The sequence below is a fragment of the Xenopus laevis genome, chromosome 9_10L, assembly GCF_017654675.1.
Source record: "Xenopus laevis strain J_2021 chromosome 9_10L, Xenopus_laevis_v10.1, whole genome shotgun sequence".
NCBI classification, from domain to species: domain Eukaryota; kingdom Metazoa; phylum Chordata; class Amphibia; order Anura; family Pipidae; genus Xenopus; species Xenopus laevis.
The window spans coordinates 78596937-78663884 of record NC_054387.1 but is presented as its reverse complement, the minus strand read 5'-3'; the positions used below and the strand labels follow the sequence as shown (position 1 = coordinate 78663884).

Sequence of the window (66948 nt, the reverse complement as noted above, 5' to 3'; positions counted from 1 at the left end):
AACTTAACTAAAGTATTTATTATAGTTATTATGAAAAGCAATAGTCGTCAAATTTGCCACAGCTCTAGGTTTGCAGAAAATCAACTCCTTTGTTTCTTGAGGTCATTCACTAAAGGACATATAACAACAATACAAAAGTTTTGTACTATAAAATAAGTAGTAATGGGACCATAATCACATTAATTCAAAAGCCCCAGAAATGGAACATTGACCTTGAAAAACTTGGGTTACGTTTATTTTAAAATTGAACCTGTGGCTAATATATACGTATATGAAGTGTAATCGGTTGTTTGTGGGCAAATGCACTTGTGTAGTAGCAGCCTCACTTGTTGTGAATTTTTTACAGTTGGTAATGGATCAGTGTTATATATTATGTCACTGTGAGTCATATAGTGTGTCACAGTGCACAATAATCTGGCTTTGGCAAAAGGGGCTGCTATATGCCCTGCTCTACCACCCTGTGTTCATAAGTCATTGATGTAACCTGTGCTTATGAGCTATTAAATCATTTTCTTCTTCCTATGTGTAAAGTAAAATAAAAGACAGGTAAAGAATCTCATCATAATAGAGGCCTATGCAGACTTGTTGGGTGAAGGCAGTATCAATGGCATGATGAGCTTCTAGACCAGGGATCCCCAACCTTTTGAACCTGTGAGCAACATTCAGATGTAAAAGGAGTTGGGGAGCAACACAAGCCTGAAAAATGGGGGCTGTGATTGGCCACTTGGTAGCCCCTATGTGGACTGGCAGCCTATATTGAGGCTCTGTTTGGCAGTGCACCTGGTTTTTATACAACCAAAACTTGCCTTCAAACCTGGAATTCAAAAAAAAACACCTGCTTTGAGGCCACTGGGAGCAACATCCAAGGGGTTGGAGAGCAACATGTTGCTCACGCGCTACTGGTTGGGGATCAATGTTCTAGACCAACCAGCTATTTCAACCTTCCTGATAGATATCTGTTCTGATATGGTCTGAAGTGGGTGAGTTGTCAGTTAATGTTGTGTATGACCATTGTAAGAAATTGGAGACAGCAGCAATGCAAATTAAGAGTGAAATTCATTGGGTAGTCTGAAGGAATGTCTATTTACTTACACTCACAGTCAATTTAAGTGATGATATGTTTGGAATTGTGGCTAAAGGTTGATACAACATTTTTAATATACTGGTAATCTTGTTATGAGTTAACCCCTGACCAAATGTGGAAGTCTTTTGTTCAGACTTGAAAATAGTCTGAACAACACTGGTATAGTGTATCTATACATGTCCATGCAAATAAACAGAGACAGCACTAACATATACAGTAGTATTGTTAGTATTGTATTTTAAGTACTGTCTCTGCTATCCAAGATTATCTCCAAATTCTATAGCATCTAATATTTAAAAAAAAGGGCAATACATTCACTAACTATGTAATGATTTGAAAACTAATAATATTCTGTGTGTCTTTTGCATCTGGGTTAATAAAGATGTACCCATATCCAAAAGATTCTTATTTATAAGGTAAATGCTTTATAAAGTTATTCTTGCACTGTTGCTATCTATGATAATAATCGACCATGGAGGGCAGTATTTCATTAGTGTGTTTGATGACATTTCATCAGCAAGATAAATAATAGCAGCTCCCTTTGAAAATATAAAAAGTCAATAAATACTGCTTTATATATGCCCTTACATGAATTTAATTGTAATGCAATAATATGATTCCTGCACGGAAACAGGTTCTGAATATAATTTAAAATAATTTGAAATCTTATGTTTGGTTTAACTGTGTAATAAAGTTTTACCTTTTATTAGAGTTGTGTTATACCTCTAGCCTAATTAGAGACTATTCAGTGTTACAGTTATCCATAACAGTTCCATTACACCCAAATACTACTGAAGTACATTGATAAATTAAAAATAATCCTTCCTTAAAATTGATTCTTCGTAGCTCTCAAAAGTTGGCATCACAAATACAGATATGTGAAGTATAATGGCTGCTAGTACTAGGTAATCTCATTATCTAACATAATAATTTGTTTGCCAATATTATGCAATTTTGAGAGTTCAGAAGGGCTGACAGTGCAATTTAGGTTATGGTAATACAACATAGTTTAAAGGAAAGTAAACTGTAATAAATATACTGTGTATATATATATATATATATATATATATATATATATATATATATATATATATATATATATATATATATATATATATATATATATATATATATATATATTTTATAGTAATGGTAGATTAACCAAAAATAAATATGTATCAATGTTTGTATTTTGTTAGTCAAAATATTTTGAATATTTGAATCAGACCAAGTCATTTACAATTGACCTAATTTGAATCAATCAGCTAGGAAAGCACACTCTCACTTCCAGGAAGGTTCATTAGATTAGTAATGATATTGACTGATATTGACTGAATTCAGGGGGAAAAAATATCAAAAACCAAAATTCCCTCCTGTAGCCTTCTATGAAATTCAGCATCTTATACCAGCCTTTACTATGGAGTGGTGCAATAACACATAATTGCAGGTTCAGTCAATGAAAAATTTACAAATTTATCAAATGGACCTATGGAACAAATTGATTACATAGGCCAATTTGATCAATCCTTCAAAAATGCCTGCACATACTGAATGGTCATCTTGCAGGTTTTGATACATGTTAATTTAAGCCTCTTGAATTTTTATTACTTTTATACAGTATTAGCAACCCAGACAAATGTTAGATAAAAAAAATTCTCATGTAGTTTTCCCTCAAGAATAACATCATTGATGCGCATGCTTGATCTTTACAAAAGCTTACCAGGATTTGCTATGTAATGAAAAGAAAGCTCATACTTGTAGAAAGTCAGTAACAACATAAACAAGCCTAAACTGGTGCAATTGTGTAGCCTCCAATAACTCTTTATTGGACTGTAAATCAGTGGTTTCCAAACTGTAGTGCTGCACTCCTTGAGGTTGCTTGGAGAAGTGTCAGGGGGAGGGATCAGTTTGAAGGCCATTTGGGTGAGAACTGGAGGAACAGTCATTTGCTCTCCTAGATACACCTGGAATTCCAACTTGAGAACAAGATCTGGGATTGAACGGTTATTTGCTGTCCAAGATATTCTTGAAGCAATGACTGAATGCCCAAAATAGAAGTATTTCTATATCTGTACTCATTTTATGAGCTAAGTGAGACATTGACCAAAATGTGGATCTTCAAGGGAGGCCCTGGCTAAAGTATGGACTTTTAAATGGAATGGAAAAATGGCAACCACTGTTATAAATGAAGATCTTTGTATTCTTTAAGATTTTTCAGTCTTCCCTATGAGTAATGACAGTGCACCATCCCCAGAGCCTAAAAAAAACTAAAAAAAAAACAGACCCTTAGAGGAAAGGCTTTTGTGTGAACTTGGCTAAAAGCATGGCTCATGCTGAACAGTCTCTGGACAATTGTGACACTAATTACTGCAAAAAGCCACTGGGAGCAAATATTTTTACTCTAAAAAGCAGATAAAGATTTGCTGTTTTCATGAAATCACAAAACCTATGCTTTATTTCAGTAGTTCTGTGGCAGGGGTGAAAGTTTCCTATTCCATGCCCCTTGAATTTATTTTTCTTAGAGGCTCTCTGACATGTTTGAAGTATATAATTTTATCTAATACAATTTCTTTTGGCTTTTAATGAACATCTCACGTCTGCAACTTCAGAAAGTAAGACTGGTTCATGTCTAATCATTTAAATCGTTGGGACAGCGATTTCATTTGATTTTCTGCCAGTATACCTGTCACAGCTTGACCTAAATGTTTGTTGATCTTTTATTTATGCTTGAAAAATATAGGAAATAAAAAACATAAGTGTTTTTGATATTGTATTTTGTCATCTCTATCTAAGAAGATTGAAATCCTGAGATACAATTTTCTGAAGAAATGAAATCGAATGCCCTCCGAAACCCTATGGGAAAAGAGTCTGTGTGTTTTCTCCAAATATGAAACCGTAAAGCAGGATAAGTAGAACAGACAAGCACGGTAAACATGTCACATTTCTATTTGCGCAGGTCGGAATGATGTTTCGAAAAATTTTAGAACTATTTTTACAGGTAAATTGTGTAGCGCAAAAAGCATTTACAGTAGTGATAGAGATTTAAAGTCTCATGCCATTCAACCAGGGTAGGCTGTAACAATATATATTTTCCAATAAAAGTTAGAAAATGAGTTTGCAATACTTCAACAGTGAGCCAGCAATTGAGAATGTTCTATACATACATTAATCTATTTATTGGAAGAAAAAAAAAACCTCAGAAGGGTGGATATAATGCTGTTTAGATGTTTAATACTAAACAATGTGTGTTTAATGACCCCAAGTTGTACACAGAGCAGGCAGGATTCACATAGGATGAGCCTCTTGACTCAATATAAATCCAAAAATGAACTAATGTAAACTTGCAACTTACATTATTTTTCATTTCTGAGATATTAGCAATTTAGACTGCCAATACCAGGCCTTTGGTTCAACATTTCTCTTAGAAAGTCCCCCCTACGATTAAAGGGGTGGTTCACCTTTAAGGTAACTTTTATAATGTTATAGTATGGCCAATTCTAAGCAACTTTTAAATTAATTTTTTTTATTTATTTTTTATAGTTTTATAGATATTTGCCTTTTTTTCTCTCTTTACTGCCTTCAAACGGACTCCCTTCTAAAAAGAACAAATGCTCTGTAACGCTACAAATGTATTGTTATTACTTTTTATTACTGATCCTTCTATTCAGGCCTCTCCTATTCATATTCCAGTCTCTTATTCAAATCAATGCATGGTTGTTAGGGTAATTTGAACCCTAGTTACTAGATTGGTTAAGATTGGCAAATTGAAGAGCTGCTGAATAAAACACAAACAAGGAAAACAGCAGCTCTATCCAGACAGTAAAACTAAGAATTCTAACCGAAGCTCACCCAATATCGGACTTGACCTGGGTGCGTAGTTTACGGGCTTAGCATTATTCACACTCACCGATGAAGGTTGGTTGCCCAGGTGCTGCGCCTCGAACCCATAGCTTGGGGTGAGATGCAGGAAAATAGTGGAATGAGCATGCACTCCTTAGACAGAGATGATAGTAGTAAGGCTCATGTATAGTATATAAGAAAAAAGCTGTGTGTGTCACTACAATATGGCAGTAAATGCAAAGATGAGTGTAGGGATCCTGCTTTGTAGATCATTCTCATTTGTGGTGGTTCTCTTTCACACTGGATCAAACTGTGCTCCAACGTCACTTTTCCATGGCTTGTGGCCAGATGTGATCATGACACCAATCCCAACGCATTTCTCAGCAAGTGCTGGTTTTTAATGTGGTAAATTAATCAGCTCATCTCTTTATGCAAGTATAAAGCCCAATAAATCTTTGTTTGGGTAAGTAAGCAGGCATAATCTATTGCCACAAAAAAACGAAAACTAAACCATAATAAATTTTAATCAGACAGAGCTTAATTATTCACATCACTTGTATACACAAACATCCATCCATACGTCCGTGTGTTGGAGCTGCTGGACTGCTTTGTTATTTTTGCCACCAAAGTCACATAAGTAAGGGCCCTAACAAAGCCCGCAATAGATATTGAAACACATGTTGATATATCTTGGAACGTACCCCCCAGATGGCTGGACATGATACAAGTCTTAGTTGGTATTAACTAATGCTGACGTATCCTCTGCACTGCTGGAAATGGGAGCTCAATAATAGAAGTCAAGTAAAGGACTTGCCACTGTCACTGTGGAGTGGCATAATTACCATTTAATGCAAATAGTTCAACACTCTAACTAGTGTTCTACACTGTAACCCACTTCTTCTTCTCAACTTGGGCCCCACTTAGCCCTAGGCTGGTAAGAGACTAGATTGTCCAAGCCTGGCCCTCTCTGATGACATCAGAGATGATGGTCAAAAGGGAGTGGGCATTGAACAACACTATACCACCAAACATGAAGCTTGGGATGGTGAACCCAGCCACAGTGCACAAATAAAGTTGCCACCTGGCGGGTATTTTACCAGCTCAGCTGGTAAAATACCAACCAAGGCCAGGGCCAATATTACAAATTTGCCAGCAATTACATTCCCAAAACAATTGTCAAGTACAAAATAGTCCATCTGCCCTCCCCAGCATGCATCTGATCATCCCCCCCTCACCTTTGCTGACCCACCCAGGCCAGTATTATATGTGGAAAAATTTGCCAAGTATTATATGTGGAAAAATTTGCCAAACTTATGCACAAATGAGTTTCTTTGCCCTGCAGCAGACCATGATAGCCCCACACTGAACCCGAATGTGGAATTTTTCAGCCTGAAACTACAGCCCATGCATAACTAGTTATACACCACAGAAACTTTCAAGGCAGCAGTTGATATACAGAAGCCATTACTCTTTTCCTATATGGGTCTGTTTGCCTACTCACATTTTAGGAGGTAGCACACACCTTTCTGTTCTTCCCCCATATGCTGCAGTCCACATAAATATAATGTCAGTGAGCGCTAAACTGAACTGACAAACTACTGAAGCTAACAGCAAATTTTACATTGCTTTTAAAATGGGTAAAAGTAGTAGCAGGTCAGATGCATCAGATACTAACAAAATCATTTTTATTAACCCATTTACAGTTGCAACTCAATTAACTTTGAGTTAACTTTTAGTATGATGTAGAGAGTTATATTCTCAGACAATTTGCAGTTGGTTTTAATTTTTTTATCATTTGTTGTTTTTGAGTTATTTAGCTCTTTATTCAGAAGCTTTCCAGTCCCAGCAATTTTAGCAGTCTTGTTGCTAGGATCCACATTACCCTAGCAAACATGCATTATTTGAATAAGAGACTGGAATATCAATAGGAGCGGCCTGAATAGAAAGATGAGTAACAAAAAGTAGCAATAACAATACATGTGTAGTCTTACAGAGCATTTGTTTTTTAGATGGGGTCAGCGACTCCCATTTGAAAGCTGGAAAAAGTCAGGAAAATAAGGCAGATTATTCATAAAACTACAAAAAATAAATAATGAAAATCAATTGAAAAGTTGCTTAGAGTTGACCATTCTATAACATAAGTTAACAAAAAGGTGAACCACCCCTTTTACAGACTCAACATGATTCTAACAAAAAGTTATGGTTTATTTGTAAGATTCCTATTAGCGCTTTATTAATTTGTTGGTTTAAAATTGCCAGTCCAATTAGAATAGTTATACATGATATAATTGTTTATGATTTGTTCCCCAGTATGAGTCAGTCTGTGTATTAAATGTTAACTGTTTTCCCTCAGTTTATTATTCATATTTGTATTTTCTCAGCCTAACAATGTTATGCCTTGCATAACCAAAGTAGGCTTTATCACTAGGGAATATATAGGTTGAGGAGGCATCAGTCAGTCTTTTATTTCCTGCCAATTAAGGCAATGTATGCATTAAAGTTTTTTTGCTGGTTTATTAGCTGTTTGGTGAAAAGTATGTGCTTATCTGACTCATATTATAAAGACAACCAGCACTGGCCACAGTAGTTGGAACCCTGTGTATAAACTGTATGCCATTGTAAGTGCAAGTGCTGTGGAACTTTCAGGACTTAGTGATTATGTATCATTGTGAGTCGGTCACAAACTCAGATGACAGCAGCCCAGAGCATGTGCGGAAAATCAGCCTTTAAAGATCCACTGGGGCCATTGTCAGTGGCATAGATCTTCGCTGCTAAGTGGCTGTAGTGGCCTTGGACTAGTAAAGACACCCAACACATATAATGCGTAGCATTTCTAACATATTTTTTTGGTAAGCCTTAATTCATCTATAATTCATGGCCACACTGTGCTGATTCTCAGCCTGCAATTAAACGCTCGAATCAGAGCTGATCTTGGAGCTAAACTGCATGAGCATACATTTCAGTGTTGAAACCCACTCCATGATTTTTGGTGCAGACACAGAGGAGCACTGATTATAACGTAGGGGCTGATTATCGGCCTACATTTATACACAGGCTGAGAATCAGCCCAGTGTGGCCTTAAGATATAGTGAATATAGTTAAAGAGAAAAGTGTCCCTTTCTAATGCTGCTGCTGGGGAGTTTTTTATGCTGCCTATCTCTAGGAAGGTTCAGGTTCATTCCTCCCTGTGTGTAGAATATAAAACCATGTAGTGATGTGTTTGTTGAATAAAATGTAAATGCCGTAGCCTAGTAAGATAAGAAAGTTTCTAGTCAAGTCATAAGCACAGGGCAAGTCAACATCTTATTTAACTTGTCTGCTGGATTATTCACTCATCATTGAATAGGAGACTGTTGTAATGATAAAACTGATCTAGTAAAACTGCTACTGATATACATGTATGTAAACATTATAAGGGGTCAAATTGCTAAAGCAATTAGATCCTCCTTACAGGCAGTGCAATTAATAAACCAAGAAAACAATTGCCTAAAAGATACAACACAATCTCTGGTGTAACAAAGGTAATTGTAGCATTTACTGGTTATGTCACATTGATATATTGCTGTGTATCACAGGTCACAGTTCTTTACCCATATATTATCAAATTTAAAGGAGCAATATTTGATTCTGCCTAGTCCTTAAACAACTGAAGACACAAGTGAAAATTGATTTTTTTTTAATGAAAAGATTTCTGAAAATGAAGCAGATGTTTCAGTTAGCAATGGGTCAAGTAGCCAGAATGACAAGGTTAGATGTCACTGCAAGGACCTATTGATACCATTCATTACCAAAAGTGTGTGCTAGAATGATCACAGGCTTAAGCAATATCATCACAGTTCCATACTATCAAGCTGCATCTCTTATGCATCCATGGCTCTTATACACATGCATGTGAGATGAAGCTTAAAGTGCACCTAAAAACATTATTTTTTATTTATTCTAGGTGGTTGTAGCCGCAAACATTTACATCTACATTTTAGCGCAGTTGTGTTTCATTGCAGGTTTATTTTTATGCATTTAATTTGGGTTCATAAAAGATGACAATTGATAATAAACATAATATCTTTGTTTTGATGTATTCAGCATGCACTTGTATAGCTGCATACAAAATACATAAATGGAGAACTGCTGTATGAATAACAGGAGATATATGAAAGGTACTAAATTGCTATATTATGAGAGGAGATGGATATTTTATTTAACAAGTGCCAACACCTGGCAATTAAATCACACCCTCCACAAGTTCATATTTGACATCTATAACCATAACTAGCTCAACATGTTACCCAGGATGCCTTCAAATATTTGACATTAACCTTCAATAAATACAGAGATCAGCTTCAAGATCTGTCAGCCCTATTTAGAAATGTTTTTTTGTTTTTTACTCAAACAGCCTTAGTTGAAGTTAGTCAGTAGGTGAAAACTGTCCCTTTATGTAAAAGATCATGACGGTGGTATCCAACATTTTAGTTAATAGGTCAATTATCCCAATATACAAAGGACAAGCCACATAAAAATGAGCTCACCCTAAGTAGTTTGAAGACCCCACAGACAGTCTATTGGTCATAAATGCACAGACACAAGCCATGCCAGAGTGCAAAACTTGGACAGATGTGGAGAATAATGAAGAGTGGGAAAGGAGATATTTCCATTTAAGATGAAAACATTTTGCAATAAAAATAAGTTTTAAAATACGTGACTTTCAAGTGCACTCCCAATTAAAACCAAAGCCTGACAAGAGATTTGCAGCCAAAAGGGTGTTTTCCTAAAATCTTTCACATTGATGTATGACAGACGTCTGGATACATGGTTCTTGCAAACACTTTTAAACAGGATATGTATTTGTAAAACACGTACAATACCCATCGCACTCCTTAGTTTTCCAACCCAACTTAAGCAAAATACAATTCAGCCAGCACTCACCAGGAACTCAAATCTCCCATTTAGTAGTTAGGTGCACGTCATTCGGTGTCCACTCCAACCGACTCTGAAAATCCACAAACACTGTAGCAGACAGCACCAACAGGAATATCTGCTTAAAAAGCCTTTATTTTGCTTTTCTTAGGCTTAATGATCAGGACAGTTACAACATATCAAGCCAAACAATGGCCCTTTATCAAGCCAACTAAAGCACAAATGCAAGAGTATCCTCCAAAGCAAATCCCGCCTTCCACAGCTACTGCAGGCATCTTGCTATCGAATCTCTTGACCAAGTATTATGGAAAGACCAATGTTTCAGTTAATGGTATCCAAGCATTCAATAAGACTCACTCATGAGCCGACATTTGCCTTATGGGCTCGTACTGATGAGCATTTTCTTACCTGTGTTCTCCTGCAGTCGGTTTTACCACAGGGGAGTGCAGGACGAAATGCAATCTATGATTTTTATAGGCCTGTACTCACACGGTCACATGTAAGCATTGAATGCAAGTGGAATGTTATATGTTGCGTTCCACCTGCATTGGATGCTTACATGTATCCCTAGAGCACACAATTGTCCAGCTACTATTTACTTTAGAAGCAGCAGCAGAAATTGGGCTGTCATCTGCATGCACCAGTTACTAGTCCTTTAATCAATACAGCAGTAAGTCACAACTGAAAGTTCAGGCAAATAAACCATTAAAATTTCACACCGAAAATAAAATTCAGTTTTTAGATAGACACCAGAAATCAAACCTATTTTGCATCATAATATTGTCTTTGCATGCAAGTAATTGCCCAGTGCTTTTACACTACCTATCTGATACCTTATGTATCTCTTAGAGGGAGCTGCCATATTAGATGAGAAGGGACATTCACGTTCTCAAAACAGTCAAGCTTAGAACTTAACTTAAGTAACAATTGCTTTCAAAAAGCAGACCTATCTGTGAAAAACAACCAACCTGACCTACAGGTAACTTAATGTACATTAATATTTTGAACAATAGTTTTTGTGTCCGTTTCACTTTAAATTAAAAGTTTCCCTTTAAAATGGTTATTTTCACTGGATTGTAGTTTTCAGATCCAATCAAGATTATAGGAGAAGTCTAAATCAGTGAATTACAATCTGTGATTGTACCCGCGTACCCCGACACCCCAGGCCGGTGCTCCTGTTATCAGAAAACTGCACCAGCCTGGAGTACATCTGTGCGAGCACTTCAGTGGGATCTCTTCTTTTGCTTCATCCCTTTCTTTGTTTTTGTTCAAAACCCCAGTTGGACAGATGCGCAGTGAATGTAAAAAAAAGCTCCTTTTTTGTTAAAGTTAAAAATTTTCACTCGACTACACCTGTACGCCCATGCAAAGAAAATAAATAAAAAGCAGTTAGCATTTTTCTGCTAACAGACGCACTGGCCCAGGTTATCAGATAAGGGATTACAATCACTGAGAGACACCCCCAGTGATTTAGACTTTTTTTCCTGTAAGTGCAAGACACCAGACCCCAGCTAAATGGAGTTTCATACTTAAAGATCATTAAGCATTTTGATCTTAGCTGCTTGTACAGGTAGCCAAACAGCCCATGTCATTATCAAAAGGTGATGAAGCACTCAAATGAAGTGAAATGAATTTTTGCAGCACTTAAATATGATATTTAGGGGCCTATCAAAGGGTAAAGTCTCATTTGATAAATATGTCCCTAGAAATCCTATAAGTAAACGGGTAACTGTGAACCTATGATGAACTGTGGTGAGCTATTTTTATTCAATATATATACCTTTTGGCATATGCTTGGGGCAGGAAAGGCAAAAAAAAAAAAAGAATCAGGAAGGAAATAATCAAGTATGTTTTTTTTAGTTGCATGTATCAGGAATTCAAAAACAGAGTGCCATACATTTAGTATAAATGCTTAAAATCCAGCTTTTTAATTATCTTTATTTTACTTAACAAAATATAAACACTCAAAAGGCATTATAGTTGGCGTATGTACCATCAAAAGACAGCTATAAATATTTAGCATTGAAAGACAATACAAAGTTCTTCCTATGTTATTTTATGTAAACATGAGCTACATTTTATACAAACATTTATGTGTGGCCATTCACTTGCATTACAGTGACATACATAATGTGCATGTGAACTCTTATGGTTATAAATAAAGCTAAAACAAAATAAAACAAGTGCTATGTTCCATATTGCTTTCTGTGAAGTTTCAAGACACTGAGTACCGACGGTGGTCCATTCAGATAAATTACATTTAGAATCTGTAAGCAGTTCTCTGGTACAACAGATACTACATAATCTTCCTTCCATATTAACATAAAATAAATAATTTCGAAAGATTGTTAAAAACCTAAACATAAAATGTGTTTATTTTTCCAAGCTTAGGATGGGTCCAAAAACTATAAGCCCATTCAAGAAATACAGTAATACATTCCCCAGCTGCAGGCTTATGATACAGCGCAACATTCTGTTCACCAGCTTTAGACAGACTATAAAACCTTTTTTTCTGTAGGAAGTTCCATAAGAGCACAAGCCTGTGAGAATGAAGCTGCCATAAACTAATGGAGGCACTCATAACATTTATTCCGTTTCCATAAACGATTCTTCACTTTCATTGGCTGCAGGGGCAGGAAGGGAGGGGTTTACTTCAGCAGCTGGCAAATTGTCTTTCTCCGTATCATCAGGCGCTTCTTCCCACTGCTGTTCACTGCATGTAGAGTCCTCTTCTATCACTTGGTCTTCTATTAATTGCTCTTCTGTTACTTGCTCTTCTATAACTTGTTCTTCTATTGCTTGCTCCTCAGCCTGTGCAGGTGAATCCTCTTCCATTGCTTCTAATAAACAGAAGGTGAAACAAGTTACAGACCATTGTGTAAACTGAAACAATAAAACAAAATATAAAAGATTAAAATGCACATATCGGTTTGCCAAGCTTGTATGACTGGCCTTTAAGTGCTTAGCTGGACAAAAGTTAGCGAGACAATATTCAGTTGGTATACTTGTGCTAAAGAGCAGTGAACAGCCAGTGCTGCATATACATAAGCAAGCAATCTGCAACACTAAAGCTTACACTGCAACAAACATTTCCCATCTCCTGTAGCATTTCATGTGCAGATTGTTGTGCAGTTTATAGATACCTGAGCACCAACAGAACCATCCAGAGAGACTGCAGAATGAAACAGCCTTAATCCAGCTACATCACCAGAAAAAGAGCAGATCTCAAAGGGCAACAAAGAAATTTTCAGAAACCGTTTAGCGTGTTGCAAAGAGGTCACAACGTTTTCATAATCAAATAATTCTTTAAAACAGTATTTGGTATTTTATATAAGGTCATTGAGAGTGGGTAACCATAATGTGCATTTTATATGGCCTACACAAAGGAGAGGTTTAAAACAAAAGGCAATATACCAGAAAAATTATTTACCAAGCTTAAGAAAGAATTTTTCTGTATAACCTACCATATGTTGCACTGCAATATGCCAACTGTAATTGGTCTTCAAATGTTTTTTTTCAAATATTTAGTTGGCAGAGTGAGGATTCAAAATTCTTTTAAATTGTTTAGTTGCATGAGGCCTTGTTATTCCTCCTTTGGTCTGACATTTAAATGAATACCTACAGTAGGTTACTACAACATGTTGCAGTGTCATGCAGCTAGCAAGGAGACCTAGAAGGCAACACTTATAGTAATAAATAGAAAATTAGAAAAATCTTAATATGAACATTCTGCAAAATGTAATATCTTTGTCTAAATTATTTTTATACTTGTGCAAAGGAATGCAACATCAGCACCAAAACTGAGGTGGAAGGGAGCATTGACTGTACTTTGCTTTTCAGTAATTCACAATATATTAACCCCTTAAACTGCCATAGATTGTAGAATCTATGATTCTATATCTAATGGACCATTAGTTTCAGTACTGTATAGTCTACATTTGTTCTAAAACCAACCCTCAGTGTCCCTCCAGTAACCTGGCTACACCTTTCAAATCAAATACTGTATATGCCTAATGAAGAAAAATTGCTTTGAGCTGTTACGCCAGGACATCACTACAGGACATGAACACACACACACACACAAACACCCAGGTACCCCAACATGGACTAACTTCAGCCACCCATCAAAGTTATACAAGTGCTTTCTAGCATGACATTGCACATTTTGTGTGCAGTGGAGTTTGGCTTCCAGGCTTTAAGCCAGGAATATACATGGCACAGATCAAGTTTATTAATTAAATCAACACAAAAAATGATTTAACTACAGTTTAATCATTTTTCCATTTCAACCTGGCATGGAAACAGGTCTTCATTTCACTTGTACCTGGAGACTGTTGGTTTTCCAGCTGGTCTGCAGCAGGGAGCTGCAAAGTATTAACAGAGCCTTGAGAGTCAGTCCTTTGCCTTTGCCTGTCAAAACTGATTTCTTGAAGCCGTGGTGCCTGCGGGCGCGTCTTCCTGGCAGGATTGAGGAAATAGCAGTAGGCACATCTAAAAGCTAAAGTAAATTTCCATTTAATTGACCAACATTTAGAAATATATCTGCCAGTATGGCGACACATGGACATATATTTCATATATTTCAAGACAAACACTGAAAAGAAAAAAAATTTCACTTTAAATAACTAGTAAACAATACTAAAAAGTAACATTTGGAGAAGGACACCGTCTAGACCAGTGGTCCCCAAACAGTGGCTGCGAGAAACTGATTGGATGTTGCTCTCAGTGGCCTCAAAGCAAGTGCATATTATGAATTCCAGGCTTGGAAGAAAGTTTTGATTGTATAAAAACTTGGTGTACTGCCAAATAGAGCCTCCTGTAGGCCACATACGAGCTACCAAAATGGCCAATCATAGCTCATAATCGACACCGCCAGGAAAATTCTGCATGCCTGTGTTGCTCTCCAACTTAACATTTGCATGTGGCTCATGGGTGAAAGGTTGGTCTAGACATTAAGCTATTTGCCCCTGACACAGAACCTCATTGTAGACACACTGGTTTTAATCCGAGCTGTAACTAGGCAAAGGAGTTACCCCAAGTACAATTAAATACAAGGGATTCTAAACACACATCTTAGTTACTGTGACTGCTATAAATCCTGTGCAACGATCAGGACAACTGCAGTATAGAATTCGATTTTGACCTTTAGTATAAGGGGAATGCATATGACTTTAGAACAGAACAATTCAGGGTTTACAAACTAGAGGTGTTTAGGGGAATACAATTTACTACGGCTTACCGACATATTCAAATTCTTCTTTAAGGGCCATTCCATTATGTGAAAAGCACTGCTGACATATCAGGGCGTATCTAAAGAAAAACAAATTGTCTTTGGTTACCAAATTTTACTTTGTTATCTAAACATTTTGAATTGGCATCAAACCATGAACAGGAAATTGTGTCACCAATTAGCTAGATTGCCAGGAAGCACTTTTTTTTCTACAACCTACCCAACTACCCCCACAAGCAATGTTGCCTGTAAGTTGTGCACTCATACACAAGGGCCAGTGCACAAGTAGTTGTGGTGTGCATAATGAATTTTGTGTCAATTCTGTATTCATTCTGACCTGAGCACACAGTTTTTAAAAACGGAGTACACAAGTTTTAAATGTGAGCACATAGTAAAGAGGGAATAATTGCCCGCAGGGTACCCGTGAACCTGCCCACACAATAAGGGCATCAGGTCTTTTTTGCCCGAATCCTGACTGCTTTCTAGGTATTATGCATCGACTTTGTTTTTGTTTGTTTTTTTGTTTTTTTTACACTGGGCTTGTTTAAATTTTGCTTTACTCATGTTACTGACAACCCTAGCAACAGCTTACGAAAACCTGCAGCAAAAAAGTTAAATACAAAAGTCATGGTTTAAGATGATACAGGTATGGGACCAGATGTTATCCAGAATGCTTTTCAATATAGGATCTTTCCGTAATTTGGATGACCATACCTTAAGTCTACTAAAAAATAATTTAAACATTAAATAAAGCTAACAGGATTGCTTTGTCTCCACTCCAATAAGGATTAATTATATCTTAGTTAGAATCAAGCAGAAGGTACTGTTTTATTAGCGAAAAAGGTAATCATTTTTGAAAATGTTTTATTTGATTAAATTGGAATCTATGAGATATGGCCTTCCTGTAATTCAGAGCTTTCCAGAAAAACAGGAATTACCTATATATAAAATGGTTAAATGGTTTGTTGGAGATGCCTTTGGATTATCAAGCTACATAACAGAAGGATTACTACAGGCTAGACAAAATACCGTATATACTCGCGTATAAGCAGAGTTTTTCAGCACCCAAAATGTGCTGAAAAACTCGACCTCGGCTTATACGCGGGTCATACGCCAATCCCTCACCGGATCCCTGTCATATAGACAGCCCTGCTGAGAATAAGGATTGCACTTCCCCAAGCAAACAGCGTATAAGAAATTCAAATCCCGTAATATCGGATCCCTCACCTCCCTCTCCCATAGCGCATCAGGACTCTGTGACTGACGATCGCCGCCCGGAGCAGGTCCAGGAGCTCCGGGCGGCGCGTCCTTCCCTGCCGGCGTCCTTCCAAAATGGCGGCGCCCAGCAGGGCTGTCTATATGACTAGAGGAGCGTTCCTGTACAAAGTACAGATTGATTTTCAATCAGCCCCTAGGCTTATACACGAGTCAATACATTTTTCCAGTTTTCTTAGGTAAATTAGGTACCTCGGCTTATACACGAGTATATACGGTAATTATAAATTGTTTTAAATAGCACAAAGGTTGCTCCAGGTCTAGCAACCATTCAGTTCGATCTACTGATTACCATGCATTATACTTAAGAATATTTTTTAACTAATTTATTTATGCAAGAACACCAGCCAGACAAATTAAAAATACTAAATCTCAGATAAAAAAAAATAAATAACCTTCCATTTCCCAAAAGCATATATTAAAAGCAATTAAAATGTACTTAATTTTATAACATGATTATATATTTCATTCATTTCAAAATGTAATGATGATCAAATTAACGACTGCTTAAGCAACACATCCGCAACTTGTCTAATGGATCTAGAAAAGATATTATAGGTATTAGTTACCCATAAAATGCACTAGTAGTTTACACATTTTAATCAAGTCTTGTTTAAGAAAACTAACTACTTTACATCTTGCTTACTGCATACTCCATATTAACCAAGATTCTTGTAGTACGGAGCAGTTTTAATATGTTTTCAAACATTAAATATCAAACCAGCAATATATGGATATTTGGGACTGCAACATACAAGTCATAGGAAAAAAAACGTTACGATTATGAAGCATACAATAATGATTCAATCCGTTTGAATGAAAATCTTTACCTGTTCTGTGGACCATCACCAACCAGGTACTCAATTACTCTATCCATTGCACCTCTTTCTCTTGGAAGAATTGGTCTTGCTAATGGAGGCCCTGGGGGATGGAGAGCTAGTATAATTTAAGAAAGAAAAAAAAAAGGTACATAAAATGTTTTGCGTTTAGGTAGCCCTAACAAAAAGAATGGTCTGTAATGTACAAAGTCCGGTGAAATCAAGAACCCAGAACAGAGGCATTAAACTATTCTATAAAACTAATAAATCATAAACCAATATAAATAATCTATACATGGCATTAATCACCCCTTTGTCGAACAGATAAAAGGCTTTGTGTGTACAAAAAACATGTCAACTAAACCATACCCATATGAGAAGTGGTATCCCAGCATGGCCTCCCCCCCCCCCATTTAACCTCCACACAAACACAAGTCTGCATTCATTCAGGGTATTAAAGAATATAGATATGTGGGTTTTTATGCCCGTTCTCTTCTGCTTTTGGCAGTGAGGTTTTGAGCGAGCACATAGAACTTACTGGCTCAGGGTAAAAGATTTAAGGATATGTTTTTGTATAATGTATAGTATAAGAAACTAAACTGAAAAATCTGAATTTGGTAATGATAAGGCAAACGTTCCTCTGCAGATTGTATTTATCAAATTCGGACACATGATCAGCACAGCAACTTCCACGCATATAAACAAAGGCATGACATCAATAAAAAGGTCAATTGACATGCTATTAAAACACTACGGGGCAGATTTATTAAGTGTCAAAGTGAAAAATTCAATTTTTTTTTTATCAATACTCTCAAATTCAAATTGTGAATCATCCAAACTATTAGAGTTTTAATTCGAATTCTAATTTTGAGATCATACTCTGGCTCTTTAAGAACTCAAATTAGACTATTCGTCTCTTAAAACCTGCCGAATTACTGTATAAGTCAATGGGAGAGGTCCAGGGATTAATTTGGTGATGTTTGTAGCCTTCCTGACATTCATGTTTTTCAGGTCATTTTGCTAGAATTTCAAAAATTTGATTTAATCAATACATTTTGACTAGTCGAATTTCAAATTTATGGGAGTTTAAAACAAACTCACATGAATTCGAAATTGGACCTTTGATAAATGTAGTTAATGTAAAATTCATGCAAGTACATGGAATCTTGTGTTTTAGCAACTTCTCTAAAATATACCAAAAACGTGTGAAATGCGAACAAAGATAGGCTACAGGATTTCAAAATGTATAGAACCGGTTTCCCCTTAAAGTACATTAATCGCTTTTTATATTCATAAGTGTCTCCAACCATGTATCTTGCTATTCATGCTGTTATGGACAACAGTAATTAATATAAACATCAAAAGCAATCATTGTAAGATGGCTGGTCATTCCTGCAGGCTTGGCACACACTCAAATACCTGCTGCTTATTCATTTTCCAACATATGGGAGCACAGTAGCAAGAAGCCATAAAATTGAATCTTTTTTTTTTTTCACACCCACAAAATTGTGAGTGAAACATGAAAGCAGTCCAACCAGAACAATTTTCTTTTCTTTAAGGCCCAAATTAAATGGTGTCGCAGAATATGCACATTTCCCAGTCAGTTAATCATGTTATAGTCAAATTGTTTGAAACTCCTGATTAAAGCATCAAATGAAAAACACTTGTAATATTTAATACTGCCAAAAATCCATATCTGTGAGGATCACAAAGAAACTCCTATTTAGTATACAACAGGTTAACTCATTTGTTTCAGTAAAATCTAAATATTTATAGAGTGTTTTATTGGTTCTTGAAAGCCTGCACAATAATCTTGATATTTTCCTGAATTGGCATCTGCTATCCAATAGACAGAGAGAAGCCTTCCAGCTGTTGTTCTCACAGCAAGCAACCAGGCATACAGTGACCTTTAACAGCCTCTTAAGAGACTTTAAGGAAGGAAAGTGTGGGATAGTGAATATGCTGTATAAATGTATACATTTTTCTAACTTGCAAAAACTATAATTTGAAAAAAAAAAAAAGACTATTTAATTTTTGTGACCTGTGATTGGTTTTAAAGTTTTGCAAATGTAATTTAATGTACCATGACTGTTCTTACTGCTGAAACAAAGGAGAGGAAGCTCAACAATTGACTTTTGCATTAAAGGGGTTGTACAATATTAAATTAACTTTTAGTATGATGTAGAGACTGATTTTGAGACAATTTGCAATTTGATTTACTTGTTTATTATTTGTGGTTTGTGTTATTTAGCTTTGGTCAGCAAATCTCCAGTGTTAAATTTGAACATTCTGGTTGCTAGTGTCCAAATTACCCTAGAAATCATGCATTGATTTTAATAACAGACTGGCATATGAATAGGAGAGGGCCTTAATAGAAAAAAGGAGTAATAAAAAGTAGCAATCATTTTCTAGCCTTACGGAGCATTCATTTTATAGCTGGGTGACCCCCTCTTTCCCTAGTTGAAAGCTGGAAAGACAAAATATGGCAAATACTTCAAAAACTTAAAAAAAATGAAGACCAATTGCAAAGGTGCTTATAATTGGCCATTATATAGCATACTAAAAGTGAACCACCCCTTTAATAGGCAAAACACACTTGGGGGGGGAGGGGAAGGGGAACATAATTAAGGTTTATGCAATTCATTTTTTTTTTCTTTATTTCTATGGTATTGCACAGCTAACTTAATCTTGAAGTTGTGACCATTTGAATGATCCAATTGGCTTCCACATTTGCTATAAAAGCTTTGGAAAATACACTTTATAAGCATTTAAAAATTGTTAATGAAGAACACTGCTTAATCTTCCAGCTAGATTATAGTTGCTTAACAATGGGTTTACAAAATTCATACAATGTTTAGGGTTAACTAGGAGGAACATTTCAGAAGAGCATATTAGGACTCCTCTCCTATTTGGGTTGCATCTTAAATATATATATAAAAAAAAAAAAGTTAAAAAAACAAATACAAGTATTTTTTTTAAAAGTAAAAGAAAAAAAAAAATTTGCTCTTATAACTGATCCGTATAAATCTGTAGCTTTTTTAAACCCAGAGCTGTAAAACTGTATGGTATATATATTGTTGACTGCAGAATACTGCAACGTTTTATTGCCATTTAAACAAAGAAGCCATAACAGTTAAACGAGCTCTAGCAATAGGCTTCAGCATCACAAGGTGCCAGCTGTAAAGAGTTATGGCTAATTGAATATGGAACTCCTGCTTAATCAGATAACTGCGCTCCTATTTCCAAATGAAATGCCATTTCTATAGCGCCTGAATATTACCAGGTTTATTGGTAACCAGAGAAAACTATATAAACTGTAAATAACAGTAAGTGTTCTGTTTACCCATTCCAGATACTGCAGTTGCAGGCGATCCAGGGCGTCTCTGTAAGATGTTTGACTGAGGTGTTGGCTGAACAGATCGCTCAGGGGGGCCACCAGGAGCTGAAGTATCTCTTTGAAGAGCTGGAGTTGCCGCCAACAGCCCTGAAACTTGCGGAGATCCCTGGCCTGGGTTTACTGGGGTGGACACACTTATGTTTCTTTGAGCTGCCGTCCTCTGGCGCAGATCTGAGAGTGTATGTACAGTACATAAGGAATTTAATGATTCATTACAGCAGGCTCAAAGAAAGTAATAGAGCTCAGGCAACATTATAAACCTGGCTGTGAGGAAAACACAAAGGAAGGACAAGCATAAGAAGGGAAAAGGTTGCAGGCAGTGTACATAAAAAAAAAAAAGAACCCTGTGGAAACAAGCAACACAACACAGTGGAAAGAGAATGCAATAGGCACGTATGTATGTATGTATGTATGTATGTATGTATGTATGTATGTATGTATGTATCAAGGTGGACTAAAGTTTACAAAATATATAAATGCCAATAAGGGTTAGCAGTACTATTTAGATGAAAGGACCTTCTGGGACCAAAAAATTTAGCACAAAGATAAACCACTGGGTAACCTAGTCATATATTGAGATGGTAAATCCTTATAAATTAACAACCATACTAAATATATTTTGCATAGTAGCTAAAGCAGCTCAGGAGCATGGAATCATGTGGCAGAAGCTGTGCTATGCTCATATGCCATATCAGCTAGGTGTACATTGTATAATACCCTAGTGGCTAGTATTTAAAGCAAAACAAAATCTTTGGTGGGCAGATATAGCCATATAACCCATCAATTTACCTTGGCCTGGTCTAGGAGTTATTGGTGGTCCAGGAACTGGAAGTTCAAGCTCCTGTTAATAAACAAAGATCAATCAATAACTACACACATTACTTCTAGGAATACAAGACACATGTAACGGACACATGACCTTATTAGAACAAGCAGCATTTTGTTTTTAGGTCTGGCAGTAGTTTTATTATACACGATAGGTTGCTGGGGTGGCGGACATACAAGAGATGAAAAGCTTACCTTTATCTTCCTTGAGTCTGGGTCAAACCTTTCAAGAATTATCTTAGCTGCCTTATAGGTTTCTTTTTCCATCACCTCTTCAAGCTGTTTTAAAAACAAAAAACAAAAATAAATTTAAAAAAAGTGAGCCAACGTATCCCCAATCGCATCTTCTAGATACACCTGAACACCAGCTTGAAGGTCAATTATAGTGAATATGTACTGTAGGCTAAAAATGTATTGTAGGCTATGTTTGACCCTTGATATGAAACTTAGTCTGGAGCAGGGGTCCCCCCCAAACACTGTCTTCTAGATACACCTGCACGCAAAAATGAAGGTAAATTAGAGTTCATATGTACTGTAGGCTGAAAATGTATTGTAGGGTATGTGGGTATGTGTGTTCATTGACAGTTGACTCAATTGAGACATTGACATTGAGTGCTGAGCTAAAAGAAAGGGTGACCAAACTGTGGGGACAGGGAAGGAAGCCTATACCCTCCCCTAAATTTACCTAGATGTTTGTTGATACTGATGAAGAAAAGTCTGTATAGACAGATTTCATGGATACTTAACTAAGAGCATTGGTCCCCATAGATCACCTTAGGGTAAGGGTCTTACTCTGAAGTCAAGTTGGGGAGAAATCTGGCAAGAATGCCTATTTGCAGGGCCGCCATTAGGTGGGGACAGGGGGGGGGGGGAGAGTTGTAGGGGGCCCCGAGGGTAAGGGGGGCCCTGCCACGCCACACTTACTTGATTAGCCGGGTCCCCCATCTTTCTGAGAGCTGATGACTTCGGGAAGACATGAACATTTAAGGGGCCCTGGCCAACAATTTAGGCCACCAATTTTTTTTTCTCATGTGGGGTCCTAGCCACCAATATTTTTCAATGAGGGGCCCTGGCCACAAATGTTTTTTTATGGGGGGGCCCTGACCACCAATATCTTTTTATTTTTTATTAACATGTGGGAACCCGAGCCACCAATATTTTTATTTGTTTTTTTAGTGTGGTGGGGGCGGACCTGTGGGTGGGGAGGGTGGACCTGTAGGTGGGGCTTGCGGTGGGCGCAGCCCAGGGGGCCCAGGAGATTTTGTCGTATGGGGCCCTGCGATTTCTGATGGCGGTCCTGCCTAGTTGCTCTTTTCCCACCTGTAAGGGGGGTAGGGAAGGGTGTGGCTCAGTCTGCAGACATGGGAATAATTACCATTTGTTCTCCTAGATATACCTGCATGTCAGCTTGAAAGTCAAATTACAGTAAAAATGTTTTGAAGGTGGTTTAGTCTGACTGGAATGCTTCGCTTCCAGTAGGGCATCCACAAACTGCAGGGACAAGTGGTACGTATAATTTGCCTATGTAGAATTCCCCAAAAGTATCTGCACAGCTTGCCATTTGCTTGAATGGAATCTGCATTGTTATTTTTTTGTCCATTATGAGAATTGTATTTGTACTATATTTTATATACTGTAGATCTGGCTTGTTGAGCCAGCCATGTCTAAGTGATTGCTAACTATAAATTGATTTCCCTTGAAAAACAGTTCCTGAGGATAAGAGGTAAGCAGGCCAAAGCTTGTATATAAGAAAGTTTCAGATTCCACCTTGTTCACCTTCCAAACACTTTTTAAAATTCAGTTGTTTTTAGATTATTCCTCAGAAAAAGACTTTCAATTACTTTCCATTATTTATTTAACTGTTTTTCCAAAATCTAAGTTTAAAGTTGAATGTTCGTGTCTCTGGTGTTTTAGTCTGGCAGCTCAGTAATTCAGGTTTAGAATCTGCACTGTAACAATTTTGCAACATTTAGTTGATACATTTCTCAGCAGCATCTCTGGATTATTAGCAACAATTGTATCAATTCTAACAGCTGCCTGTAATGAAAGTCAGAGATTCTGCTCAGCAGGGACAATAATAAGAAATGTATCAACTAAATGTATCCATTTAAAAAAGTTTACAGGGTCAGTGACCCCCCCCCCCAGGGCTGCTTCAGAAGGTGAAACAACACTCGACACACATAGAAAATGGAAAGTCATTGGAAAAAGTCATTATTTCTGGTGATCTATCTGAAAACAACTAGTTGTTTGAAGGTGAATCACCCCTTTAAAGACCGAGAATATCTCAGGAGGCAAACGTAACCATACCACACATTTTAGTGCATGTAGTACTACAACAGCATCCAAACTGCATTTAGTCCTACATGAGACCTGTTATTCAGAGTGCTCGGGACCTGATCTTTCTGTAATTTGGATCTTCATACCAAAAAATGTAAATATTAAATGAACCCTGGCTGGTTTTGCTTCCAATAAGGATTAATTATATCTTAGTTGGGATCAAGTACAAGGTACTGTTTTATTATTACAGAGAAAAAGGAAATCCTTTAAAAAAAAAATTGGTTATTTGGATAAAATGGAGTATATGGGAGACGGCCTTTCCGTAATACCAAGCTTTCTGGATAACAGATCTCATACCTGGACAACAAAAATGGTATGGGATTGGTAACAATTCCTGGCATTAAAGGATTTCCTTAACTTAGAAAAAAATGCTGATATTTTAGTAACACAGTACCTTTATTTAAGCAGTTACAGAAACCAAAACCTTTAGAGTAAAGTACTCCAGATTGGCCAGTGGAGTAAACATTGTCAAGAGTTCCTATACAGAAGCAATCCAAGGAATATCTCTGAGGACAAGCTACTAAAATCAGCTTAAATTTCCCACATCTTTTATTGCTTAAGCTTTTAGGAAGGATAGAAATGTATTGCTGGTATTTAACAACTTTATTGCGAGGAAACACCAAATGTTGCTAATTGTTTACATATAATGAGGAGAATAATTACATGCAGCAACTTCAATAATGGAATCTGCAAAAATCTATCAGCCATCATTATTGGAAGTTATTAGACATGACAGCACATGACAGGCAATTCTTCAGATTTATTTCCTCGTGGCATTTAATGCTATTAATTTAAAGAAGGTCGTTAGCCAAGCGCTTTGCTGAATAAAGTCTCTGTGCCAATTAACTGCTGTCAGCATCGATTTTAGATTATTTATTAGCAGAAGCAATTAGCTTACTCTGAATGCTGTGAAAACTCAATAGGAGGAAAATATTCCTTAAACTTGCTGCCTTGTCTTTAAATGCTAAAAGCTTAATTTCCCAATAGGTTGAAAATCTTCTTTTTAAGGCCCCTAATAAAAGGTACACGAAGCATGTGGTGGATTGGAACCAAACTGCACAGGGCTTGAGTGGGGGATGTTATCAGTAGAGTGGAAAGATCATAGGCAGATCTTTATATTGACATTCATAGGGCACAGTGAAGTAACATCACTTGTGTTTGTAAGTACAGGTTAACTATGCATTATTAGACACTGACCATTGCAGCTTACACAATAGCCAAAGGATTTTAAGATTCCATTAAATATATTTCAGATACCCAATTAATGAGCCAATTAAATTGTATTTAATATCTTCATTTCTTCTCTTAAGTTAAATTAAAAGTCACTCCAATAGATAAAACGTAACCGGTTCAGAAGCTGTTTTACTTCAAACATATTAATCAAAACACCCCAGTTCAAAAAATAATTTAGTGCTATAATTGGTTGTTTTTATTAAGAACTTGAGATACATTTTCAATTCACTAAACCTCTTGTGATCTGTTTTAATAAAAGTTAAGTTTTACCTTTGGGCAACCACAACACATTGCAGATATTGGTTATTTTATATTTCTATTTAAAATATGACGTCACACGACAGTAATTAATGGTTTACGGTTTGTTGGCAAAAACAGAAGGTCAAGTAACAGCTAACCAAATCCCAAACAATGCATAGTTCCAAGACTAATTTATAAAGTTACAAAGTCTCAGAGGTAATGGCAGACTGTAATAAACTGGTGCTACTGCGGATGACAAATCTCCCGAAAATGCTTCTCCACAGACAATTGAATGGCCAGTGGCAAAAAAACTACATGTTGCTTTGTTTTTCTGAAGTCACCAGAAGTTGCCTTGCAAGGAAACTTCAGGCAACTTTGTAATGCGTAGGTTTAAACACCAGAAATTCCAATTATTGTCTGTGGAGAAGCCTTCTCAGGAGATTTGTCAGCCACAGTTTATCACTGGGGACAAATATCCCCGTCGACCATTACCCTAACACAACTGCAATTAGTTTGATATTAACTTACATTATAAAGATATCTCGATATATAAACCTGATTGATTCCAACTCGTAGCCAATGACAGCCTCCTATGTTTCGAATCACTTTCAATATAGTTTGACTCAAACTTTCTGTATACTGGATACTCATCCCAGCATATGGTAAAATTTGCCCAGCATTGTTCTACGTGAAAAGTTTGATAATGTGCTGTCACCACTTGGTTACAGGCTTGTTACATTATGGATGCAATAAAAGATTGGAAATGCCTATGCAAATGTGCCTTAAGATGACATACACAACAGACCTTCATAAATGGCAAGTAAAATCCCTAAACACAATTAAAAATACAACGTAACTTACTATTTTCTTCTTTTCTGCTTTTAAAAGTTCCAGAGCATCATCTGTAAAAGTGGGTTAAAAAAAAAAGTAAATACTTCGCTCATTAGACAAAAATGAAAATTCATCAGTACAAAAACTAGATAGTTTTAAACTATATTGGCACAAGTTGTATTCAATTAATATCTATGTAGACAGCAAAATATAAAAACCGATACATGGATGTAATAGGATTGTACTTACTATTTCTTTCAGTTCTTCTGGAAAACCACAGAATTAGTAGTGTTCTAACAAACCATATCCTATTAGTAAAAAAGAAAAACATTTTAAACAGGAAATTGTGTGTTCTAAAAAACATTACCAATCAGTTACTAAATAAATGAAACGGAGGGGGCAGGAAAATTAAGAGTTATGTAGTTCCTTGGGAGGGGGGGGAAAAAACAGCTCAAGATTGTAATTGTACCCCATTCATTTTGAACGGCAGTCAACTAAAGCACCTGTACACTTGAAAGACCATTGTTGCTCAAATAAACCAGTGATGGTTTCTGAGTAACATTTGTATCAGTTCTTTCAGGTACTTGCCAGAGTTGATGAGTAAAGATTGGGGTATTATAGCCCCATGTGCAGAGCTACAAAACCCTTGAAACCTCTTGCACCTCTTCACTACAAAGTGAATTACAGCCTCAATTATCTGGTTTCAGGTAACTGTATTATAAAACACATTAGGAGGCCTATGAGAAGTGATGTGAAGCTTGTGTCTGTTTAAGCAAGGCAAAATTACCTTCACAGAAGTATGGTGAAAAAAGCAAATATATTTTGGCTCTTAATATATGCATTAGGCAAATGCATAAGGGGGAAAAAGGAAGCCATTTAAAGCAAAATATCCACCTCTATATCTGGAGAAGATGGGAAAAAATTTAAAACAAAAAAATGTTCGTAATCTCGTCAGCTTTTTCTGTTTTCATACTTGAACACAGTAAAGAAGAATTATAAAGGTGGCCACTATTCTTGACTATATACAATACGTCTGCATATTGAAGAGGATGAGGTACATACAATATTTTCATGCAATTCTTGTACAAGGAAGTTAACCAATTGTGTTTTTATACAATGCTTTTTAAAATTTGCCTCTTCCCAATATAGGATTTAACTTTCTTGCCTCCAAGACAATGGAATAATGCTGTAATCCATGCTGATTCATGGGAACACTTACAATACTGGAAACAACAAAAACAGAAGCGTTGTGAGGAGTCTTGCAGTCATGCCGCCCGGAAGGTACCATAAATATACAGTCAGACTTGTGAGAATATAAAGAATGGTGGAATAGAAGAACAGTCTTGCAACCCAAATCTTGCGCAGTTTCTGATTTTTATCACGAAATTCTTCCAGAGACTGAATATCCTGAGAAGATATGCAAACACATTTTCAAGGTTTCAGAATGCTCAGATAATCAAAAAAACACTTTTTTTAATAAATAAACATATAAACAATAAAAACATTTTTTAATAAATCTGAAAGAAATGCAGTCCACCATATAGTTGCTCTTAAAATTAGAACATTTAGGCTAAGACCTATTTAGTGGCAAAATGTATAAACATTTTTATTTAGGTTGAGAATCCTGTGCTTCAGCCAACACTTGCGGCTTGTGTTTGTCCAGTATGGTACTGTCAAGAAGTTTTGTTTGCCTTTAGGGTAGATATACCATGCTAAATAATGGAAAATGCAATGCCACATGCAGAATATCCAACAGTTAGACATCTTTTTCCTATTTACTCTGTGGAGTCCATTGCAAGTCAGAATGTTACAATACAATCCACTGATCTCTTGTAACAGAAGCTTGAAGGCTTTGACAGGGCAAATACTATTAAGATAAATAATTTCTTCAGATATGTATACAGGAATTTGAAAATACTTTCTGACCTAGAGGTTTAACACGTTACGTACCTTTTCCATTTTTTCAAGAACTTCAACTGTAGAGGGCTTTGCCTATTGAATAAAAGAAAGGTGCTGTTATACTAGCACTAATTATCAGAAACAGAAAATAATCCAAGAGTCAAAACTGCTTTGATCTTCAACATTTAAAGACAAGCACTGAATACATGCCACTCAAAGCTTATCAACAGAAAGGGACAACATGTCCTAAACAAAAAGAGAAAAGCAGCAAGTGCCTTTTTTGGACCAACATATGTCTGGGACACCCAACAGTCTGAAGAAGCTTACAGTCTGTCTAATAGGCAAATCAAACACACAAGAAAACAGGTAATAGGACAAGAATAAGAAGGTCACGACTCCAAAACTCAAGTCTCCAGCAGGTCTTCCTGCACAAGGTCCTAATGGCCTACTGTATATCCAAGGATCTACTCTAAGTTGCCTATTTACCATGCTGTGTAAAATATTGGAGATCATCACAGGTGTTGCCCATAGCAGCCTTACAGGTCTTTGCTTTTGTTTCGAATTTGTAGGCGACTGCTGAAATCTAATTCCTGATTGGTTGCAATAGGCAACATAACCAGTTTTTCTCAAATGTTTTACACACGAGAAATAAGTCCCTAAGACTCGAGCAACCAGGTAGCTCTCCCCATTGTTATAAATACTTTTTTTTCTACCCAAGTAAAAAGATGCTTTCTTGTATTTGTCTGGGTCCAAGAATCGGCTTTAACATTGTTTTTGAAAAGATTGTTCTCCCATCCTCTGGCTTGTTGGTCTTGTATCTGTTCAACAACTGCAACATCAATGCTTAAAGGGGAATTGTTAAAATACTCTGCAAGATAAAATTCCACCACATTTGCAAGACAGATAATCCCTATTTTTATTACTTTCTGTAAAAATCCCCAAATGATTTTGGTACTGTACTTACCCTCCACTTTGCTAGGAGTGCCCCCATTTCTCAAGCTGCAGCTGAAAACAAGTATGGCTGGCGTCACAGCTGAAAATAAAAAATATTAAAATGGTTTTATCAAAAAAAGATCAGAGCAAAACGTTTAAATGGAAACCAAGATAAATTTTGAGCTATTAGTTCTTTTCTACTTAGGGTAAGGCCAGACGAGGAGATTCGGGGAGATTTTGTCGCCTGGCGACTTATCGCCACGTCTTTTGCGCGACTATCGCATGGCACTCCTAACCCCTATTTAAATGTAACAGTAACAAAAAATTAACGTGTTTTAGAGGAATGACAATATAATGTTCCTGTTTTTGCTTCTGGTAGACTACTGTAGTTTATATAAACAAGTTGCTGTGTAGCCATGGGGGCAGCCATTTAAGCACAGGATACACAGTAGTTAACAGATATGCTCTGCGGAATACCATTGAATACTACAAAGTGTATCTGTTGTCTGCTGTGTATCCTGTTTCTTTTCTCCTGTTTCACTCTGAATGGCTACCCCATGGTTACACAGCAGCCTGTTTATATAAACTAAAGCAGAGTTTCTAAAGCAAACACCAGTTGCACCACTGCAGTAGAACAGTACATTATATTTTCACTACCTTGAAACATTCATTTTTTGGTGTTACTGTTCCATTACCCTTTTGTAACGAGATTAATGAATAGGGCTACAATTTTTATTAAAACAACCAAAACATATATAACTATGGGGTTTATAATTTCATGAAAAAATAAAATAAAGCTATTATAATTTCCTAAACTCATGTTATTAAAAAAAACCACTTCTTTTCAGGCAAATGCGCACTTGAATAAGAAGTTAGTAAAATAAATTGCCAGTCCACAGATAAGGCTATATAATAAGTTAGTCCTTATCGGTTTCAATTGATTTTTATTGCAAGCTTCTTTCAATAAAGACTCCAGTGTAATAGCAGATGAAAAGAACTAGTACATTAGTCTAACAAGCTTCTAAGAGAAGTGTCAGTCATTTTGGGCAACTTCATTATGGTTTTACTGCCAGCAATTTCAGTTATTTGCAATGGAGACGCATTTTCGTGAGATTGGTCGCTTGCAGTCGTGTATAAATCGCAACAAATCTCCCTGTCGACTACTGCCCTTACAACTCTTAATACCACATTCTAGGCAGCAATTCTGGTCTCCCTGAAGGGTTTGCACAATTATCCCTACCGACTTCCTGGAGACGTATCACCACTACAGACCACACACATAGCCTGGTCAGCAGCAACCCCCTCCACTGAAGTCTGATTAACTACCCTTATGGAGCATCTCACATCTTTGATCTCGAGTGGACTTTTGTCTTCTGGACTGGGGAAATTCCTGGAGCACTCGGCCACATACATTTACATTTGTATATATTATATGGGGATGTTTATTAATACAATATATTGTGTGAGAACATATTCTGTTGTGCTGTACAATAGATAGGAGGCTTACACCAAACAAGTTCAAATTTGCACAGGAGGTACAGCAAAAAAAAAAAAAAAAACACTAAAGGCTTTCCTAGAATCTCCTCCATATTTACGCAAGAAAAATGCCAGTGTAGACCTCAGGCAGTTATTTTCCACAGGAGCATAGGCCTAAAGAAAAAGAATCTCACCCCCCCCCAGTGAAATAAGCTTTACATGTGCTTTAAAGTGATACTGACACTAACCTAACTTGACTGTTTTGCCAACCTGACTGTCCCATCTCAGCCTGTCAGTTAGAGTTTCTAATGCTAACAGACTCCCGCTGCACAAATATGGCAGCCCCCTCATAGAGGAACACAGGGAGTCAGAAAGGTAATGAAAAAGCATTGGGCAAATACTTCATGGCAAAGTTATAAGTAGCTTTCAAAGGCAACATTATGATCTCTTAGTATCTCTAAGTATGCATACTCCATGTTAAAAAATTTTGAAAAAAGTTTTAAAATCCTATTTATAAAGCTGTAATGGTTTTATTTGAATGTGTATAGCAGAGAATAACATTTTTGCATAAAAAGTGTTTGCCTGAAAAAGCCACATTAAAAAGCTATAAGCTCTGCCATTTTTAAAACTACTTTAGAAAAACCTTTCCCATTTGAACGTGCTCTGTTGTCTGTGAATTATAACACAGCAAAAGAATAAATAACCCTTGTCCATATTAATAGAGATTAGTCATTTGTAAATGATTACATCAGAAATTTATAAATAAACCATTTATTTGACACCAACATGTAAACTTTTCTGGTGTAAAATATTTTACAAAAGCTAAATTAAAAAAAAAAAAAAAAAAAAAAAAGCACAAAAGGCAAAAAGTAATATGGTAAAGGATAGTTTCCAGGAGGTTTCCTAGTAACAATTACATTTGATGAACTTTGATACAATTATATCAAGTCACAGACAAGGTACTTCTTCAGTTGATACTTTTGATTTTCATTCTCAGTCTGATAAGATATGGTAAAAAATCCAAACCAGCTGCTAAACACCAAATACACAAGTCCCTTTATTATTTTTACCAGTACTTTTGCAGCATAAGTTTCAGCCCTTTGTTTGGCCTGTCAGGTTAAATTTTAAAGGAACAGTTCAATATAAAAATAAAAACTGGGTAAATAGATTGTGCAAAAAAAAATAAAAAAAAAAATAAAAAAAGGTTTCTAATATAGTTAGCCAAAAATGTCATCTATCAAGGCTGGAGTGACTGGATGTCCAACATAATAGCCAGACCACTACTTCCTGCTTTGCAGCGCTCCAACTCTGAGTTAGTCAGCGACTTGAAGGGGGCCACATGGGACATAACCGTACAGTGAGTCTGCAATTGAGGCTCAGCATGCAGCTCAGATTCAAAAGCAACAGTTATGACCCCCCTCTAGTCACTGATTGGTTACTGCCTGGTAACCAATCAGTGGAAACCAAGAGAGCTGCAAAGCAGGAAGTAGTGGTCTGGCTATTATGTTAGACATCCCGTCACTAGAGTCTTTATACATTACACTTTTGGCTAACTATATTGAAAACATTTTTTATTTTGCACAGCCTATTTAACCAGTTTTTATATGGAACAACACATTCCCCTTCTTAGTGTGTATAAGTGTGTAGCCTGTACCCTTTTTGATGCATATACATGATTTTAGGCTGTTGCTAATTTTGCCTTGATAACAGCTTCTGCAAAATGGCTGCTGTCTGCTTGCTGTGATTGTGAATTCCAAAAGAAAGGAAACTATTTTATAGTTATAAGTAAAGCTTATTTTGCCAGGCAAGCAAAATAAAATAGGATTTTGAATTATTTATTTGGGTAGCAGGTCCCCTTTAAGCAGTGGTTACCAAACAGTGTGGCATGGAGCAATGGCAAAAAGGTTCAACCTAAAAGCCAGCTAGTCTACGTGAAAGCATATTTGACGCCCTAGAACCTAGATATTTTTATACTGTATGTTCAAACACCTAAAAAAAATGGCTTTCTATATTGGTAACCTTTGTTATTAACTATGACAGCCACTATGATCACCTTTCTTAACACCTGAAACAAAGCACATGCACAATGTCTGCATGCCTAACATATTCTCGTTACTTTTTATTACTTATCTTTCTCTTTAGGCCCTCGCTTAAATCTAGTCTCATCCAAGCTCTGCTTGGCTGCTAGGGTAATTTAGAACCTAGCAAGTAGGTAGCTAGATAACTAGAGAGCTGCTGTATAGCCACCTTTAGTTAGCTCAAAGCACAAATTCTTATGCAGTCCTTTCTGTAGCCTGTGTGCAGGCAGTCCAGAAGATTTAAACCCACACAGAGACCAATGTCAAGCAAAATGAAGACCTGCTTGACTTTGCATATACCAAACCTCCTAACAATATAGGCTCAAGTGAGCTTGTTTGTCATTTAAAAATAAAATTACATTGCTTAAAGGAAAATATAAAGAACATAGGAACATATTAATGCAATATAAGACAGGATAAAGACTCACAAGTTTGAGAAGTCATTCAAGTCAAGTCTTTTATAGAAAGCACACGGTCACTTCTCAATGGTTCTCAAAATAGTATCACAGATGACCTACAAGGAGACCTGTCATCTACAGTTACAGGTTTTAAACTTGTACTGCAAGTTATATATATAAGAACTCTGGCAAAGATTCTTTGGCTCATCTTAACGAAAGGACAGCAGCACACAAAACAATTTCTTTTAAAGCAGACAGTACAATCTTGCCATGCTATAAAAGTTAACTCTGTAGCTCGGAAAAGTGAAATTTGTCCCACACACACACACCACAAGTATATGCAGTTGTACCACAATGATCCACACACTTCTGCAAAGGTGGAGCAGACCTCTCTAGATGGTAGTCAAATGTCATACACAAGAAATTGACACACATACACTATATGCCAAACACGCAGGGACCTTCCTTATTTGTGGTCACAATAAATGCGGTAAAGCTCCCCCGGTATGATATATTCATGTTTACAGCTCTTAAGATGTATGTTACATGCACATATATAGCCACTAGTACCATAACCATTTATTTGGCCCATGAGCCAATCAGATACCATAAAGGGCCAACCATTGTATTGCCACCTTTACAACAATATCACAGGGTGATGTGCCTTGCTTTTCCACATGTATACTGAATAAAATGAATACTACAGAGCAGAGAAGACATTTAAATAATGATTTACCCTCACAGCAAAAATGTATCACAATCTATGCCCTTTTTTCACTCCAAGAAACTCAGAAGCTTTGTACAGTTGATAGTTCCAAAGAATAGGTAAGCCAACAGCACACCGAGAATAAAATATTGCAGTGTTCTCTCAAGACCTTTTTAGCAGGGTGTATCATGTGGAGTTTTTCTCCCCCCTTTTAGTATGATGTAGAGCGATATTCTGAGAAACTACATTTTAGGTTTAATTTTTTTTTATTTGTGGGTTTTTGTTACAGCTCTCCAGTTTGCAATTTCAGCAATCTGGTTGCTAGGGTCACATTTACACTAGCAACTATGCACCGATTTGAATGAGACTGGAATAGAAGGCCTGAATAGAAAGACAGTTAACGAAAAGTAGCAATAACAGAACATGTGTAGCCTTATAGAGAACTTTTTTTTTTTTTTTCAAGATGGGGTCCCTAAACCCCATTTCAAAGCTGGAAAGTCAGAAGGCAAATACTTAAACTATTTAAAAAAAAAAAATTTAAGACCTAATCGTGAAGTTGCTTAGAATTACCGATTCTTTAACATACTAAAAGATAACTTAAAAGTGAACCAGCTCTTTAAGTGTATCTATTAAAGGGGACCCGTCACCCAAAAAAATTATTCAAAATCCTATTTTATCACATTAGTCAAGCAAAATAAACTTTAATTACACTATATAAATTATCTGAATCTTGTTTCCTTCAGTCTGGGATTTTAAAATTATAGCAAGCAGGCAGCAGCCATTTTGTGCACACTGTTAATAAGGCAAAGCTTGCATCATCTCAGAATCTTGTTTGTGCACCAGAATGGGTGCCCTGGCTACACATTTAAATGGTAAAGAGAACGGGGGAATATGTGGAGATCAGTGACATCTAGGAAGTGCTGAATGGAAAGTGAAAGTAATTGTCTGCCCCGCCTCTATGCCCAGGGCATAGAGGAGTGGCAGACAATATTTGATTGACAGCTGAGATTTTTAAATAAGCTTACAACAGCTATGAATGCTTTAATAAAAAATAGAAATCGGATTTCATGTTTAATTTGAAAAGGACTTTTGTTATACAGATTTGTGTGTCTGGGTGACAGGTCCACTTTAAAGCAAAGTCCTCCCAGGGTCAGCCAGTAAGAGTTTGGGAACTGCTCATTATCAACAGCTTTTTCTTTTATTCAAAGTATTCAAAGAGGGGTTCAAAAGTGTATTGTAGTGTAAAGTTCTTAACACAACTTTCTGGCAATTTCCATCTGTGAACGTCTAGAGACATTCTTATGGTTTACAGATGGTATGTCGTGTAAATCTATCTGCATCACAACTCAGCGGCTTGTAGAGCTAATGTTACAAACTGGTATTTGTGCTATCTTTAACTGAGCTGTCCTGATAACACCCACAGGGTTACAATTGGCCAGAGACAGGAATTCTGTTTACATAAAAAGGTAAAGAAATATATTGGAAAAAAATGTTTCTTGAAAGCACAATTTGCTTTCAATAGTTAACGTCTCATAACATGTTAGGCAGACATTCTAATACTGAATTCAGCATCTAACCCAACATACATGCTAGAACAGTCTAAAAATAATAAAGTTGGATCATTCCATGATAGAAAAGTGGAAGATTTTGCCAAGTAGCCCAAGACACATTTTTAAAACATCATGATCAACAGCAAGTGAAAAAGCAGGCCACTGTTAGCCTACAGAAAATGTCCACATATGTCCTGCTTGATACACAGTAAGTGTGTGAGCTGATGCTACCAAATGTGTACAGATTTGCCCCTTTCTGTAGTGCAAAGAACATAATTGCATGCAGAGAAAAGTATGAATCTGCATTTAATACAGTAAAAAAAGTGTTATTCAAAAAGAGGTCTAAAGTAAAAATAGGAGCCTAAAATTACTGGAAGAGAAATATTTCATATTCTCAAATTCTTCAATGGCGTTCAGACAGTTGCAAATGTGTGGATAAGCAAAAATAAGAGATGACTCAGACATAATGTGGAATAAAATGTATATTTAATTGCAATATCAAGCCAATACCAGTTTGCCCATAAAAGAACAGTGCCCATATTAAGTGTCAAGGCTTAGTCAGAGAAGGCTGTGTGACACCATGACTTTAAATGCCAGCCTAAACACCTGCCCATTCTATTCACTTAAGTGCCATGTTGTACTTGCCAGCTAGTGAAGGCAAGTATGTGGCTATGACAGCAGCTTGCTGGTTGTAATCTAAAAGCAGCTGGGGCCATTTGAGTCTTTGATAAGAGATATGCTAATGTTGCAAGTATATCCCAAGTTGACTGCTGTGTCTGCTTCACATAGTAGCAGACAAAATATTTTACAGTTTTAGTTGCATGAGCAAACAAGAACTCTCAATGGGACACAGACTAACATATTCAGGGTAACCGAATATAGTTAGATTTCTGACTTTAGTTTGGTCCTAAACTAAAAAACTAAGGACTTTCAAAAGCACTTGGAGTAATCATTCTACCAGGTTACCCTTGAGTGGCATGAAAATGAAGTGGTTGTGTTAAAAAAAGGCTTTAGTTCCTCACAATTTTGTGCAATTTTTTTGGTCAACCCACTGAATTGAAGCGAAAAGTCTGCAGTTCAACTGCATCGGAGTGGTTTCATTTAAAATTCATAGTGGTAATGTACAGAACCAAAATTAGAAAAATAAGTAGTCTGTCCAAATATTTATGGACCTAACTGTATGTTAGACAGAGTCCCTCCAGCCTTTATAGATTTTTTGGCTAACTACATTAGAAACATTTTTTATTTTGCACAGGTTATTTACCCCGTTTTTATTTTCACACTGAACTGTTCCTTTAAGATTACTGAAATTTAAAAACAACCAGAAATACCTTTTTAATAAAGAAGCAATACACAACTATTCATGTTAACCGATAACCAACTTTACAGAGTGCTCATCAGAAAACACAATAGCAAAGAAACTTCTGAAACCACCTGGGCTGTTTGTCTGCCCTGTGGGTACAATCAACATTGAGAGCAAATATATATTGAATTGTTTCTTTTTTGTCTTCGCTTCAGAAGGTGGGCATAAACTGGGCAACCAACAAGGCATCTGTACTACTGTCCCATTCGTTGGGCCAATGAACTAGAAACCTGAAAGGCGGGCCCACTTACTCCCGCTTCTGCCAATGTACCATGCACCCGCACTGGAAAAAGTGCCTAGACTGATCAACTGGTATCCAGAAGGATTGTAGGTGCTTTGTCATTATACCACAAAGGGACACAGCCATATGACAAGGCAGTAAGTAAGGCCTTATACAGAGAAACAGTCTGGCATTAACCTTATGCTTAGAAAGACAAGTTTACTGGAACTAAAGGAAAAACCTTGCTTTATTGCAGTGCTTCAAGATAATTATACAGAAGGCTTATCTTTTGACTCTGTTTGTTACAGTAGCTTCTCCACAAAGACAGATGCTAAAGGGAAAGTGGTTTCATTTTTAGGCTTTGTGCAATAAACCAGATGTTTATTAATAAAAATAGATGTTCAACACAAATCCTATTCATTGAACTAATGTTGAAAAAAGCAGGAACAGTACTTCCCCAGTAGAGTAGAGAAGAAACGTATTGAGCAGAGGAGAATTCAGGACTTGGTGCTATATTAACTTGTGTTCTCAAAAAAATACAATGGTACATTCTAAAGATAGTCAAACACTAAAAGATCCACTCGTTGCAAGGTTAACAAATGAGCGCTCTCCCTGATATGCTCACTTTGAGGTGGGGGATCCTGGGCTGATCTGATAATTGGGCCCTACGGACACCAGTGTTGGCAAATGTAGGCCTTCTGGATTATTGGCCAAGCTGGTCAGTTATACATTGGACAATAAGCGGTCAATTTTATTGGCCCATGTATGCCCACCAGGTGGTATAGATGCAAACAGTAGGAAAGCACTGTTCCACTTGAGATTACAGAAGGAATCAAAGCAGAAGCTCAAAAATGCCAAATAATGGCAGTTTCCACACGTACAGAGTGTGCATTACTATAAATAAGCAAGGGACTCAATAGAGCAACTCAAGTATGTTTAAGGAATGTGATATATATATATATATATATATATATATATATATATATATATATATATATATAATGTTTAAACATCTATATAATACTTTTAGATAGAATATTTGAATATACAAAATATATATACACAGAATAAGTTGGAAGCACAGTGATGTTGCAATAAAATATTGGTGATTGAAGAAATTGGTGTACTGGTCCATCTTTAACTTTTATATATGAATTATTGACCAAGCACCCATGAGAATATACACATTATATAAATATAATTTCAAAAAGTACGTGCCAGAAGACTTCAAAAATGCAACATGGCAATCAAATAATGGATACATTGCAACATTTGTATCTTTTGAAGCAGATACTTGTAGAGGGGGGACCTTAAACCTGATTGCTCTTGTTTGAATAGTGGAGATTGTGGAAGAGTAATAGAATAATGTGATACTCCAGTGGATTTTTTTTATCTTCAACAATCTTCCATCTGCAGCCTACTAGCTGCTTGACAACTCCCAGAATCATGTGCCAGTGTTCACTTGAAAAGATGCTACACCAGATCCAGACAGGCAAACGGTGGATTGCAGCAAAAGACAGAGGGGCCATAGTCAGTGACTATTTATGAACTTGTGGGGCGCTGTTTAGGAAAATACGATCTGCTGTTTGGGTCTCTGTGTAATTGAAATGGCTATTTGGACCTGTGCTTCACTAACAAGGAACTTCAAAGCTTATAATTGTCTGCAGCCAATATTAATATTAAACACAAGCCAATATTTCCAGGCCCATATTCTGTGAGGTTAAATTCGCATTCTACCAATTCCATACTAACAGGATGCCCATTATTTCTGAAGATAGACTGTGGTTTTGGATTTACCAGAACATTGTGGCACTACTTACGAACTCCATGGAAGAAACCTAATGATTTAATGGCAAAATGATTGAGGGCTTTAAGCGCGCTTACACAAAATAATAGAGGACTGATGTGTCACATTGAGACGCTTCGTAGAGTAACGCGTATGTAGGAATGGTCTGAACTGCTCGCATTTGTGCAGTGTGACAGCTTCCACTTCATATAGAAATACATGTGGACATAGAAGCCTGGATTTACACACCCTACACATACGCTTTACTTGTCACTTAAAATCTCAACGTGGAAACAAACACACAAAATCAGAAGTCCAGCCTCAACGAAGGCAAGATGAGGAGGCACTGGCGATTTAAATGTATTTTAGATGCAGGCCCAGCACTCACGCGATTAATACACGCACCTGCGCCTTTGTGATAAGCGTAGGCCGCGGCTCGGTTTACAAGAGCGGTGCAGGGAAGTCTTGGACTGCCCACGCCCCTATCCCCCTCCCGAAGGCTAGATCCCTCCGCCCTTGCTCGGAGGTACATTACCTGAACAGGACTCACAACACCAGCCACCGCCTCCCTCTTCCGCTTCCTAGAGAGAACTAACTGCTCTACCTCTTCGTTTCGCTCGCCCCACCCACCTGTGACAAGTCTATGTCGTAGGCGCTCGCCCCCTTATGACCAGTCACAACAGAGCTAGTCTTACACAGCGTTTAAATCCGTGACGTGGCAACTTGGAAACCGGCGGGAGAAACGCAAGAGATTGAATTTGTAGGCTGCGGGTGATGACGTAGCCCTAAGTGTGTGAGGGGAGGGTTATGACATGTGGCGCTTTGAAAGGAGAACAACTGGGTGTGCCTAAATACAGCATTTATTTTCTTTTCCAGAGAGGTTCCAAGTTACTATACAATTAAACTGAGCGACAATATATGTAAATGAATAGTTGCTATGAATTAAGATTATACACCCTTAACAGCAAACGTAAGAACGTCAAGTATGACGTTGATAGAAATCAATTTGCACTTATCTTTCATTTGATTTAGAGCCTCTCTTTAATGGAACAGTAGTATCAAGTGTTTCAAAGTAATAAAAATATAATGCAGTGTTGCCCTGCACTGGTAAAACTACTGTGTTTGCTTCAGAAACACTACTATTGTTTATATAAATAAGCTGCTGTGTAGCAATGGCCATTCAAAGGAGAAAAGGCTCAGGTTACACAGCAGATGGAAGATAAGCTCTGTAGAACACAATGGTGTTATCTGTTATCCACTATTTAACCTGTGCCATATAGCCTTTTTTCAAGTCCTGCCATTGCAACACAGCAGCTTATTTATATAGTAGTGTTTCTTTAGCAAACACATCAGTTTTACAAGTGCAGGGCAACACTACATTACAAAGTAGATACCTACACAGAAAGAAGTCAGGTCATTTAAAAATCCTATAGAAAATTTTCCAGATGTCATCTTTTTAAAAGGTAATGTGAAAAGGGCAAGGAATGATAAATTCACTAAGGCCAAGGGCAGACGGAGCATTGGCTCCTTTACTCTCAACCTGCCTATTTTGTTCAGGCTGAGAGAAGCGGATCCACTCCATGCTGCATCTCCATTCATTTGAACCGCTTCCGCGTGCGTACAGTCAAAAGCAGCAGAGCGGAGCAGAGGATCAGCCTGAAAATGCCTGCTTTTACATATTTGGGCCATCCTCCACTTTGCTGCGTGTGGCAATCTTATTCAAATGAATGGAGATGGAGCACAGACCAGATCTGCTTCTCTTAGCCTGAAAACAAGGCAGGCTGAGAGCAGCTGAGCCAATGCTCCATTTGCCCTTGGCCTAAGGAGGGGGACAGAGCATCCACAATTAATGTAAGTTTTTTCTCTGGTACCTGGCAAGGTCACTAAACAAGTGGATATTTAACCAACATCTCCACCTTCAGGTGGGCAATATCAAGCTACAGCCCAGCTAGTGTATCATAATTGCCAACAACGCAGGCAACTGGGGAGAGGACTGTGTTCCTTGCTCCAACGGGAAAATCAAATGTGTGGGTCCGTTGGCTGGCACCATACACATGTCAATAATAAGTTGTCAGCTTTTTTGGCTCCTATATGGCCACCTTTAAACTTCCATATAGTAAGATAGTAGATAAGGTTGAAAAAAGTACAGTCTTATAGATTGTATCAGTAATTGTACCTATTTATTGTACAACACTGTGGCTATATATATATGTGTGTATGGGTGTGTGTGTTAATTATTATAACCTGGTCCAAAAAAACATTCCATGAGCATCAATTGGTCTGTATGCCTACTTTTTAATATCTATGTTAAATAAAAACTGATTTTTTTAACTTTAATGGAATGTTTTGGAATATATTTTTTGGACTTGATATATGTGCCCTTTGAGCTGGGGGCTATATTCCAATAACTCTGGCCCTTTGGACAGGCCTTATAGACTGCAGCAGTTCTATCATAAATTTTGGAATTATTATAACCTGCCTAACTGTTAGTTAATCCAGAGGAAGGTGAAAAAGACACATATGAAGGCTCTTCAGTTTGCTTGCCTCATAACGGGAAATAATTCCTTTGTGACTCCAGTATGAGATCAACTTTGTATCAAATGCAACTGCTGTAAATATGTATTTTCTCAGTTTCTGACAACAACTTTCCAACCCCTTCTTGAAATTGAATTTGTCTTCTTAGGGTTGAACTGGACCTATACAGTACCAGTATATGGGGCTTTACCAGTGCTTTGTAAAAGGGAAACTAACCTTCCTCCTTTAAATATAAATCCCATTTATTACAGAAAAATACCTTTCACAGTAGTGTAACATTAGTCTGCCCTAGGGATGACATGAAAATTCAGGTAAGATGGCAGCAACCTTACAGCACTACAATAACTTAATGATTGTATTCACTTGATGCTTAATATAACGGACAAATAAAGGTGAAATTATGTTAAAGGAGTAGCTCACCTTCAAGTTAATTGCATTTTATATAATGGTCCATTCTTAGCAACTTAATTGGTCTTCATTTATTACTTTTTTCATTCTTCAATTATTTGCCTTCCTTTATTGTCCTTTATACTGCCCTTATGTTTCTATTGGGTCTACCAACTATTCATCTTCATGTCTCTCATTCAAGAGACTACCTGGTTACATGGGTAAAATTGACCCCCACACAACTGCTGGAATTCCAAACTGGGGATCTGCTGAACAAAAACTAAATTATTTAAAAAACATAAAAAAATCAAGAACAATTGCAAAGTGTCTCAGAATATCACTCTCTGCATAATACTAAAAGTAAAGTTGAACTACGCCTTTAAGTCTCAAGTGCCCTGACATTTTGGGCAAGATTTATCAAGGGTCGAATTTCGAAGTGGATTACTTCGACTTTGAATGTCGAAGTTGAAGTTTTTTTTTATCGAATTTTGTCGTTTTCGGTCGAAGTCAACTCGTTCGATCGTGCAGTTTTCTCCTGATAGGAGCACAGGCCCAGGGTGTCAGGTAAGAAGATACAATCACTTGGGGGTACCTAACTTTTGGCACCCCCCAATTAAAAAAAAACCTTTCATTCTCCTTTAACTCACAAACCTCCGGATGTACAATTAAATTGTTTTCCTTAATTATGCAACCTTTTCTGGGGCAAAATGTAGTAAAAGGTGCAAAGTTTGCTATTGGTCTAACCTATAGCAACAGGGTGCATTACTGGTCACCTGTTTAAAAGTAAAAATCTTCTTGGTGGCTTTGGGTTACTGCACTGGGCAAACGTAATGACTTTTATTACATATAGGGGTTTTACAACTTGGCAGCTCTTTCAGGACTGGCAGCAATGAACTTGGCATTTGCAACCCTAGAGGAGCATTGATCCTGGTCTGTAGTGGGGGATAGGATCAGTTATCACTATTCTGTGTTTTATAATACCACCCATTTTAAAATGTATACCTATCATATAGGGTTAGTTGCAGATTAGGAATCAGTTCATATCTGCTGCTTGGCTGATTAAAACCATAAATGTTATGTACCTTTCATTTGATACCTACAGAAGAGTTTACAATCTAATAGGGTTATGTTATAAAAGGCACTAAACTTACCCAGACGCAGTAAACCATAGCAAGTGTGATGAAAAAATTGCAGCATGCCTTAAGTCCAAGTTGAATTGCATAGATCAAACTTACCGTAAATACTATATACTGTAGTATGTATAGTCTATATAAAATTCCTATCTTGTCCTAGCCTGTAAAACAATAATTAGTGTTTTAGTCAAGGACAACTGACAATAAATAATATTCGGCTATACTTCCAACATATGACTGGAAGGAGGTAGAATTGCTATATTTTTACATTATATAATTATAAGTATTCTATTAGTATGAATTCACAAGTACACTTTTTTCAGATAGTGTCTCTAAATGCAAATCACTAGTCTGAACAAGTCAAAAAGCCCTTAAGTGTTGAAGCCCAAAATGGCCCACCACCCAGTATGGATTACAAGCATAATTCCTGTTATGACCTAATATGTTTTTCAGAATTGGAGCTGACATTTCTGTGCCCTCACCGATTTTAGCTGTTTAGTGTTTTAACAGTCCTCACAGCTCATTATACACCTCTTGCCTGAATCATATAAATTGGGGCAGCAAGTTCCAATAATTATCAGGCTGGTTGGTAATTTACTTCAGGGGTGAAGTTTACTTCTTCATCCCATTATTTTTTATGAGTGTGAATGATTAAATTTTAACACCAGAACTGGAACACTGTTCTTGCTTTAATGCAAGTTACAGTGCAGCTCCTGAATAAAATATTTGAATATTATTTCATTCTACTAGTATTTTTTTGGTCTTGATAATGCAAAACGAATTGAACCATAGGTATTGTAGCAAAGATACAGGATAAAAGTGGTAGTCTTAGAACCAGCTGAACCATTGGTGTTTTTTTAGTTCTGCCAGTAAGAAGTTCCCCAAACCCCATTAATGGTAAACTTATACCTTTAAAAAAGTGTGTTGATCTATAAAGCAGGGTCAGACTGGGGGAGTGCAGGGCCCATTCCTTCTATCCCTGTGACAAACACCCCTATGCATGTCCACTCACCTAACCAATGCACCAAACTAATGCGCCGCAGTGCCCACTGCCAATTCACCACCCACTCGTTCTCCCACTGCACCACTCACCAATCCCTTCTTATCTTGTACTTCCTCCTTCTCCTCCTAAAAACTTGTGGCACTAGTCTTGGCAGGGGGAAGCCTGGGTCAGTGGGGCCCATGAGGGCTGGGGCCCACCAGGTTTTCTCCTGGTGCCATACCAGCCCAGTCTCACCCTGCTCTAAGGCAACAGTGAGGGAAGGAATACATGCATACACTTTGGGGGTTCCCTATGTAGCCCCCTTTCACTGCCCTTTTGGGGGTTCAGCTAACCACCAACTGCACACCCAGGTATCCACCTAGGTTCCCAAAATGCCCGACTGGCCCACCCAGTGACCCCATCTAAAAAACAAATGCTTTGTTAGCCTACAAATTCATTATCATTTATACTTTTTGTTAATCATCTTTCTATTTAGGTCCTCTCCCATTCCAGTCTCTTTTTCAAATGAATACATGGTTGCTAGGGTAATTTGGACCATAGCAACCAGATTGCTGAAAATGCAAATTTGAGAGTTGCTGAATAAAAAGCTAAATAACTGAAAAAGCACAAATAAAAATACATAAAAAAACAATTGCAGATTGTCTCAGAACATCACTCTCTACATCAAACTAAAAGTTATGTAAAGTTGAACAACCCCTTTAATGTTGCGTGAACAAAATGAAACTGAAAGGGAAACTATGACTATGGTTTGGCATCTTGTGAAGGGAGCAACCGGGCCTCAAACAAAGAACAAGTATCAACATCAAAAATTCACCAGGCAAGATTCAAATTCAAACTTCTCCACACCACAAACAGTTGCATCACAGAGAAACCTGTATGTTGGTGCTTTGACAAACACTGAGCATTGCTTACTCATTAATGTAGCATGAAGAAAATGCCACTGAAATGGAAACAATGACCAGTGTAAAAGAGCAGTCTAAGATTAGGCACTTCACAAAAGGATCAAGTAGGTCTCATATTCAGGACTCTTTGCTCCAGCGGCAGGTGCTTTAGCCATTGCGCCACAAAGATTTCTTACCTGTACAATATTGCCTGAATCCTAAGTAGCTGTTACTCATTAATGTAGCTTGAAAAAATGATGATTACAACCCAGTGGTTACTCAATAATGTAGAGTGAACAAAATGACAGGAAACAATAAAGCATAGAAGGCCAGTTTAAGAGTCGAACCTCAGAGGCACTGTGCTAGAACTTTGTATATAGTTGACTTCTGATGATGATAATGTCCTGATGTTACTTTGATAGGCAGTGCCAGCAGCTCATCTTACACCAGAGTCAACAAGCTCCCTGGCATTACCATGACCGAGGCCTTCAATATGGTTGTGTGCATATGACATCTGCTAATGGCGACCTACATTGTGAGTTTGATTCCCATCCGCACAACAAGATGGTTGCCTATTGCTGCATGGGGTGCATGGGGTGAATAGGGGGTGAATCACAGAAGCTAAAGTGTTCTTTAGGGGAAACAGACAATGGCATGGTCTGCAGGTGTGAAAGCAAGATAGAGACAGGTAGAGTTAATGGTCTACAAAATCCACCAGCAGAGAGGCATGCATGGACTTGATTAGTGTTTAAAGAAGATGATGTAGCACCTGCCACTTACTACCTGTGAAGGAAGTCACTAGGGTGTAACTGGACGGAAATGGTAAGAGGAGCAAAGACACAGGGTGCAAGAAATCTATCTCCTGCAGGGAAATGGATTAAGTTGGGGGGAGGGGGTGATATGGGGCTGTATTCTAAAGTGAAGCTAGAGGAAGTCTAAAAGAAGGATTTTTATGCACCCTGATGCCTAAAAAATGTCCATATGCAAGGACATACACCTCAAGCTTAACTATGGCCATTTGACTTGGATGCCCTTCCCACTTTTCGAGGTGAGCATCCCATTTAGCCCCCTTTTACATGGCGGAGGGACTTGGGCTGCTATTGCAGAGAAAGGGAAGGGAGTTGCAGGAGATGATTTAATTTAAAAAAAATTTTAGAAAATGGATCCAAAAGGTAAAAACTGCACTAACTTCAGTTTTCTAACTTGTATATTCAGATTAGTCTAAGTGAAAAATAAAGGGATATGTCCACTTTAATGAAGTTCGGCCGCATATGGTGAAATTAAAAATTAATTTATGAAGCAGGTATTAGAACTTAAAACACAATGCTTTCTATGTGTTAGAACATGTGACATACTGGCTCATACATATCAACAAATATTTCTGCTTTGCATGTTCTAACTGTAAAAGGAAGAAATGTGAGAGTAAAAGACACTAATAATTCGGGAGTTGGCCCAAATACTTCAGGTTTAGCCACGATTTAGGTGGGTTAGGGCTGAAGATGGCCACGATGTTTGGGTTTAGGTTAGGTGCAGGTCAGCAAGGCCTACAACATCTCACAGTGTCATAATTGTATGCAGCAGCTAGGATCCCCAAGCTGCACCTCTGGTGTGAAAATATTGCCTAGAGTCCATGCCCCGCTGACATCAGGAAATGGAGGTCGGATCCATGTTGTCAATTACCTTTTCACCTTTAGGGCAGCCCATCTGCATAGTGAGTGCCAGGTCACATTAAAACCCCTTGCAGGTAATAGGGGTCTCTACAGTCAATGTCTGCCCATGCATGAGCACCTTTAGTATCTTGCTGGTAATACTGTTTAAAAGAGTAGAGGGGCAAGTGCATGTAAATAATAATTTTGAAATAATGCAAAGAAACAGAGTCAATCTGACTTTGAAATATGAAATTGAATACTGTATGTCCAATGAAATTGCAACAACATTTCCAGCTGCTTATAATCATGTTTTTTGTGGAAATAAAAATATATAATAATTAATAAATATAAATATTTTATAATATAGTCCTGCTTTGAGTACAGTTTCTTTTCAGGTATAAGATACATGTATAAGTACAAAAAGAATATACTTGGTGCAGTTGTTTCGCCCACATATATATAATTATAAATAGCAGCATTCTACAATAGTCTGTTAGATATATATAAGTCGTCCTTAAGAAGGAGCACTCACAGGTCTTACAAATAATAAAAAAATGTTTTATTTAGGCACAACAACTACTGACGTTTCGGCTGGAACACCAGCCTTTCTCAATATATATTTGTATGTAGGCCATATGCTGTTCTTCATATGTCTGAAATTAAAAGGATACAGAAATTCCTTAAAAATTGGTTAACATGCCCTGATTTTGTTTAAGAAATACAAAAAGTAAACTAAAACCAAAACAGACAAAAAAACTCTTCTGGCAGAATTTCAAATAAACTATATGCCAGACATAGACATGGAAGTATAATGACGAAAACTACAAAAGATTATGGAAAGAAATAAAATCACAGTTCGTAATTCAAACAATGATACTAAATAGCAGGCTAATAAAGCCATGGATTTAATCACATCCATATGTACAAGTACCCAGATTTTCCACTTCAGCAACAGAGATAGCAGATATTAAATCTGTCATTAAAAGTATATCTTGTTTCTGGAAAATGGCTTGTAAATGATACCAGTAGAACACTTTAATTGGAATTATAAACTGAAATTACAAAATATATTATTTCTTTTCTTTCCTGATTTTATTCATAGTTCTCAAGTGTCCTATGTTCAAGAAAACCATATTAGTGACAAAGTTGGCTTTTAGAATAATACAATAACATCCCCTTAAAGCGTTATCAATTTTTTGTATTCATGGTCATATATACAGTGTTTGTTAACCCTTTGGGTACCAGACCACCAACATGCAGCCTCTTAACTTTGGACTTTAGGTATTTATTTCAGCTGTGTTTTAAAGGTGTTTTAATACTGAGCATACTATATGGACATATTCTTACTAACCACTCATATGTCAGCATCTGTATAGAAGTGAAAGGTAATAAAGGGCAAAGCTTTAGTACACTCCTATGCCCTCTATTCGCTTATATATGGATTATTTTTATTAGTTAGCCAATTCACTGAGATAATAGAAACCAAAGACCAGAGGGAATTGCAGCAATAAAGCCCAGTCCACCGTCCTGCATAAATTTTAAATTTAGCAAGCAAAATTGAGATACAGGTATATGTACTGTATATGGTGGGTCAGAACACAATAAGAAGATTTCAGTGTATAGCCACACAGGTAGAGAGTCTCACCATTAGCCACGTGGGGTCTGGATGTGCATGCCCCAGACCTGCAGCTCAGGGTCGAGGAATCATACCATGGAGAAACAGCAGGCACTTATATATCCGACAGACAGGCATAGTGCAGACTTTTGTAGGCAAATAAAGGACATAACATAGCCTAACGCATTTTGTGCACTGGGCACATAATCATAAGTTGTATGTGGGTCATCATCCTCTGCAACTGTAATAATCCTTAGATAAAATGCAAAGAGTATAATATTAAAGGGCTTAGGTGCTAGAACACAAAGGGGAGCATCACAATGCTGGGTAACAAAGCACTTGCCTCCAGGAATTTCACTGCAACCAGGGCTTTGCATTTTTTGCTAAATCCAGAGCAAGGTGCAAGGCACAGTGTTGTGAGCAAACACAGTCCTGTGCTTAAGGCTGTAAGAATGAAATAGCTAGCAATGCCTATGGTGGGTTTCAGGCAATGTGTATTAGGTCCACGGTTTTACCAAACTGAGCGTCTAGTCCTCCTAGGGGGAACTGAAGCAGTGACCCATCTTAAACTATTATTTAAGGCAGTGGTCCCCAACCAATAGCCCGTGAGCAACATGTTGCTCTCCAACCCCTTGGATGTTGCTCCCAGTGGCCTCAAAGCAGGAGCTTATTTTTGAATTCCAGGCTTGGAGGCAAGTTTTGGTTGCATAAAAACCAGGTGCACTGCCAAACAGAGTCTCAGTGTAGGTTGACAATCCACATAGGGGCTACCAAATGGCCAACCATAGCCCTTATTTGGCACCCCAAGAACTGTTTTCATGCTAGTGTTGCTCCTCAACTCCTTTTACTTCTGAATGTTGCTCACGGGTTCAAAAGGTTGGGGATCCCTGATTTAAGGTAAACACTGGTTTGTTAATGGGTTCAATTTTCTGTAACTTTAACAGCCATTTTCTCATTAAAGTTGTGTCTAAGGGGACTTTGAAAAAATGCCTCTGCCTTAAGGCTTATTGCTGTTTGGCTTGTTGGTGGAACTGATGCCACCTGCACTTACCAGAGTCTTTGTGTCTACACTCACATTAAAGGGATTCTGTCATGGGAAAAAAAAAATTTCAAAATGAATCAGTTTTATATTCAATTTTGAATTCTGACATGGGGCTAGACATATTGTAAATTTCCCAGCTGCCCCAAGTCATGTGACTTGTGCTCTGATAAACTTCAATCACTCTTTACTGCTGTATTGCAAGTTGGAGTGATATCACCCCCTCCCTTTTCCCCCAGCAGCCAAACAAAAGAACAATGGGAAGGTAACCAGATAACAGCTCCCTAACACAAGATAACAGCTGCCTGGTAGATCTAAGAACAACACTCAATAGTAAAAACCCATGTCCCACTGAGACACATTCAGTTACATTGAGAAGGAAAAACAGCAGCCTGCCGGAAAGCATTTCTCTCCTAAAGTGCAGGCACAAGTCACATGACCAGGGGCAGCCGGGAAATTGACAAAATGTCTAGTCCCATGTGAGATTTCAAAATTGAATATAAAAAAATCTGTTTGCTCTTTTGAGAAATGGATTCAGTGCAGAATTCTGCTGGAGCAGCACTTTTAACTGATGCGTTTTGAAAAAAAATGTTTTTCCCATGACAGTATCCCTTTAAGATATCCTGGCCACAACAACTGTGCTTGAGCATAGGGGTAACAGTTACTGGAGATAAAATAATCTGGCCATACATGTTTTACGTGCATGGCATACAGGGCCAAATTTAGCTGGTCCAGTCCTTTGGGCCTCGATGTAACATTTGTATCAGAATGCAACATAGGCAGGCCCATTGTGAGAGGATCGCATCAATAACCATCAGGGTATTAAAAAGTGAGGTTTCACTGTATATTTTCCATCCGTTCTGAAGTCTTGCTCCAGAGTTCAAGTCCTAAACTGGCTGCATTTGCAATTACTTTATTTGCACTGTAAACTTGTTCGGTAGCTTTTTGCCAACATTTTGGGCCCTTGAGAAGTTCTGCGCAATTTATATTTGGCTAAAAATGATAAAGATATCAATCAGACAGGTTTAAAAATTCCTTGAATAGGGACCTCATTGGCACATTGATGTGACCCTGTCTCAATGGCCCAGGGGCCAAGCAGTCTGACCACATGGCCCAATGTGTTGCTGGCCAGATAAGGTAGAGATTTGTTTGTTTGTTCACCTTAGCAAACAAGCACATAATATGTTTGAGCTGTTTCACAGTTTCAAATAAGATTTCTAATGTAAGTCATTATTATGGTTTCTTCTATTTTTGGTCAGGTATATTATAAACTGAAGAAAGGAAAAACTGTTGTCACCTTGTGTGGCACAATTCATATTCCAATATTAAAATTATACTTGGAAACGAAAATTAGCTTGAAGGATTAAGAGAGCAGTTGTACATGTTTTGCATGAGGAAAAACGACAATACTCATGGCACTTCTTACTTAAATATATTTTTTTTCTTTATGCATTTGCATTTTGCAAAATTTAAATATAAATATTTTTTTGGTTCGCTTTATCACCACACGATTCTGTGAAGGCAATTGTGATTTTAGCTTGCAGTTTTAGCTCTTTCTAAGCATACACTTTGGGGCAGATTTATCAAGGGTCGAATTTCGAAGTAATGGGCGTTTTTTTCAACTCTCATAACTTTGAAATTCAAATAAAAAAAAGACCAATCAAAATTCATCAAAAAAACGAAGGTTTTTTTTCAGGTGAATAGGTCAGTATTCGTTCGCATTCGAATCGTATGATTCGAAGTATAACCAAAAAAAAAAACCGCCAAGGCAGTTTTCTGCTGATAGGAGCACCGGCCCGGAGTTTAATTTAATTCAATACAATCACTTGGGGTGCCTAACATTTGGCACCCCCAAGTGCACCAAGCCTTTCCTTCTCCTTTAATACCCCCTAGCTCATGTAATAGAGCAAAAGGGGGTATGGCTTAGAAGTCCAGGGACATGAAATGATACAATTTTGGTAATACCAGTAAATACAGAAGGTGTTGTAAAAATACTTATCATATAAGAAAAATGCATTAAAGGCAGCTTAGGTGTTCCAATTTTGCAGAACAATTTGAGGGTACAGAGTAAAATGTATGCAAAAAAAGAACATTTTGTATGTCATACACTTTAGAAACATAGGATTACTTTGTTTAATATAAAATACTTTCATAAAAAGCACAAATAGTAAAATTAGGCTACTTGTAAAAGTTTTACATGACCTTCTATTTAAACAGGCAGGGCTGAACATTAAAATGAAGCAAATTTATTGTACACATTTTTAACCCTCAGAAGCACTTCTTTTTATCTCAGACATTAATTTGAGATAATTCTCCCCTTAAATTCTACTGAAGGTAATGAATCTGGATTACTAACAATTATATAGTTAAGTATCTACAATATGAGCAAAGAATGACTTCATAAATGTTTAATAATGAGAGGAATCATCAAAAACATGCTCAGTGTACCATCATTAGCTTTAATCAGCACAATATCACAGAATAAGTCATGCTTAATAAATATTGTATTTTCTGAGAAATTAGGAAAGCTCTTTAGTCTGCCAAAAACTGTAAACCTTGCAAGGATGCAGTAAAAATATAATAGCATCGGAAATGTATTTCGTTTAGGTTAGCATTGTTAATGGGCTAGTGCATTGCTCAGTACTTCACCAAACATGCTGTAATTTCACTAATCTAATAAAGATGGGCAGAAAGACCTACCTGTTTGCTGCCCTGACTTAGAGCCATAGTCATTTACTGCAATAAACTTGGTGTTATTTGACTTTATTTTTCTTTATGTGGTATAACTTGAAGTTATTGGCCCCACAAATAAATCTTTTTAGGGACTCCAAAACAAAACTTTGATTAAGATGATATGCTTGGCTCAGATATTAATGTATACATATATGTCCCTGATTTTGAAAATAGTATGCACCAGGCTGGAATTTAACACTAATTTGAGTGATGCTATGAATGTCTTGGTGATTTCTATTGAAGTCCCTGGGCATGCAGTGACAGTACTTTAACTATAGGGTGTATTGGGCCGCAGTGGCGTCACTGGGGCGACACTAGAAATTGTGGTTTCTCTTGCTGTCCCAAGGAAAGTAAAATCCATATCCGCAGAAACTAAATGTGCGATATAACTTGAAAGGCATGATTTACATAAATCCTTGTCCTATAAAGGTCATTAAAGGAGAAGGAAAAGCTAAAATTGAGTAAGCTTCATCAGAAAGGTCTATATAAATACACCAGTAAACCCTCAGAGTAATGCTGCTCTGAATCCTCTGTCAAAAGAAACACCACATTTCTTTCCTTCTATTGTGTACTCCTGTATGGGCTCCTGTATCATATTTCCTGTTTTCATCTTAAACCTCCAGGGCTAGGGCTTAAGCATGCTCGGTTTGCTCCTCTCCCCCTCCCTCCTCCCACCCCTGCTGTAATCTGAGCTCAGAGCTGTAAGTGAGCAGTGAGAGACTCAGGCAGGAAGTGATGTCACACCAAGGTTATATGGCAGCTTCTATCCTAAACAAACAGAGACAGTGTCTAGAGCTGTTTACTCAGGTATGGTAAAGCATTCTGCAGAATAAATATAGCATTTTTGCTTGCACTATTGTGGCTAATATGTTTTCAATAAACTGTCTTTTTTCTTTCCTTCTCCTTTAATAAGGTACAAGAATGTATATATTAGCCTAGAAACACCATTAGTACATGCAATCATTTTCAGAGTAAAATGTACACCACACAGAGCAAAAGTATGTGTGCATATCAATTCAGGTAGACCATTATTCAGAGCAACATGGCATAGATCAGGGCTGTCCAACTGAAGGCCCATGGGCTGCATGACCCCCCTTGTGTGGTCCCCCCATATTAAAGTCTGCCTGTTGTGTCTGCTTACCATATGTAAGCTTTAAAAGCAGGGGCGTAACTATAGAGGAAGCAGACCCTGCGGCTGCAGGGGGGCCCAGGAGGTATAGGGGCCCCATGAGGCCCTAATTCATATACAATTTCAATAAATATTGGAGAAACAAGTCAACCTCTAAACATTTTGGGGGCCTAAAAAATTATTTGCTGTGGGGCCCAGTAATATCTAGTTACGCCACTGTTTAAAAGGTATCACTACAAAGATTAACTGGCCCCTCCATTGTTTACACTTCAAATTCAGACTATAAACTCCTGCGTTGTTCACATATGTTTTCCCCCTGCATTGTTCACACTTGTAACACCTAGATTGTTCACACCCCTTAAGCCCTGTACTGTTCACATCTCAGACCCAGACTGAAACTGCCCACATTGTTCACCTGTTCAAAGCACTGTGTCACTGTATGTAGTATATCTTAGAGTCCTGATCGGTTTCCCTGTCTCCTGCTTTGTTGTGCCTTCCCTATGCTCCCTGTGTGTGCCATACTCTGCCTGACCTATGCTCCCTGTGTATGCCATACTTTGCCTGCCCTATGATCTTTGTGTGTGCCATACACTGCCTGCCCTATGCTCCCTGTGTATGCAATACTTTGCCTGCCCTATGCTCTTTGTGTGTGCCATACTCTGCCTGCCCTATGCTCCCTGTGTATGCCATACTTTGCCTGCCCTATGCTCTTTGTGTGTGCCATACTCTGCCTGTCCTATACTTCCTGGGTGTACCATACTCTGCCTACCCTATTCTCCTTGGGTGTACCATAATCAGCCTGCCCTATGCTCCTTGGGTGTGCCATACTCTGCCTGTGTGTGCCCTGCTCTGCCTGTGGAACAAAAGCCTGGTAGGGGTTTGTTCTTGAGGTTTGTTAGCATTTTAAGATTCTTGTTAGGGGCCCCTAAGGTGTTTAATCATGTGTTGGGGGTGGGAGCATATGGACTTTTGAGTGATAAGTGATGTCCCTGCAGTGAGCACCAACCATTTGTATATTTTTTGCTGTGCTACCACCATTAACGTGGACATTGTATTGTAGTAACATTGGTGTGTTTTAAAGTAGTTGTGGTTTAAAAACAGGGACTGGTCAACACTGGCTTTTGTAATTGGCCTTCCACCAAGCAGTGCCAAGGAGTTTGTTCTGTTCATTGTTTTTAACTTTTCTTCTATGTACCGGTTGTTCCCCCACACAACATATTTGTCTTTTTTTGTCTTCTTGTCTCTTTCCACAGTACTTTTACATAGGACTTGTTGTCACCTATGTGAAATCGTGTTAAATGAAAATGACTTTTTCTGCATTTTTTGTGAGATTGTGGGATTTCAGTGTTTTACCTTTGGCAATTCCAGTGGATCTCAATGTAAAGGTAATTTTCGATGTTAAATTGGCAAAATGTCTTGTCTGACATTATTTTTAAACAAAACTTCCCTCTACAGATTAGAGGAAAATACAAAAATTGTGATAAAGCCTGGGTCATTAAACACAGAAATTACCTTCCAGGCTGCAGTTCAAAGTGGTCATACATAGATATATAACAGCACAAAGTGGACATGCCACATTTTTATACTAAATAAGCCATATAAAAACAGGTTGTGTCTAAATGATAACATACTACCCTCCCCACTGGACTGCTACTGGAGAACCCTGATCCATTATCCTAAAGATAGTTCCAGGTATATGCCTTTGTCTCAACACCTACATTACTGAGTCAAATTCTAATATGATATGTATAATCAATAAAATGTCATTTACTTTTAGCAATGTTTGTTTTGTATAAATGATGCAAGGGAATAAACACAAGACCAGCTGCTAGAAGTGTTACCAGCCACCCACTGTGAGACAGAACAAACCAGATCACACACATCTATATAACAACATTAAGCATTTATATCACATAATTAAGCCAAATGAGCCATAAATGACAGGCAGTGGCTGAATTTAAATAATATGCACCCCCACAGTGGTACTATAGGATAACTACAGTCATGTGAAAAATTTTGGGAACCCCTCTCAGCCTGCATTATAATTTACTCATTTCTAAGGAACATCTGAGTACTGGGGTGTTTTCTGAACAAAGATTTTAAGTGAATCAGTATTCAGTGTTATGAAATTAAATCAAATGTGAAAAACTGGCTGTGCAAAAATTTTGTTACCCTTGTAATTTTGCTAATTTGAATGCATGTAACTGCTTAATACGGATTACTGGCAACACCAAATTGGTTGGCTAAGTTTGTTAAACCTTGAACTTCATAGGCAGATGTGTCCAGGGCCGCCATCAGAAAACGCAGGGCCCCATACGAAAAAATGTCCTAGGCCCCCTGGGCTGCAACCACCACAAGCCCCACCTACAGGTCCACCCTCCCAACCCCACAGGTCCACCCCCCACCACACACTAAAGAAAAAGCCATTGGTGGCTATGGTTCCCACATATTAATAAAAAAATATTGGTGGTCAGGGCCCCCCATTGAAAAGAACATTTGTGGTCAGGGCCCCCCCCATTAAAAAAAACATTTGTGGTCAGGGCCCCCCATTAAAAAATATAGGTGGCTAGGACCCCACATGGGGAAAAAAAATTGGTGGCCAGGGCCCCCCCCCACGTTATAAGAAAATTGGTGGCCAGGGCCCCCCTTAAACGTCCATGTAAAAAACTTGCCCCCCCCCCAGAAGTTCAAAAAAAATTTGGTGCCCAGGGCCCCACCACACAACAGGGTCCATAAAGGGTTACCTTTAGGGGGCCCTGCCATGTTACACTTACTTCATTAGTGTGGCCCACCTGCTGTCAGGATTGCTCACAATCCCACATATGCCGCTCCTGTATTTTTCTTGGCCTGCCAGACAACGGTGTTACAGCAACGGTGTTTGTGACCTTCCATTTCCTGATTACATTCCTGACAGTTTAAACCTCTGAGATAGCTATTTACTATCAACATGTAATAATTTCCAAATGTCTCTAGAATTAATTTCCTGTAACCCAGCCAGAGCCAGTTAGTTACTGCCTAAGGGTGATAAGAGTTTTATATCAGCAACAACCGGGGCGATTTCTATTTGGATATCTCATCTCATCATGTCATGTGATTTTACTGACTAACTATAGTTCCTTTTCATGTGTAGCATTCAATTATCACATTGTAAGTACAAAATGATTCAAAGTTTCACATATGTTTCTTTAGAAAATCTAAACAAGAAGCTTTGGTGACCTAGTTTCTCATGTCCTGCTGCACAGTTTTAATAATATGGCTATGCATATAATCAGATTTTGCAAAAAAAAAAAAACTGTTACTGTTGATCTTAATCCCTTATGTGGCATAGAACCAAGTATTACAAATAGAGAACTCATTGTAAAAATTATGGTCTTGTGCTTTCTTGCCAGTGAATAACAGCTTCTAAACAGCGCCAAGTTAAATGGTTGTGTAACTTCCGAATAAAAGGTCTATAAAGGGCTACCGCAACAGTGCTTTTACTCAGAGATAACAATGCCAAATGAATGGAGCTGTAGCTATCACAAGGCCTTCTTTAATTGTCCTTAATAAACTTATTAATTGTCCTTAATAAGTTAGGAATACATGACTAATCATTGAAACAGTAGTGAATACACTGATCCGCACACTCGCTATTATCTGTAGTCGGGGACTTGGCCCCTCTTTTTATTGTTATACCACAGTAAGAAGGGAGGTTAAACCCCCTCCGAAACATTGATCTTACTGGTGGTATAATAATAAAAAGAAGGGCCAGGTTCCCGACTGAAGATAATAGCGTGTGTGCGGATCAGTGTATTCACTACTGTTACTAAGAGACCTGGCCGGTTCAGCGGAGGACCAGCACCACCATTGCAGTGAAGGAGAAACTGCGGGAGAGCGGTATATTTAACACAATAATCATTTAAACAGACCATTTCTGATGTTTTGCTGTATAAGGCTGATGGCAAATTCTCTGCCACATCAGGAGCAGAAGATGTTTTTCTTTGGGGGGACTGGTATAAAGTAGAGTGGCACAGTAGACCAAATTGTGGTTATTAGACCGTGAGCAAACATAGCTCCATTTACTACATTTCCAACCCCATGTGCTGAAGAGTATAAACTAATGGAAAGTGGGAGCTGTATATAAGAATCCTAGGTAAATTAGCCTTATTACATTTTAGTTTCCAAAATTTTAGGATTACAATTTTGTAGCTATGGTGGAATGCACACTTATATGGCAAGCAACAAGTACTGCACTGACATTTGGTGATGTTCAGTGAAGTAGGGTGCTCTTTCTCGAATGTTTAGTCTAAAGATGATCTTGCTGGTCATTTGGGGGTTCAGAAGACACTCCATTTGGCTAAGAGACTGTTTTACTGGCCAATTTTGCCTAAAGACTGTAATCATTTTGTCTTGTCTTGTGAGACTTATGCCCGGTTCAAGAATTCCACTCATAAACATTTTCGATTACTCCATCCTCTACCAGTTCCTAATAGAGTTTGGGGTTCAATTTCAGTGGACTTTATTGTAGGCGTCTTCTCAGGGATTTAATACAATTGTTGTTGTCCTGGATCGGTTATCTAAAATGGCACACTTTATTCCACTTTCTACTCTTCCCTCCGCTGCCATCACCACTGGAGTATTCATTACATAGTTAGTTACATAGTTAAATTGGGTTGAGAAAAAGCAAAGTTCATTAAGTGCAACCCGTCCAAATGAAAACCCAGCATCCATACACACACCCCTCCCTACTTTCACACAAATTATATATACTCATACCTATACTAACTATAGAGTTTAGTATCACAATAGCCTTTGTTATTATGTCTGTCCAAAAAATCATCCAAGCCATTCTTAAAGGCATTAACTGAATCAGCCATCACAACATCACCCGGCAGTGCATTCCACAACCTCACTGTCCTGACTGTGAAGAACCCCCTACGTTACATCAAATGAAAGTTCTTTTCTTCTAGTCTGAAGGGGTGGCCTCTGGTACGGTGATCCACTTTATGGGTAAAAAGGTCCCCTGCTATTTGTCTATAATGTCCTCTAATGTACTTGTAAAGTGTAATCATGTCCACTCGCAAGCGCCTTTTTTCCAGAGAAAACAACCCCAACCATGACAGTCTACCCTCATAATTTAAGTCTTCCATACCTCTAACCAGTTTAGTTGCACGTCTCTGCACTCTCTCCAGCTCATTTATATCCCTCTTAAGGACTGTAGTCCAAAACTGCACTGCATACTCCAGATGAGGCCTCACCAGGGACCTATAAAGAGGCATAATTATGTTTTCATCTCTTGAGTTAATGCCCTTTTTCATGCAAGACAGAACTTTATTTGCTTTAGTAGCCACCGAATGACACTGCCCAATTAGACAACTTGTTATCTACAAAAACCCCTAGATCCTTCTCATTTAAGGAAACTCCCAACACATTGCCATTTAGTGTATAACTTTCATTTGTATTATTTTTGCCAAAGTGCATAACCTTGCATTTATCAACATTGAACCTCATTTTCCAGTTTGTTGCCCAGTTTTCCAACTTAGACAAATCACTCTGCAAAGTGGCAGCATCCTGCATGGAACATATAGTTCTGTACAATTTAGTATCATCTGCAAACAGTACTTTCAATGCCCACCTCCAGGTCATTAATAAACAAGTTGAAAAGCAAGGGACCTAGTACAGAGCCCTGTGGTACTCCACTAACAACACTGGTCCAATTAGAAAATGTTCCATTTACCACCACTCTTTGTAGTCTATCTTTTAGCCAGTTCTCTATCCAGGTACAAATATTATGTTCCAGGCCAACATTCCTTAATTTAACTAGTAACCTTTTGTGTGGCACTGTATCAAATGCTTTAGCAAAGTCTAAGTAAATCACATCCACTGCCATCCCAGAATCCAGGTCCCTGCTTACCTTCTCATAAAAAGAAAGTAAGTTAGTCTGGCAAGATCTATTACGCATAAAACCATGCTGGCATACACTCATAGTATTATGATTTGCTATAAAGTCCAGTATCTTATCCTTTACTAACCCTTCAAAAAGCTTTCCTACTACTGACGTCAGACTAACTGGCCTATAATTTTGAAGCTGAGAACGGGATCCTTGTTTGAATAAAGGCACCACATTAGCAATTTACCAGTCTCTCGGCACTATGCCAGACCTCAATGAATCCTGTAAAATTAAGTAAAGAGGTTTGGCAATCACAAAGCTAAGCTCGCTAAGTACCCTGGGATGAATACCATCTGGCCCCGGACCTTTGTTTATCTTAACATGTTCTAGTTTCTTTTGAATTTCCTCATGTGTGAACCATTAGAGAAATAGTCCGCTACCATGACATTCCAGACGACATTGTCTCTGACAGAGGTACAGCGGGGTATTCTGTAAGTCTCTTAAGATTAATATTCTTCCTTTGGCTGAGTTTGCATACAACAATGCTATTCATTCAAGTAAGCATATTTTTTTCCAATTACAGATTTCATCCTCAGATTCTGCCTAATCATCCAAATAAAGTTGTGTTGCATGCTCTTCAAGATTGTCTTTCTTTTATTTCTGAGATCCTAAAAAAGATTAAATTTGCCATGTCTCAAGCACAGAGAGACTTGGGATGCATTTCAGTCTAGACACATGCACCCCAGTGCAAATTCTCAGGTGCGGTCCTTGCGCACTCGTGCGCACATCCATCCACAGCCGCACATGTTGGTATCAATAATTAAAAAAACATCAATCTGTTTATGGTATCTGTGGGTGACCACGTTGCATTGAAACTGCTCATTAGCCTATCCTGCTCACTAAGTTGGCTGAATCAGGCAAAAAAAGTCCTTGTTTGTTAATATTTAGGTAGTACATATAGTCTCAGCTTTAGAATAACTATATACACCCCAGATAATAGTGCTTATGGTACAGTTTTTTTTACTTAGGGTCAATACATCTAATGTATGAACTTGCTAAGATTAAACTGGCAGACCAAAACACTTGAGAGTCTGCCCACCAGTGCTGACAGTTCCACAAATATTCTTCACTGACAATTCTATTATTTAATTATAACCCATTTGTTACCATTGCTATGCAATACCAAAATGTCTTGAAACTTTAGAATAACAGTAGTCTTGTAGGTGAATGGGGATTAGAAATAAGCATAGTTCCAGAGTCATAGTTTGGGTACCTTTTTGTGTGCTCATTATTTTAGATTTTTTTCACTAGTGTATAAAAACTGTGTTTATCCACTTTTGCACTTTTCTGCCTGATCTGCACCTTTCAAACTGGTGGTGGGTTTGCAAACCCCTGGCACAAGGAGCAAAATGCACCTATGCTTTGGACAGAAGTGTTGAGTTAATGATTACTATGGGTTGCACAGAGATTTTCCCTCTCTGTATATGGACAAACAATCCCTGTTTTTTTATAGGGTAAGGCATTTTTTAGTAGCAGTATGCACAAAATGTCTCTGTCTTAAATATATTGACAATGGGTTGAGTGTAAAGGACTCTTGTATTTATCTATATGTATTTTGTGGTCACAGCCTCATTGCACCCCCGCCTAATGGTTTTAAAAATTAGTGGTGAGCACAACTTTCCCTTGTTTGTTATAGTTATACAGGAGCAGTGACCAGCTCCATGTTGCAGCTCCCATCCTTCCCAGCTATAATCAGGTGATCCCACTGGTGTCTAATAAAAGGACAGCCAAGTTTGGGAGTTTTACTTTGAAAGCAGCTAGTAAGTTGCAGGTAAAACTTAGTCCCCTTGTAAAATGTATAATGAAGCAATAGATGAAAATTGAGCATAGGACTGGCCAGATATGGGATGACTTTGATGTAGTTGGCCAGTTTAAATATATCGCAATAAATGGACAAACAATCCCTGTTTTGTTTAGCGGGTAAGGCATTTTTCAGTAGCAGTATGCACAAAATGTCTCTGTCTTAAATATATTGATAATGGGTTGAGTGCAGAGGACTCTTGTATTTGACTATATTTATTCAGATTTGTTGTATTCCTGTGCAGTATTTATAACCACCCACAAACACAAAACTATCTTGCAGCTTGGATCTGTTTATTTTTTATTTTATTTTTTACATCTGTTGAAGCAAACTATGACATACAGTAACTCCTAGGACGTTTAAGCAGCAGTACATCCAGGGAAGCCTTGCCTAGTTTGACCTTTGACTTATTTTACACTGATTAGTTCCACCAAGAGCTGTAACTGTGATCATAATGGTGCCTCTAAAAACCAGAGGGTGAGTAGCAGACCATAGGGTTGTGAAAAGTGAAACATTTTAGGCAAAGTTAGGTTCAAGGTAATATGCTTAAAATAAGGAGAAAAAAGAGAAAGGAGAATGCATGCAGCCCAAGGTAATATAATATATATCCTTATTGTGCATGCTGAAACAGCCACACCTCTTTCTTTCAGATATACTTGTATTTCAGATGGAGTTGCTTGTGGGTTTTTCTTCATCCCAACATTATTTTATGGCATTTTCAAACATTTGGATATCTATTTATATTCTTTTCCTGATTTAAAAAGTTTACCTATGTTTGTTTGCATGCAGATCCTTTGACCATGCTTTCTCATTGCCTAATGCTGCAATAACTCACTGAATATTTATACACAGACACTAATTAAAATCAAACAAGACACATCTCTAGCTGGGTGTGTCAACATGATTGTAAATTATCAGCCCAAACATTTAAGAATATGTCTATTTTTATTGGGGTAAACTGCATATTTTCAGTTATGAATATAATTACTAAATGACATGCATTATTCTGTAATGATAAATAGTTTCACCTGATACCTCGTATTTGGCTACATTTTACAAATAAATCAGGTCAGGACTGAGATTTAAAATAGAATAGGCCCGGACATTTTTTCACAGTACACATTGGGCCAAACAGTCCCCACCAGCACAGTGAATAGGGGCTGTGTATTACTTCTGACAGCCTGGGTTTAGCACCTCTGCAGTAACCAATGTAACTAAATAAAATGGTTGATTTTATTGTTATGTCTGTAGCTGACCAACAAAATCGAATCACTGACTGGTTGCTAGGGGTTACTGCCCAGGTGCAATACTACCCCGTGTTGATAAATAACCCTACAGGATTCCAAAGGCTTTAAAGCTAAAATGATGTCATAAGTATAAGACACTTTTTTTCATATGAGAACCATTTATATTTAAATGGAACAATCCCTAAGGGTAATGGTGCACAGGAAGTTTTGCCACAAGATTATTGCTTTGAAATTCATCAGTGAGCATTTCCAATAGGTAATTGCTTGACATGCTGGTCTCCACTTATAATTACTTAAGTGAAAGTTAAGGCCTCTCATTTTTAGTTTTAAAGTGGACATAACTAAAACCCACTCCAAACTTATAGACGATAATGAATAATATATGGTGTTGGTTTTACGTTGGACTAAAAATAAATGTTATCTTTAAAAATGGCCCCTTTCTTTGAGCTCCCTATAAATCTCTCTGTGTTTCAAATGAGGGCTGGGCATATGGTAACGGCAGGCCCGGACTGGCAATCTGTGGGTTCTGGCAAATGCCAGAGGGGCTGCTGTATGGTTCCATAGAAAGTTACCATATAGTGGGCTGGTAGGGGGCTGTTTGGGCTGGTACGGGGCTCTTTGGGCCTCTGTGTACTTGGAATGGCAGGGCCTATTTTGACTCCCAGTCCAGGCCGTAACGGTCCCTGACAGAAGCAAAGTCGGAAGGGAATAGCCAATAACAGACCTGGAGTCACACAAGCAAAGGCAGGTTTCAGTGTGCTGAGTGCCACTGGCTCCACTGCTCAGCCTGAAAAGGAGACAGCAAGAAGAGAAACAGATGGACAGGACTAGTAGGGTTTGGGGGGAATTTTTCACTAAATCAGCCAGAAACACGTTTTTTTAAGCACATTCCTTTTATATTTAAAAAAAAGTATGATGCACTAGCAGATTCAAATTTTACAATATGTCTCCTGTAAGGCAGTGCTATTTGTGTAGTGTGGTGCATGGGAATACCTTCTGTTTTAAGAAAGCTTTTGCATTTGGGAAGGGCTCTTTGGCTCCTTTCCGTCCTTCTCTCCCAAACCAATGTGGTTGTTATGGTACACGAGTATGGTCAGAGTGATTACAACTGTCGCCAATGCAAATGTATTCCTGCCGCCTGTCTATGAGCTAGAAATTGCACATGTGGCAAAATGCTCCTTGTACCATTACCCTTACCAGTAATTAATATAGAATACATAATATAGATATAGAAACTTTTTTTTTGGTTCTTCATAACGTTTCTCTTCCAAAGTTTATATGACCCTTCTTAAGCTTTGCCACAGTTAGAAAAATCAGAGTGCTCACCTAGAACTGTCACTTCGGGTGCACACATATCTAACTACAAAAGAACACAAGGCCATAGCAACACAGGTGACATCCCCATGGTAAACGCTGCTCTAATAAAGAGGAAGCATTGTCCTACTAAAATATTCAAACTACAGAGACATAATTTGGTGACAGCTTCCTGAGTAATATATAAATGAATCTCTCATGTAATGTAATGCAATGCAGTGTAACATGTTGCTAAGATGTTGCAGTGGGATCTAAGATAACAATAAAATGTAGTTATAATTCCTAATATCATGTCATAGATTGCATATTTTCCACCTTACAAAAGGGAAACAATAGTTTGTATTATACATTGGGTGCATGTGCCTTGTATATGCCTGACCCTGTTTCTCACCCAATAAATTATTATATGTAAATTATGTTATCCAGAATGCTCAAGCAGGACCACCATCAGAAATCACAGGGCCCCATACGACAACATTTCCTGGGCCTCCTGGGCTGCGCCCACTGCAAGCCCCACCTACAGGTCCGCCCTCCCCACCCCACAGGTCCGCCCCCCACCACACAGTAAAAGAAAAAAAATATTGGTGGCTAGGGTTCCCACATATTAATAAAAAATAAAAAGATATTGGTGGCCAGGGACCCCCATAAAAAAACATTTGTGGCAAGGGCCCCCCATTAAAAAAATATTGGTGTCTAGGACCCCACATGAGAAAAAAAAATTGGTGACCAAAATTGGTGGCCAGCCCCCCCCCCCACACATTATAAGAAAATTGGTGTCCAGGGCCCCTTAAACATCCATGCCTTCCCTTAAGTCAGCAGCTCTCAGAAAGATGGTGGGCCCGGCTAATCAATTAAGTGTGGCGTGGCCGGGCCCCCCTTACCCTCGGGCCCCCTACAACTCTCCCCCCTGTCCCCCCCCTGATGGCTGCCCTGTGCTCCAGACCTGGGGTTTTCTGGATAAGGGATATTTCTGTAATTTGTATCTCCATACTTCTACTAAAAAAAACCATTTAAACATTTAATAAACCCAATAGGATTGTTTTTCCTTCAATAAGCATTAATTATGTATATTTTAGTAGTCACGTACACAAATACTGTTTTATTATTGAGAATTCTTTTTCTTTAATTTTGAATTATTTGATTAAAATGGTATCTATGGGGGATGGCCTTCCCGTATTTTGGAATTCTCTGTATAGTGGCTTTCCAGATGTTTTACCTATAGTAACTTCCCCTGTAGTGACTAGCTGGCAAAGCAAAGGTAACAAAGGCTCTCTGCTTCCCCAGCATCAATAGGTGCACTTGCACGAACTCAAGTACCTGTAAGAATGGCACCTAAACTATACACTGGGCTCATGTGTAGGGCAATATAACACCTCTATTTTGTTTTATTAAGGTTTCCCGGGCTTGTGTAGTGTAATGTATTTGCTGCAACATATACGTCCATTGTACTTTAATTCACGCCGTATGCTAATTAGGCATCACTAACATAACTTCGAACTGCTTATCGTATTATCACTAGCGCAACTTCGCAAGCGTTCAGTACCCTGGACGCAACTTCAGATTTTTGTGAATTAGCATTGTCCTGGCGAATCTACACCTGGCGATGTGTTGCGATGTCAGCGAAGCAGTTGCTGGCGCAATTTCAGAGGTAAGTAGATTTGCCCCTAGCGGTACTTTGCTCCTTAACGCCTGGCGAAGTTGTGTTCTGGAGAATGGATGTAACTATGCAAATTCACTAAGATGTGGATTTTACTGAACGTTACCTCTTGCGCCAGACTTGCCTTCGCCACCTCATACCAGGCGAAGTGCAATAGAGTAGACAGGACTTCCTCAAAAAATAGTTTTAGTCCCAAAAAGCGTCTTTTCCTTTTTCAGGGTGGTAGGCTGAAAAATAGTGTTAAATTTTTTTGGGTACGGGTAACCCACTTCCCCCTACATTTCCTAACATATGGCACAGAAACTATACACTGAGCTCATGTGTAGGGCAATATAACAACTTTATTTTATTTTATTAAGGTTTCCCGGGCTTGTGTAGTGTAATTTATTGGCTGCAACATATACGTCCATTGAACTTTAACTTCCCGCCGTATGCAAATGAGGCAACGCTAGCGCAACTTTGCTTTGTGTCCAGGGCGCCAGCGTTCGGTGCCCTGGACGCAACTTCGGATTTTAGTGAATTAGCATTGTCCTGGCGAATCTACGCCTGGCGAAGTGTTGCGATGTGAGCAAAGCCGTCGCTGTTGAATTTTCGGAGATTAGTAAATTTGCTCCATAGTTAGCTAAATTAAACAGATCTGGTCATAGCTGCTGGCTACCTCAAGGTTATCCAATTTTTTTTTGTATGCCTATTTTTTGATACTACTCTTTGACTATGCCCTCTCAAGGTTCCATTTAAAGGAAAACTATACCCCAAAAATGAATACTTAAGCAACAGATATATTTATATTAAAATTAAGTGGCATATTAAAGAATCTTACCAAACTGGTATATATATTTAAGAAAATATTGCCCTTTTACATCTGTTGCCTTGAACCACCATTTTGTGGTGGTCTCTGTGCTGCCTCAGAGATCACCTGACCAGAAATACTGCAGCTCTAACTGTAACAGGAAGAAGTGTGGGAGTAAAACACAGAACTCTGTGACCTAATGTGGTTTGTTTATGTGCACCGTGAATCCTAGGATCCTGGGGGACGGCCGTTATTTTTTAAAATGGCAATTTTCTATTTATGTTTACCCAATGGCACATACTACTAAAAGAGTATATTATTATGAAAAGGGTTTGTTTACATGAAGCAGGGTTTTATTCAATATACTTTTATACAGCATTTTTAGAACATTGTTCTGGGGGTATAGTTTTCTTTTAATAAAAGACAGAAAAAATATATTGGCTTTTTATACTTATACTGTGAATACTTCAGCCTTGGGGACCAAGGTCCTAAAACAGAGTCTGCCCCCTAAACAAGGGCCATTGTTGACCTACCTAGTCAAAATTATTTTTCTATGAGTAGTTCTATCTTTTTATTCTTTAGTGAGCAACAATCTGCCAGTTAAGTAAAAGATGACAAATTGCCTAGCATATTGCATGATCACCTTCCTATAGAAAATACAAGCTCACACAGGATATTTCTTCTCTGCATATATGCTGTTATTAATGAGCATGTGGTTTCCTTCACCTGTAGCATGACAGATTTGTTAAATAAAATTGTGATAGTTTTTTTTCTCAAATTGCAGAAAAAATGCAGAAGCAAATTAATCTTCTGACCACTAGGGGTGCTTTTGCTTACTAAGCCTACTGACAATTCCTTTGTCAAATCATGCAGTATATCCCTTCCATATGTATAAAATTAATATAAAGGGAATTAATGAACTGTGCACTGAATTGTGATTTTTTGCTGAACTGTATATTTAAATAAACATAAATGGATGTGGCCCTTATTAATAGGGTATTGTTTCTCTTGAAAAATTTAGCAACTAGCTTTTTTACAAAATTTTAACTTATTTATTTTATTCCTTTCCACTTTGACTTTAAAACATCAGTCTGATGGCATTTAAAAACCTGATTTCATCTTGGTTAGATTTAACTAAAGAATTATGCTTTGGTTTTATAGTGTTCTGTTACTGTACATGAAAACTATAAACTGAAACAGGACCTGCACATGGTGAAACCACAGTGCACTGTGCTGCAAAAATAGCCCTAGGCACAAAGTTTCATGAATCACATATTGTCCATAAGAGCTCCATATAAAACCAACCCACCGCGCTTTGTTCCTACTGAAGGATTCCTCACGGCTAACAAACAGGGCACTAGAAATTATTATGACAAAGTGTACTAGATAATGAATTAATTGTGTTTATTATTTCTATTTTGAGTTGCTTTCTCTTGTTAATACATGCAGAGTCTGCTAACTCAGTGTAAGTTCCTTTTAACTGAAGGGGTTATTTATGATGTCTCCAAATTCAGTCGGGCATAACTTCCAAGAGTTCTCATACAGTCACAAATGTGCTGCTGCCCTGAGCTGCATTCTTTTACTGAGTAGCCAGAAAGGCTGTCTAAAATTAACACTGTACCATATTACCAAGTTATGTTTTTTTCAAGGGCAGCTTTCTTCAGAAGGATGTC

General features: G+C 37.8%; 1 protein-coding gene across 4 annotated transcripts; it reads right to left on the bottom strand.

The window, feature by feature from the left end:
- Positions 1-11747: 11747 nt before the first annotated feature.
- Positions 11748-39196, bottom strand: lnpk.L (lunapark, ER junction formation factor L homeolog). 4 transcript variants are annotated; one of them, NM_001093045.1, is given in 13 exon segments: positions 11748-12678; positions 14163-14336; positions 15078-15148; positions 17174-17279; positions 20505-20729; positions 21348-21399; positions 21579-21662; positions 26055-26095; positions 26274-26332; positions 27244-27431; positions 27975-28016; positions 28888-28956; positions 38969-38996. In NM_001093045.1, coding segments are annotated over 12 exon segments (1323 nt in total). In that variant the 5' UTR covers positions 28915-28956; positions 38969-38996; the 3' UTR covers positions 11748-12424.
- Positions 39197-66948: the final 27752 nt, after the last annotated feature.

Coding starts and splice junctions, on each gene's coding strand:
- lnpk.L (XM_018234421.2), bottom strand. CDS start 28,914: ATGGGGGCACTCCTAGCAAAGTGGAGG. Junction 21,663..26,054: donor AAGCAGAAAAGAAGAAAATA/GTAAGTTACGTT, acceptor TTTTTAAAACAG/CTTGAAGAGGTGATGGAAAA. Junction 20,730..21,347: donor AACTCCTAGACCAGGCCAAG/GTAAATTGATGG, acceptor ATACACTCTCAG/ATCTGCGCCAGAGGACGGCA.